This window comes from Strongylocentrotus purpuratus, unplaced genomic scaffold, assembly GCF_000002235.5.
Source record: "Strongylocentrotus purpuratus isolate Spur 01 unplaced genomic scaffold, Spur_5.0 spur5_scaffold_5, whole genome shotgun sequence".
NCBI classification, from domain to species: Eukaryota; Metazoa; Echinodermata; class Echinoidea; order Camarodonta; family Strongylocentrotidae; genus Strongylocentrotus; species Strongylocentrotus purpuratus.
The window spans coordinates 32,976,382-33,048,470 of NW_022145611.1; the positions used below are offsets into that span (position 1 = coordinate 32,976,382).

Genomic DNA, 72,089 nt, shown 5'->3' on the forward strand with positions numbered 1-72,089 from the left:
CTAGTCTCTGTCACCCAACTCCAAATCAACATCTTTGGAAATGTGCTTGTAAGATGATTGAAAATAAGTTGTGCTTTGATAAAAGCTAAAACATCTGAAAATGTAACAAATCAAATCACTATTTAATAATTAAAAAAATCATTGTATTTTAATATTGTAATTTTAAGCAGGGGGAGATCCCTGATAAACCTCTGTGGTTTTTGATCATCTCCTCTGCAGGTTCATCTTTTGTTTTAATGTTTTTATTTAATTGTAATTTATATTGTCTTTTATGAATCTGTGGAAATAAATGAAATTGAAAGATTGAAATATGCACCTTGATTATTTTTTCAATGCCATCTTATTCTTAACCATTGAAGCATTAAACGGAATGCCAAAACTCTGTGCTACAATTGTCAAAAAATTACTAACCTGAGCACATTCATTTGACTATTGCATTTAAATGTTTATTAATATAGTTACCATATTCAATGCATGAGATGTTAACTAATGGAAGCATGAAAGTAAATATAATAGCATGCTTGCCTATGTTAATATTGCAGGGATCTCAGAAGAGTTACGTGTGCAGCTGAACAGACCCAATCTACCGGAGGATGTAGAAGAAGGGGGTAAGGTTACCCTCATCTGTAGGGCTAGCGGTAACCCCGTACCTATGGTCACCTGGTATCATGACCAAACACCAGTCGTCGCTGGTTCCAACGTTGATATCAGCGGTACTAGGCTGAAGATCAAGAGCGCCACACCCCTGGATAGTGGTATCTATTCCTGCATGGCGACCAATGTAGCAGGCTCCATGCCCAGCACAGAAAATGTCCAGTTTAACATTGTTGGTAAGTTCAGTGAGATTTCTGTAAATCTAACACAACATCCTTCTCATTAAATTAATTTGATAATGCTTAGAATTGGGAATGCTGGAATATAGAAAATGTAATATTGAAAATCCTTTAAATGAATATTAAATGAGGTTTGATGGTGATTTTTATATTTTCGCATCAAAGTACCATTGACAAAAATTCTTTTAAATAATTTTATATTTTTTATTTTATTTAGGAAGGATAGTTATTGTTGACTTTTTCTTCTTCTTCTAATTGTGGTGAATTAATAAAAGCTTGTATAATTTATTATGTAAATGTAGATAGAAACTACAAGGGGAGATGGGGGAAGACAAAGAAGGGGTAGATTTGTGCTCATTCACTATTAGCTATGATGTGAGTCAATATGAATGAATTATCTAGTAGCATGGCTTTCTCTTCATACTCATAGTGTTCAGAATGGTCGGTTTTATGATCGATGTATGAATCATCTCTCCCTGCCTCCCTCCCTCCCGTTGCCTGTGGTATTCAGTCTGTGACACAGCCTTTAGCCAGCTAACCTGATAAAGAACAAGAATGAAATGTTTCATAGAATGTCAGAAGGTCATGAGCAGATATGACGATCAGATATGACTGTCTGTGATGCGGCTGGGTGCTTTGAAGTCTGTTATTTGTTGTCTTAGGTAGAATCTAGACATGATTCAGCTTGGCGCTTTGAAGAAGTGGGAAGCTGTTATCATATTGCAGATTCTTGGTTCTTGTTATGATGCCATTAGGCAAAGACTTGCAGCATATCTTAGATTGGTTATTGCACAGTTTTTACACAGAGCATGATAATCTTATCTTATGTCTGTCATACATTCATATATTTCTTGACATTAAAGCTAATTTTGGAATTATAGAAAACAGAAATGCAGCAGTCATCTAGGGCCATATTCAATTCAGTATGTGGATTAAGTCAGTATTTTACTTAGCATTTAACTATGCAAATTAATAATGTCCTAACACATATTTAGATCACAACTGAGCATTTTAAGACAACATACTTACTGATAAGCTTTGTGACATCACATGACCAATCCAAAGTAATGCACAATTAATGGGTCACATTGAATGCGCTAATATAATTGTGTGCAGCTTATAATGACTGCATATTTAAATCTATTTGTAAAATAATCACGTCATTTATACATTTCTGATTTTACAAAAAGTATTGAGTATTGAAAAGATTGCAAAGTGGTAGCAGTTGTTACTTTTGTAAGTCTTTTATGATTAAAGACGAGCGTGAGAATTATTTTCCTTCTTGAAAAGTTTTAAGATGAAAACAAATTCTTTGTTTATCATCTTGGCTGAGGAGTGGTTTTCAAATTGCTTATCTGAAAAAAAATATAATGCAACAAATTTTTATTTCTAAAAGTGCAGAGAAATCAATGAAGCTTCCAGCTGTCATAACTGGTGTTACCAGCTAATTAGGTCAGAACCGTTATATGGCTTAATATCTGACAGACTTTAACCCAAAGGATACTATCTAGTGATGTGGCTCAGTGATGTATTGATCAGTATTCAACCAATCAATATCAAGCATTAGTTCTGCTCTACTATCTACATGACAACTCGCTCGCTCATTTTTATGCTTGTCGCTAAGAGGCTGGTAGTGCAAATATCTACTGCACAGGGGTGTCAAATCAAATTGGATGAGATCCACCAAAGGGTTGTCTTGTTATGAATCATACTTCTTCATGATGTCTGTATCAGCAGTTATCTTTGTTTACACACATGAATTATATTTTCATTAACAAATAGACAGCTCTCAATTATCACAATTCCCTCCACCTGTGAGTACATTAGTCAATCTAAATACAGATATCTTTATCATAAAGAAAGATTGGAAGTATTCCAAGAGAAGAAGTGGTAGATGAGATGTCACATCCTCATACATTGATATTAAGTAAATATTGCATGCTTCCCAGTTCCATGTCACAAAATATATGATAACAATTTGTAGTCTGGAGTGAATGTGTTTTATTTAAATGCATGAACTGTACAGTATTTTTCATGCGAAATGAAGGGCATTTTTTAATCTCATGCTTCCTCCTTCTCAAGTCATCTCTTTCAATAATTAATGAAAACAATTAAACAATGGGTATGTGTAGTCGAGCATAGATATGCAATATAATTACAACAAATGCAACATAATGTACATGCACTACATGAATACCATGCAAAAATTACACACTCATGCACATTTCACAAATTATAGTATCGCATGATAGAATATCGATCAGCTAATAGGATACTTTGTAACAACAAATACTCTAAGATATAATGTTAAATGATGCATGACAGGGAAAAAATTGGTATTATTGAATTGAAATTGGAGAAAAAATGGGATTAAAACATGCTTGGCATCCAGAGGAGATACATTAAACATTAATGGAATATTTTAGATGGAACGTCAGGCTTTTATAGCAGATGTTTAGTTATACAGTATCTATTTTGTTGCTTGCTTATCGAGTTGTTTGCTCTTAACAATGCTAAAATATAAAGAGAGAATAAAAGGAAGCATGAATGAAGAAGGAAAGCGGTATTCATGTATATCAGCTGATGTTTGTAGAAGGGATGGGGAGGGGTTACATGAAGAAAATCATAGAGCAAAATATATTTAGCAAAAGTAGTAACATTATATTAATAAAACAGGGATGATTAATAAGAAAGCCTTTCAATTAAAAGTGTTTTCATTAAACGTACCAATATAAAGGGCTGTAACCCTAAATCAGGTGTATGTACATTAGTAATAATGTGTGAGCGTAACCGTTATGATCGCTACGAAGGGACAAGAACGTGAATATAACGGTGTGTGCGTGTGTGTGTGTTGATGTGAATGACCTGCTTCTTCCTCAGGCTATTCTTCAAGTTCTTTATCTGCCTCCTCTGTGAACCAAGCAGCATCTTGGAGGCAGGTCCCTGGGTGATAAAATGGCCATTAAAAGGGGCAATTTGCATTGAAATGACCTGTATGCTTGGTATTTTGGCTGGGATATTGAGTGTCAGAGATGAAACCCTTTGTGTTGGAGAACTGCACAGCAGAGTTCATAACAAAGCATATTGGACACATGCATTTTTATGTTTCTTTTTTCCAATCAATCATTTATTCAAACGTCCATTTCTATTACAATATAACTCTTATAAAGTTATTCGTAAACTTTGGAATACTATTTAATCTCACATATATATGTATTTTTTTTTTTTAATGGACCATTTTATTCAAAAAGAAAAAGAAGGAGGAAACAATGATCAATCTACCCTTGCATCATAGGAATCATACAAGCCATATTATGAAGGAATTTGTCTGGTACATTAACAGGGTTTGGATGCAACATTAATTCACTTGATTTAAGTGAATTCTCTTCAAATTTTCTTATATGAAGATTTTGCGGTTAATATATATTTTTTCCTGAATTGAATAATTTCAGCATGAGTGGAATCATTAATATGCAAATATACTTGTGCAAAATTCTAGAACATCTGATAATGCATCCATCAATATCTTTATCTGTTGAAGCAGTTTATATATATCTAGACTATCTGTCTTCTTTTTTAGTCGATCTCGCCATGTATTATATCAAATATAAATATAAGCCTCCATGCATGCAATCCTATCCCATCAAATCTAGGGAATATGTGTATACGTGCATTGAATGCTTGAATATATTTTAGTGTTAGCTACATGTTATTGTTACTTGAGACGGCCTGGCTCTATGCAAGTAGACATGGTGATACAGTATCCAATATTAGGTGCGTGTCTCTGCATGCTAAAATGAGCTAACAAATGGACCCTTTCTTTAGAGAAAAAAAAACCTGAAGAAAAAAACAAGATATTTAGTTCTTCAATGCAAACATTTTAAAGTTCTGCCAAAATTGTTTATCATTTTTAAGATGTGCAACATTTATAAGAAAGAATAAAAAGGGCTCACAATGTGTGATATATATTGTGTTGGCAAATAATTGCTACTGGTAAGTCAATTGATTAACTTCATAGCTGCATAGTAATGATGATCATGCTGAAGAATAGCATTGCAGAGACTTTGGATAACAGTTACCATATAGGAGTAAGAATGGTTCTGATTGAATGTATGCAGGAGCAGCTGAGTGTTGTGAGTCAGACATCTCCTCCATAGATGTTTGTGGTGGAGAGCAGCCATATAAGGAACCCCCTACCCAGGTCTTTAATCTACCTCGGCTCAAAAGAAACCTGAGTCTTCCCCCATCAATCCAAATTTAAAGCTTATTACACTTTCCTCCATGTTCTCTGGTCTAGTCCCGGTCCCAGAGAATGTATAACAACCATGTTAAATCCCATTCCTCATCAATTTGCATTTACCTAGGGAATAGAAATTGGAGCGTTTAGGATTTAGAACTTGTTAGGGTCTCATGCTAGTACTCCCAATCCAATGGGGGCAGCCAGTGGGGTAGCCAGAGGGGTAGCAGGATGGCAGCGGTACCAATGTTTGTTAGGCTTGCAGTTCCCCTTCATTGATGGGAGAAAGATGCCCTCAGGCAGGGAAGGCTTACTCATGCTTGGGGTAAGATGCGTTTAGAGTCCAGGTTACCCAACCGGTTGCAAACATTTAATGTATGCCTCGGTTGATAAGTCATGCTCAGCGGAGTATGTGCCTGTATGTCAGCCATGTCATATTTTGGAAGGCAATTGTAACGATAATGGGCGGAAGTACGCTCTATACCGCATGCGCTCAATCTCCTGCGTGTTGTGCTGAGTGGTTGTTAAGCAAGTCTATCCATTCTGCATGATTAAACCAGACAAATATCCCCTCTCTATTGAATCTGACAGTCTGTACCCGCCTATGGACAAATTTAAGAGATGGACATTTTCAGCCACTTTTATTGCTTCAAAAAGGTCAACATAATTTATATGCACAGTGTCTGTGATTCAAAATAATTTTCCAATTCATTCTACCTATAATTGCAAGTTTTACATTTTTGTTCTAAAGGAATGTTGTTTGTTCCTGTGATGGAATTGTATGTGATCACTGATTAGTCATTAAGGTATTTAATAAATTCAGTGAATCAATCATTTCTAATGTGTGAACAATTAAAACATTATCTACAAGCTATTTACAATAAAAACACTATTTACAATAAAAACACTTGTTCTGTAGATTGCCTTGCTACTTGTTTTGTCAAGCACTTTATTTGATTAATTGGTCTCATCATTACCACAATATCAGCCATTAGTACTAGTCAGAGAGTAACAAAAGGTAGCGCTGAAGAGTTCACATGCAAATAATATGCTCTGTATGATACATGAATATTTCAATATTTTTGCACATTACTTTTAATGTAAATGGATTGAATCATTCAGGTTTATTCTAGCAGTATATGCATATGATTGCATTAAAGAGTCAACACTATTTTATTATTTTTTGCATTTTGCGTATAACAAAATCATTACAGATTCTTCCTCCAATGGAAATTAAATCAGTGTTATTTCTGTAATATGGAGTTTGTTATGTTTCATTTTTAATGTGAGGAACAAGTACCATATATACCGGTATGTAGAGATGTACACTGTTGAAAATATTGCCCTCTTTCTGTTATCCTGCTCCGATGTCCTATTTGACATTTAAAATGTTGAATATATTTGTGACTCACTCTTGGGTTACTCCCTCCACCTCCTTTCCCTTTCATTTTTTATCAAATTCTCTCAGATTTCTGTGGAATAGTGCATATACTTGTCTCTCTTCTTCCGACCTGTACATGAATCTTTCATGATACCATGTACTCACTCTCTTTCCAATATGCCTTTTAGTACTCGCGTCATAGAATAGATGAACCCCCACCATATATGAGTCATGGGCCTGTAAGGCCTTCGCCAGGCTCTCAAATGCACAACTCCAAGACGTCAATAGGATATTTGAGTGTGCTATTCATCTCAAAAGTAACTTACACCGTCCATGTTTCGGATCATTTTCTCCATTTCTTCATCATGGATTTTTATTGAGAGAGGGATCTGATTCTATTGAATTAGTTTGAATGAGCATGGTAACCTTGAATTCTTGAAATCATTTCATCCAGAGTTCATAAACCACTCAATTCAATTATGTCCTCTATCACATGGAGAAAACGTGTTTCCAAATTTGTTATTATGAAATGCAAACAACAGATAATTGGCTGTTCCGTCTGCGGTTAATTTCATTGTCCATGCTATTGAGTTATTTGGGAATGATAAAAAAAACACTTGGTATTGTGTGCTTCTGTATGTTTGGTTGGGGAGGTATAGATGTTGAAGTACATTGCTTCTTTGTCTAATAGTCCCTTATGATATTTTTCAACTGTAAATGTTAAAGTTGTTTCAATTTTTTTGCTATACTACATCAACTGTTTCTTTTCTTTATCTAAAAGTGCATATGCATTTTTTAAGTGTCCTATTTTTCAAAGATTAGGAGACTTATTCATGTTTTAAAAAATAATTGTGGATTATAAAGTCAACTACCGTATTTGCCGGCGTAAAGGCCGCACCGCCGTATAGGCCGCACCCCCGATTTTGACATTTAAAAAAAAAAAAAAAAAAAAAATTTTTTTTTTTTTTTTTTTTTTTGGTTGTTGTTGTTGTTTTGTTGTCGAAAACCCACGCGGGGAAGGACCTTCATTTAACATCGAGGTGCAGTTAAAGGCGCTGATTTGTGCTTGTAAACTTGTCACAAAATAATAGTAACAATGTCGTTTTTAGAAGAATTTGTAAGATCATTAATGTGAATTAAAAACAAAAGAGTACTAGGTCCTAGGATAGTACCTTGTGGAACACCATTTTTTATATAAAAAAAATTGAGGAATTATTATTATAAACTACATATTGAGATCTATTAGAAAGATTACTTTCAAACCAAGATGACAGACAAATTTTAGTGTTGTTGTAGTTTCCGAGTGGTGAGTCAACACTGATTACTGAGCTGGGAGACATTGCCAGGCATAGCGCCATAAATCAAAACTAAAAAAAAAAAAACAAAAAAAAAACAAACTTTTTTTTACTCTTTCGCCGCATAGGCCGCACCCCGACTTTTTGATATTTTTTCTTCCAAAAATACTGCGGCCTATACGCCGGCAAATACGGTAAACAAATTGCCAGCATCCTATGGGTTAATGCCTAGAGGAGTTGATGTAGAAGATATACCACAAACCCTCCACAGAGAACTCAAATCCGATGGGTTCAATGGGTTCTTGGGTTCAATGCATGCTCAGGACTTTCTAAAGTCGAAATGTAATTGGGTTCCTTTCATGTCTTGTTTAAACGTTGTGGTTGAAGCTTAGATATTTATTCAGTCATCTGTCTGAGTTGGATTCAAACCTACGTTCTTTGGTTCAACCATAGACGTAATACAAATTACGTCTATGGTTCAACAAGCAGATGCTTTACTGACTCACTTGCCTCCTCCTCATCTAGAAGTTACCTAGATCAGAGAAGACTTGCCAGATTGAGAACCTCATTCTCAATTATCACCATTGGGTTGTATTTAATTTTAATCATGTGTGTTTTTTTTCCCCCTTCTTGATACAGATTCCAATACTCCTGTTGTTGAAGTAGCACCTACCGATGCCATACGTGTTCTAGGAGATTCCATCATGTTCCATTGTCAGTTCAGTGGAGACCCAACCCCACCGGTAGAATGGTATACTACTAGCAAGGCTGGTGGTGAAATCCCTCCACAACTCATGAATGACACTGAAACTGGGTGAGTTACTTGTCATCATCAAATTCTTATTAGACATCCAGCATATCGTCGGCCGGCTGGCAGAAGGGCGTTAGCTTTTTCAAATTATTCACATTTAAAGATTTTTTTTATATTTAAACTGCTTTCCGTCCCAAAAATTGGTTTAAAACTTAAAAGACTATTAGAAATATTATAGTAGAACACGGCCACAATTTTTCTTCGGAAATCAGTCAGTTTTTATGAAAGTTTGAGGCGATTTAGTGCTAATGCCCTTCTGCTTAACGCTTCATTTTTTTTGCCTGAAATTCGAGCTAACGCCCTTCTGCCAGCCAGGCAACAATATGATGTCTTGGTGTATAATATGGAAGAATTTTAATTCTTATCTTATGTAACGGTCACATGTAGAGGTGTAAGGCAATCATACCATAAAACCTTTTGTTAGTTGTTCCCCTTCCCAAATAACTTTCTTGAACATATCCATTTTCTCTCTTTAAAGCCTCTCTAAAGTGATGAGAGCCCCAAATTTGCCCCCAAAATACATAATTTAGATTTTCTGTTGTACGCAGAAAACCTAAATTGTGTATTTTTTCCATCAATATTTGACATCAAATATATTTGTTTCAAAAAGTTTTGAATGGCAGCCTCTTTCAAATTATGATATGATTTAGGTGAAATTTTGCCATTAAATTTTTAGGGCTCCAAACACTTTAGAGGGGCTTTACTGCACAAATTGTCTGTATCAATGATAAAAAAAACAGTAGCATGCAACATTAGTTCTACTTTAAGAAGTAACATGATATCGTAAAGAAGTTATTTTATCTTTATGATTATTGTTTTTCTCTCTCTCACTTTTCTTTTTTTGTCTTGTCTGTCTGTTAGGACGTACATCATAGGTAATGGTAGTTTGAGTCTGGCCAATCTAACGGCCGGTGATGAGGGCGAGTTCCAGTGTGTATGTGACAGCCCTCATGGACGACCGTTTGCCAGCGCCAGGCTGACCATAGCAAGTGAGTATCTCTGTTCAGGATTTAGATATTCCAAACAGGTTATTCCCAAATGTTGCCAATTGTTCACATCTGCTTTAAAGAGCAAGAGGTGTGTTTACTCTTTGTCCATGAGAAAGGCAATTTATCTACGTTTTTCCTTCCACCATGGTTTTAAATAGGTATCTGATAGGATGCGATAATCAAAGTTGTTTGATTAGCATGTATGCGTCCGTTAACAGGGCGACGGGCTGGAATGCTCCCAAGGGAGGCAAGAGTGTACACTGTAAAGTGCAGGATGGTAATAGAATCCAGTGACCGGGGTAATAATACTGCATAAGCGCCTTGGTCAGTTAAGCTGTAATTGGTAAAGCACTTTATAAGAAACAGTTATTTTTGATATTATTATTAAAATATAAGTCAATTTGATAACGGTTTACTCCTAGTAGCCAATATCTTTCGATACCCAGAATTTGTTCAAAGACGTGCGCATCAAATGTGCATATTATGCAGGAATGCAATCCCTGGAATTTTCTTTTCTGACACAGTAAAGATCATTATCAGGGAGAGCAAACCACAAATCCATGGTGTTGATTCAGGTGTGAGAGAGAGAGGGGGGGGGGGGAGGGGCAGTTAGAAACTTTACCACAAGCTACATTAATGTTGAAAAAGCTTTCTGTGCTGTACGGAAGTATAAGTCACAGACAGTATCAAATTATCATCACCTGGGCAATCTCTGCTGTATGTAGGACATCATAGAGGTAGAATCATAGAACTCAAATACGAAAGTCTCATCAAGGTGGATCGGTCCATTACAGAGGTGAAGGTGAATCAATTTATATATTCAGGCCAAAGGTCGCAGGTCAGTTCACAGGAATGAAAGAACGAGATCAAATCAGAGGGTGTTTGTGTCAGTAAAAAGGGTAATGGTTTGCAAGTACGGCGACATCTGATCTTTAGCAAACACTCCAAATAGCTAAGATCTAGACCATTGATATAAAGGTTGGAAGGAAAGAAATGTGTTTCCTCGATTTCAACTGCCATCCTACCACTGTACATGAACTTGAGGTCAAGATAGTGTCAAACCAAACAAAAGGCTGTACCCTCCATTCTCCCATAACCCCTACCTCTCCCCATCTATTCCTATGAATAGGGGTCATAGACCTTGACCTTGTCTCTCAACCGTGTCATGATTAGTTTATACTCCTAGTGAGAATATAGCAATCTCATGTATCTAGAGTTGCAGTGTTCTGTCACAGAAAAATGGAGGGAATCGCTCCTTTTGTCTTCCTACAAATTCAGTTTGAAATTGGTTGGTCATACACAAAAATAGAGATACTTATCTCTCAATCTCCTTTCTTTTGTTCTTTCCATTATTAATCTGTCTTTTCTCTCTTTCCCTTTCTTTCTGTCTCTCTGTATCTCTATAGGGCTCTCTCTCTCTCTCGCTATCCTGATCACATTTTGATAAATTCTTTACCAATCACATAATGAACTGAGAAAGACACACCTAGACAGGTACATTAAGATAGGTAGTGGAGTTCTGGCCAATATATTAGATCGAACATGGTATCTCCACAGATGTCTTCTAGTATTCTCTCCCATATTCCCCGCTCTCATTGTTTATACAACCAACATGAGATAAGCTTCCTAGCTACCATCTGCTTTGCCTTGTTTCCTAGCTCTAGCCTAGGTTGAATGTATAGTAGAAGTAGTGTTCCCTTGTTTGATATCCAACCCACAACTATGTACTACCCTAGAGGACATTCTATCATCGGCAAGGTCAATAACTTGACCCACCCCAGCAAGGCATCTTGGGATATCCAAACTCTGAACAGCTGTCTGTTAGTGACAACATTCATGGCATCCCTCTAATGTCCTCCGCTTCTTTTCATCAGAAGTGTACATTCCTGGTTTAGCTTTACACACCAACGACACAACCCAGGCTGTGAGGATCTAGGCATGTGCTTTACAATCACTTTAAGTCTCTACCTGTGAATTATCACATGATCCAGATAATCTAAAAAAGCAAGTCATATTCTCCTCCCCTAAAACGGCATAAGTTTTTACTGAAGTTATTGGTTTTCATTATGAATGTCAAACAGCTATTACACCTCAAGTAGTCCTGATTGAAGTATATGTAAAATATTATTGAATGTTGAATTGTATATACCTGATTTCCTGTCAAAATAACTGTTCTGTTGAATGAAAAATAAAACTGAAACTGAAACTGAAATGTAGCTTCAGCAGGAAATCATAGCATTTTGTAATGCATGTGGATTAAAAGATTGGATTTAGGAAAATAAAACTAAATTATGATAAGGAGAGTTACAGCATGAAGAAAATAGGATTGAGGTGAAACGAAAAGAAAGGTTAGGAATTACCTTTCACACAATGCATGTATAACAACAAGTAGAAAATAATTGAAAACCTCCTCTTTTGGCATCTAAACATGCCCCCAAAATATTGATTATGAATTCTTGATTGAATCGGGCCAGGTATCGAGTTGAAAAGATTTTCCCTGATGTAATCTTGATTCCATCTTGCCTATTCCTTTATGTCAAGAGGCTGTGCACTGGGTAGTGGTGCTCAATATGTTTGGATTCCTTGAGGTAGCATGCAAGTTTTAGGAGGGAAGGAGGGATGTAGGATCATGAAACTGCAAATATATCTGTAATATGCTTGAGCTTAAATGCAAATTCATTTTGACTGTTTCTCAATATGATCATGTGATACCATGTATAGCAATTCCTTCTTTTGATTAATCCATACATCATAGCAAAAAGCTTTAAGTGGGGATGTTTAATTTGACAAGTTTACAGATGTTTACATGCTTTTTCAGTATCAGTAATGTTATATTCTTCCAGGCAATGGTGTTTGTTTTTGTGTCGATTATGAGGTAAGAAGATCTTTGGCTGATCCCTTATCCCAAGGAGCACTCTCATGTTCTATCCGTACAATCTTCTATTTTAAACAAATAGTGGGAAGAAGGTATTTTTAAAACTGATTCATGTTTTAAAAAATTTATTCCTCTGATTTAATTTTGTCAAATGATGTTATTTCTATTTTGTATTCTTTCAGCCGTGAACCCTCTACCTGAGTTTGAAGCCCAGTTGATTCCAGAAGGCGACACAAAGGCCATAAACTGCTCCTATCCAGCAGGCGACGTGGGAGGCATTCCTACACCCTCTATACATTGGCTGAAACCTAGTTTACGTGAGGTACCTTTAGATGGGACTAAGACTAAGAGGGTTCGTGTGGAAGAGCAAAAGAATCTTCTCGTCTTTGATCCTATCAAGAAATCTGACGAAGGCAACTATACATGTGTGTCTAGTAACATGGCTGGCAAAACAACCCAGATACTCAAAGTAGTGGTTGCTAGTAAGTATACCAGTCTCTTGTAGAACAGATCTTATCTGAGATAATCTGGGCCTTCTGGCATAATGAGTCTTGGGCGTTGCATTTTTCTTTCAATCATCATAAATATCCTAGGAATGAACTGAAGTAGGGATCTTTGTAAAGCAGTGTATTAAATGTAGATTGAACATTGTGAGTCTTTAAAATGAGAGATCTCTCTCTGAACTTTTACTGTAATCCGAAATTTTGTATTTCCTGTTTGAATATCCTGGATTTTTAGATTATTTATATTTATGATAGGGGATTTATTTAGATTTGTTCGTTTGTAAGATATGAGTTACCATATGATGTTGTTTAGTTAAAAAGGTTAATTAAACAAGTCTGATTTGTGGGAATTTAAACAGTAGCGACCTTGAAGCAAGGCACCATGTTCTTTAGGACTGATAGAAAAGAACTGTGGCGGAGAAGGGCGAACATGGAAAAGCTTCAGATGATCAGAGCCCCCCCCCCCCTCCGCGCCCATCCAATGTTTTTCTTGTGAAAACTACAATTGAGCATGTTGCTTGAAGATTGGCCTTTAGTAATGCCATCAACAGCTCAAATCTCTTTTATCGAGGTCCCAAGGAAAACGCCATCAAGTAATAGAAATAAAACAGAGACAGAATTTCTTTTTTTGTAAGCTCAGTAATAAACAAAAACCTGTATTTGTTATATTTTTCTCCAGCTGCACCCAAGATTACAACCAGACCTGTAGATGTTCACATCAGAGAGAGAGAAGAAGCAACACTACGATGCAATGCTACCGGTACTCCTACACCAACAATCAGCTGGACATTTGGCACCAGAGATATCACAAATGTAAGGAATCATGTACTTAGTAAGATTCATGTGCAGCGGTGAGCGTTCTAGCTTTATGGGGAGATGCGCATTAAGGATCATACTTTCAATCATTCCAAAGTCACATTGCCATTTATGAACTAAAGGTTCTGTAAATCAAATAACAGGTATACAAGCTTAGCTAAATACAGCTGTAGAGTAATTTCCCACATTTTTCTTCAATTTCAATTCATTTCAGCATGTAAGCATGTTAGACAAATGGTATGAATGCATCCAATGATATATCAAACATTAATATTCAGGTAACTTAACATGAGGGTCAATCCATAGCATATGATATCAATGATGATGACACCGTCCAACATTATTTCATCTGTTATGGAGTCAGAAGGGCGTTACATCATTTCATTTTACGGAATTATAACGCCCTCCTGGTTTCAAAAAAGGAATTTACGAGCATGTTGCCTTTCATTAGATGAATTGTTTATGTTAGTTAACTGTTCTTGTATATCATGACATTTTTTTTCTTACGATATACAGAAACAAGGCATAGAGGTGTCAGCTGATGGATCGCTGGTAATCAACAGTGCAATGACTCGACATAATGGTACCTATACATGTACAGCTAGGACCATAGCGGGCATCAAAACTGCATCGGCTAACATCTTTGTCAAAGGTAATGCACTGTTCTTTCATCATCAGGGCCCTAGGTGTTTCATAAAACTAGTTATCAGTAATAACTGCAAAACATATGTAACTATTTTTTTTTCTTAACAAGTCAAATGTACTGAAATCAGGACTGTATTTTAGTCATTTTTCTATTTAACTGTCTTTTTGTAAAACAAGTTCCAGGTCTACACATCTAGTTTGAGGCTGCAGTTTTTAGATCTCTTAGGTTCCAGTCTATGTTGTGTTGGAATAACTGACCCCCTCAAAAATTAAATTACAGATGCTATCTAGATGGTATAGTCAGGTTTATTTAGATTAAGTGCTTTTCTTTATAAACTCTGTCATACTTTTCAATAAGACATGTTATCAGAATAACTAATCTTATCAAGACTTATTTAGAATGGAGAGTTTTCTCTTTGTACCATTGTTTGTAAAACGACATCAATCTCTTTTTATCTTGAGTGTAAGGGTACATTTAGGTTCTTGTCGTGGACATGTAGTTCACCCATTCACTGCTTTGGTGGGGTGTACCATTTGATACAATCACCATCACATATTAAAAACAAGGAGATACTTTTTGCTTGGCCAGTATTCAACATTTATATACTTACTTGGTATTGGTCGAGTGGATAGGTCGCCGGACTGTTGATCACAAGGTCTGCAGTTCGAGTCCCGCCATGGCACTAATGTCCTTTGGCAATACATTGATCTACATTTGCCACACTCAACCCAGGTGATGTAAATGGGTACCTGGCAGGAATTAATTCCTTGAAATTAAAATACTGGAGCGCTGTAATGGCAGCTAGGCTAAAGCCGGGGTAATAATAAATGCGCCTCAGAATAGAATTTCTAGATAGACAGCGCTATAGAAATGCCTATTATTATTATTATTATTAATTACTTATATTTCTGCTAATTAAATGACCCACATGTTATGATTGATGTTTGTACCTAACAGCTATCCTGAAGTTCAATCCACGTCCTATTGCTGTGACGTCTTTAGACCGTGGGGAGATGAACCGTCTAGTGTGCCACGCTACAGCCAGCATCCAACCATTTATTGCATGGCACAAGCAGGGTATAATAGGAACATGGCCAGATCATATCTCAGAACCTAACTCAGGAGTCCTGCAATTCAACCCTGCTGAAGCAAGCGATGCTGGAACGTACATCTGCATTGCATCCACGGGTCTGGAGAGGATTAATACCACCGTCAGAATCGATGTAGTCGGTACGTAGAAACTTTATATTGTATTGACTAGTTAAGGAATGATTGATACTGCTGTCAATTTTCAGTTTTGTTAGGTCTAAGCTTAGATTCATATTGCATCTACTGGTAAAGAGCTGGTAAGTCAAAGCTTTGATCTTCATATCAGAGATAGATGTTTTTATTTGTGTCAAATGACCTGCATGTATCAGAACTAAGCTTTTCATCTCGAGCATATCAAACTCTATATGAACTGATTTGAATGTCAAAACAAATAAATGGAAAGTGATTGTAAAAATATTTCATGAGGTGAATAATGATTTTAGAAAGATGCCATATGGTACTTGTATGAGATAACTTGATAACATGATAAATGAGAAAACAAGAGAAGTTTCTGTAGTTTGTGATCTGTTTTAGCTGTAGATCACTTAACGTTATCTACACCATGGAAACTAGCAAAATACAATTGTTTGATTCTCTTTTATCTGCAGTGAAACCCAAGTTTGTGATCATACCAAACAACACCATAGGATTTGAGGGTTATTCTCTCAAGATTGACTGCACAGCTCATGGAGATCCTGAACCAACGATCACATGGATTAGTAAACCAATCATGAACTACCCTGAGCATTTCACTCATCTACCCAATGGTACCCTCATCATCCAAGAGGTTCATGCTAATGATGCTGGCAGATATCAGTGCATCGCTGGCAGTGATGCTGGGCTTAATACCACAGAGATAACACTCACTGTGCAGAGTAAGTCTTATGTCACCTTGTGTCTTGTCAGTAGTAGTAGGGATGTAGGCCAGTTGTTAACACAACACTAACTAAGTGTACTAGAATGGCAGATAGCAGAGATGTGCGGGGAAATGCTGCAATCAACATCTGGAGGGTGTTAACTGTTTCACAAAGATCCTAAGTAGAACTTAACCCTAAGTTGGACTTAAAAATTATGGACAGCCATTGGAGTCTTTAAATGAAATATATTCAAAAGCAGAAATTCAAGTATTTTAGACTTTTTATTAATTCCACATCCAGAACATGAAATCTCCTTGATGATAGAAAATATGAGTGATTTCAATAAACAATGAATGCCTTTCAAAATAACTTTTACAAAATATTTTCAAAGATGCTAATGGCTTTCCATATTTTTTAAGTCCAACTTAGAGATAAGTTCAACTTAGGATCTTTGTGAAACACCCCCCAGAGCAGGGAGAAGATACCTTTATAGAACTGAGCATAGCCACACTGTGGTTAGGGCAAGATGCATATATTTGTATTCATCATCAGTCATGGTATATCTTCATGTGATAATTGAAAGCAATTCCGACCATTTTTAAAATTGAATTATTGAGAATGAAATGTGTGAATGTGAAGAACACAGTGAATAAGAGAAGGAAATATTATTGATTGTTAAAGCTTATTGTCTTTAAACAACCCCTTAATGTTGTTACATCTTGTAGGCCATGCATCCATGAACTTCATACTTCATAAACATGTTTTCTTATGATTGCAGAGGGTACTCCTCCTGACCAAGTGCCTGTACCAGCTCAGGTCATGACCCGAACCATCGCCATCGCTGTAGGGTGTGCCGCGGCCTACATCTTCCTGGTCGTCGGTCTCATGCTATGGTGTCGTCAGAGACGTCGACGATACAGACGCAAGATGAAGAACATGGAGAAGCCCAACGGAATGGTGGCAGGAGGAGCGAACAATCGGATGCTGAATGATTATCACGAGGGAGAGAATGGCAAGGTTGCTGATGGGGAGATAGCATTGAATCCAACACCTAATAAGAACCACCAGAGAGGGAGCTATGACAAGCTGCAGTTCCCAAAACATGATATGCAGACCATCACTACTATTGGTAAATAGTCATTGCTAGTTTGAATTGAAAAAATTGGTTTCTTGTGATTTTTTTTATTGTATTTGATATCATGTTCATAAATCCAGAGTGCAGGGAAATGAACTTGTCAATGGGGTGAGATTCATGAATAATTGATGATTGTATATTCACCTTGGGTTTCTAAGAAAAAGCGAGTATGAATTTTGTAAAAAGGCATCCAGCATAGCTAGTCTTGGAGTCCCTTTCTCAGGCAGGGATGGGGCATTGAACATGGTAAAGAAGACAGTCTGACGTTTAGAAGCATTTTTGTGACAGTTTCTCTATTTGAATTATGTCAATATTTTATTGTTGTAATCATTAAAAAATGTTGTTTTGGATGATAATATCATTTTTATATCATTCATTGGTATTGCTGGTCTATAGATAGATATAGTTGTTGTATCATGAGAGCTGTGGACATGTGATGTAATCAAACTTTCACCTCATACTTTCAGGTCATGGAGCATATGGTGAGGTGACCCTATCGAGGGCAGCAGGCATTAAAGATGGTGAGGAGGCTACCACAGTGATGGTCAAAGCTCTGGAGACCAAAGAGGAGTCGTTACAGCTAGACTTCAGACGAGAGATCGAGATGTTAGGCAAGCTCAACCATGAGAACATCGTCAAGCTCCTGGGTGTGTGTAGGGATACTGAACCACAACTAATGATCACTGAGTATTTAGATTGGGTAAGTTGATTGTAGTAGCTAGACCGGAAACATGAGTTAGAAGGGATTTGGATGAAGATTCAGAAGTTATAAAAAAAAAATTTGAACTAACAAATTACATTTTTACATATTGAGCAAAAGCTTAATTTTTTTTTTTTTTTTTTTTTTTTTTCAAGCAGCTCTGATAACACGAAGAAAGCGTGAGGGAAAGCCAATTCTGATATTGTACATAAAGAATAATTCCATACTGGAGCAGATAATCTATACTCTCCTAGCCCATGGACTCATTTTGTATTTGTATGTGTTGATGTAAATTAACTTGATGGTCATTTGCTTTGTTTGATGACAGGGTGATCTGAAGCAGTTCTTGCAGGCAACACGTGGTGAGAACGGCACCAAGAACGTCCCACCTCCTCTCACCCTGAGTCAGAAGATAGACATAGTCAACCAAGTAGCTCTAGGCATGGAGACCTTGTCAGCTAATCGGTTCATCCACGGTGACCTGGCTGCTCGTAACTGTCTTCTATCACCTTCTATGGAGGTGAAGATCTGTACCATGTCTGTAAGTCAAGATCTCTACCGCCCAGAGTACCATGAGTATCACCAGAAGCTCATCCCGGTTCGCTGGATGCCGGCTGAAGCCATCTTTGAGGATGAGCTCTCAGCCAAGAGTGATGTTTGGGCTTATGGGATCTTTGTGTGGGAGGTATTCAGCCAGGGCACGTTGCCCTATACACAGCTAGATAATGATGCGGTGATGCGAGCCATGATAGATGGTGAGTTGATGCTGGAGACACCACCTGATACACCGGAGGAGATTGAGCTGATGATGCATCGATGCTGGGCTGATAGTCCTAAGGATCGTCATACCTTCTCCGAGATCACTCACCATCTTGGACGTATTTCAACTGACAGCCGTGTATAGGTACCTACCTACCTACCTGCAGTACAAGTCACAGTTATGCAATATCTCGGTGACGTCAAGGCTCTCTGAAGACAAGAAGAGCATTGGATCTGCATGCACATCTACTCCGACAGTTGGAGAAACTTGAGAATGTTCAATGTGCTGGCATCTCAACGGTCATGCAGAATGCAGATTAATGCTTGGTAGTGAGAAATCAAGTCTGTAGACTTCTAAAAAGCTAATAACTTTCTTTGCTTGATAGAGCAAAAGAAGAATAAAGTTTTGAGAGGACTGCAAACCAAATTATTGGACTAGAAATAATAATGTATGCAAAAATGTAAATGAATTGTCTATGTTTGCAATCCATCCTCCTTTACAAACATCGTATGATAATATGAGAAAATAAGGAATGATATGAAGATGAAAGTTTGTGATGTTTTAACTTGTATTTATTGTGTTAATGTATCGTAAAATTTGTCCAGTATTTTGTACCGAATTATGGAACTAAGAGCAACTCAAGTTTTAATTATTATCCCTTTCAAATTTTAATGTAGACATAGAAATGGGACTTCTGTATTTAGATTTCATCTATATATGTCAAATGGGCAGCACTGTACATGTGAAACTTGAATGGATGGGCAATCCCCAAAGGGCAGAATAGATAAGTCTGGTTATAATGTGGTATAGCATATGTAGAATTGATAGAGATAATACTTACAACCTGATGTATACAAGAGCAATTAGTGTTATAGTCTCTATCTCTCTATCCAATAAATGTTTCATTCAAATGAGTAGGGTTTTTAGGGAGAGGGAATTACCAGACAATTTAATAGAAATGCTCAAAGTTTGATTCTGTGAATGGAAAATACTATATCATCATAAAGTCTCTTCTTATAAGTGTGTAAATTGCAATCTAGAGTAAAGAAGAAAACTTGATGACACAAAGTAGATCGAGTGATGCCTCATTTAGTATTCAGTATTAGATATACCTGTAGATGTGTGACTTTTAATGAATATGCAACAGCTCATTGCACTGCAGGAGCTAGGACAGGCTAAAAGATAGTCAAAGCACAAAATATGAAAGAATATCTGTAAATAGTTGCACCTGTTTGCCAGTAGTATAGACAAATTACCTTGTAGGAATATATGTATCTTTTTCATGATCTGGTTTCTTATGACATGTTTCATTGCACTCAAATTACTATTAATGGAAAAAATTAAGTTGATATGAACAATTGATAGTCGATGCTTCCATGATGTTTTTCAGAGAGTTTTTTATCCACATATATAGATAAGTTCCTCCTGGAAAAAAATGTGATTGCATGTACGTGATTTAAAGTCACATTGGAAATAAAATGTATTTTAGTCATCGTTGAGTTGGATCCAGATAGTTCGTAAGACAGAAATGTCAGTAACGTGAAAGGTTGTGAATCCTAAGTAGAGTTTCATCTTATCATCTGTACTGTCTATTTCAAGTTAGCTTTCAGAATGTCCAACCAGACCAAATACACTTGGACCAGACTTGATTTAGTAGGTGTTTAATAGGAATATGAAAACTCACCGCCCGTCTGCATAATTTTTCTTCACATTTGAAATTAGTCACCTATGTTGGATTAAACAAATGAAATGTATCTCTAGTTATCCCCTCAGGCTCCTCAAGGATAAAAATGAAGTAATTGTACTCCTCTCGCTATGCTGCAATACATGGGCCAAATATGTTTACACCATAACAGTGTTTCTGTGGTGAAATGAGATAGGTGCTAATGGAACAAATTAAAAACCAAGATGTGGATTGTTTTATTCTTTGACGTATCTGTAATTGCCCATTGACTGTTATAATCTATCAGAACCAAATAATTATTTGAAATGTTCTCTTCTTCCTTCCATTCTTCTTGATATCAATTATGTAATTTTTTTTAAAAATCCATTACTATGCCTGTACTTATACTTCATGATTATTATTGCTATTTTCCCCACCTCTTTTCCAAGTGAAATAATTTCAATGTAAGATTTTTTATACCAAATGAAAGAAGCAGTACTTCAATTTTATCTTGATAAGTTCTTATAATCCCTTATCTTGTTAACTGTAGTACTATTAATGATTTTTTAAAAATTGATATCCAGTACTTTGTGGTTATGTGATTTTAAATGGGTTTATCAAAATGTTACTATTTGGAATGAGGTAAAAAGTAATCTTTTCCCAAAATATTTCTCATATTTGTAACTTGAAGAAACATAAGTTGGAGAATGTATACTGGTTGAATCATATTAATGTATAGTCAGCAATGCTGTAGAGGGACCAAACATGTTCAAAACATTCAGCAAACTTTAAGAAGCAGGAATATTAACCTCATAATGAGTGCTTTTGAGGACACAGTTTTTCATGAGTCATTGACATACAGTCATACACTAACAATAAAAAGAAAGCATGAAGCATCTGCTTTATCCTCAAACAAATATATTTTAAAAGCTTTCAAAAGGAATGGAAATAGATCTTGGATATGAAAGAAATAATAGTCCAAACAATTTTATAAAAAGTGTTTCTTCATTTTTATATGTTCAAGATTGTACACTGTTTGTTCAAGTCTTGCCACTCCATACTTTCAGTGAGTTTGGATTTTGATGCATTCAGATATGTAAGGAATTTAGATATTCTCAGATTATTAATAAGCTGTGGAATATAAAGTAAAATCAAAAACCCACCCGACTTAATTTGCAAAGCCTAATCATTCTTACTTTATCAACTCAACCTTGAAAGCAAATTTAATTGGCAAACTTTTGATTATGGATTGGAACTTTTAAAACAAATGTCAGTCAGTTTCTTTGTCATTTTTCTCATAAAAATGCAAATAGTTTCGATTCATACTGCTTTATAGTTATGTTATAAATTGTACTAATTGTTATTTGATGGATGACTTAATACCCTCTTAAATTTGAATGAGATAAGGATGATGATGTTGTCTTTCTATTAACTTTTTAATTTATTGTCTTTTATGATTAAGTAATGTGCATTTTAATAATGAGAGGATGCCTAGTTGGTGATATTAATCTTGTCACTCTCATGAATTTTATCATGCTTTCTTATCTTTGTAATAATGTATTCTTATTTATGCTTGCAAAGCCTAAACTGTATATATGTGTACATTTGTCTTTTATAAAGAGCACTTACTGTGTAATACATTGTTTCTTTTTGGACAGTCACCGTTAGCAAGGTATTCATGGCAAAATTGCAATCTGCACTTTTGAAATGAAGATAAATCTGTATGGTTCATTCAAATGTTTCTAAGAGAGTCTCCCATATTATGAATTCAGATTTTGTTTTTAAAGAATCATGTATTCAAATTGATTTGCATTGAACTCTCAAAACCCTGCTGAAATATATCATGAATTTTGATAATTTACCATCATTAGTACTTTAAAAAATGATGGTTTTATTTCCAGAGAAGTCACAAGACCATCCTTATTTTTCAACTGAAATCTGTAATTCAGCAGTTTTTGTATTAAAAAGGGCAATGCTTTTATAGTCAAGGTCACAAATTGATTCATACAAAATAATCATACTTGTATCAAAATAGATTTACATGTGTGTTGAATCCTTGTAATTAATTACTTTTATATGCTGGATTGGGCTACACTGGATTAAAACTGCATTTTTACCAGATATCGGAAAATGCTAAACAAAAGTAAGCATTATTTCAATACAAAAAGCAAAACTTGAAGATAAAAGATACAATTTCTTGAGTGAAAGAGGATAGAATAATGAACCAAAGACTATTTGTACTGATTTAGGGAAGTTACCACTGTATTTCATTTCTTTCCACATTTTCGTTCTATTTATTTGTAAAAGAAACAAGCTCACCGTTGTGGCAAGGTGAGATTCTTATGTACATGCTGTAGTTATACTTTGCTTTTTACTGTGTCAAGTCTGTGAAATTTTTGGAACAAAAGAAGAAAAAAATTGAAGGTATTCTTGTTTTCTTTGAAATTGGGTAGATATCGAGTACTAGTTGACATACTGTTTTGACTGATGATATACTTGCAAGATTATGTGCATGCAAAATTACTAGTAGACCTCTGTATCCCCATGTCAAAGTGGCCATGTTTTCATTTGTATAATGCATACAAACAAGAATAAAAAGTCAGTCAAGTTCTTAAGAAAATGAAGACTTTGCTTGTTTTTTGTTGTAGTATTACGTGTATTACAAGTAAAAGAGTTCCTTTTTTTTATAAACCTCATCTATTTCATCTCTCTCCCCTTCTCTTTCTCTTTCTCTTTCTCTCCCTCTCCCTCACCCTCAACTCTCATACTTTGCCAATAGAAAAATTACATGGTTTGGTGAATCGTCAATATTATTTAATGAACGTAATTTGATCATACAATACATTCATGAATTGGGAGTCTGGGACTACTTAGATAACTTAAGAATCTTTCATTCTCTTGGCTTACTTAAAGATAAACTTGAGTTCTGCTAAAAAAAAGAAAATTAATTCTCACAATATTCAAGATTACAAATAAATGTCATTTGCCAAACCATTTGTGTACCGGTAGTACCATATACATATACATCTTTCTGTGTACAGTGCTTGTTACTTTACCAAGACTGGGCCAAATTTATTATGATTTTGATGACTCCAGAACCTTGCAGTACACACCAATACTTACATGCTACATGATCAACTTTTTCTGATCCATTCCAAATCTTTTCTTTCACAATGCAATCGCATTACCAGAACTCAACTTTATCTTTAATTAAAAAGAAAACTTGACAAAACAAAGTCTAAGAATAGTGTTTTTTCTATTTATATAAAAATTTAATCATTGAAAACCCTAAGTACAGAAAGTGAAACATGCATTTCTAAAATAGATTCAATCATAATGGAACAGATCAAACATGTGTAACTTGACAAACTGATGAATAATCTGCTCTCCTTGGCTTTGTAAGAAGGAATTTCCACAATTTGCATGGCAACACTGCACTCACGACGACTTGGATTTCTCCTCTTCTTTCCATGATTAGAAATGTTGACCTTTTCACTGTTTTTGATCATAAAACATGATCATAGAGTACTGTGATCTAGCAGGCTTTCCTTATATTCCATAACTTTGAGGAGTACACAAGTTGCTTGATAACTTATTATAAACACTCGCTGTGTGCACAAAATGAAAGCAAGCAGTACAACAAGAATCAACAGTTCTTCAGGAGAATATTAATGATGGAACATCCAGTTAATCTCCTGCTTCCTTGGTTTGCTATATCAGCGTCTTTCAACCGGGTTGCAGGGGCACCTTGGGGTATATATTTTATATATCTAGTACATTGACCACAAAATAATATTTTTAACATATTGAAGATAACATTTTGGGGTTCGCGGTTGGTTGAAAAACGCTGGGCCATAGAGTCTCTTTACTTCCATTGAGTTCATGTTCTCATTAAGGCACGAGTAACTTCACGTGTCTGTATCCTGGTTGCCCAGCATGTCAAGGTCCTGTTGAAATGTCTTACACTTGGATTTTAAGATATTGATAGCCTCCGAGACTAGGACTTCTGGACGAAGAGCTCCAGTCGACTCCACAGAGACTGAAAAATAACATTGGAAAGAACATGATTGAGAATGGTTGCCTCTTCTAACCAACCTTAAAAAACTGCTTCATTCAAATCAAGATTGCAAAGATGAACAACAAATACAAAATCTTTCTTACCCTATAAAAATATACATGTAAAACAAAATGAAAGGCCATGACACAATCTAAATACTAGAATACAGATGTGAGGGTACAACAAAAAGTAAGGTTGAACGGTTCAATTTTGCTACATCGTGGTAAGAGGACCTCAAGATGTTGACCACTTAAGGTACATATAACATAGAATTTATATCTTGAGGTATATGCATGAACTTGTAGGAGACATATTAGAATCACACATATGAAATGATAACAAAATGACACAAAAATTACATTTTATCAATACTTAAATAACCACTTCTTCATTTCTAACTTGTTCATATTTGATTTTTTTTCTTTGACCCTTTCATGCAGAGCTGCTAACCTTGTGCGACCAAAAAAAGGAATCATGATGGCAAAAAAAAAGGAATTTCAAGCAAAAAAAAGGAATTCATGAAAACGAAACTTACAACCACGCGCGACACACTTCCAGTGCAGAAATGTTCATTCATCATGCTGTTTTTTCCATACAAGCAGGTAATTTTGGTATTATCGGCATTTCATTTTTTTGAGAATATTTTTCTCTTCAAGTATGTTTTAAAATTAGTTTTCTATTGAATTTGTCATCAAATCACCATTTTAGGGCAGTTGTTTGACGTGCGGTATGTTAAAAAAAAAAAAAAAAAAAATTATTAAAAAACGTATTTTATGAAGAAAAAACGTAAGACCATAATAAGGAGGAAAAAACAGAGTAATTCCGGCAAAAACGGAATGGTTGGCAGCTCTGTTTCATGGTATATGAAAACAAAATTGACAAATTTCCATATGACAAAATACAAATGTTCATGGGGTGAAATTGTGTCACATCATTGAGATAGACATGTCACATTGGATATCCACAGTGAATGGAATTCATTCTTTTCTCTAGCATTCATCATACGACACAACAGACATAGACAAGACTGTGTGGGGTTTTCATAGAATGCACTTTAAATAATTGAGAAATGGGTACATCTCTTCTTCTTTACCCTTTATTAAGGCTGTGCACAACAGTGTAATGAAGTACCTGAGTACACTCCCTGGCTCACAAGCGAATACTCGAATATTCGGACGCCATGTTTTTTTATAATTTTTTTTTTTTTTTTTTTATTTTTTTTTTTTATAATTTTTTGATTTTTTGATTTTTTTGTTGATTTTGTTGATATTTTTGCCACTACCATACCACTCGGTAGTTTCCCAGATCCCTCGCCGAAACTGCATGCAACTTTACTTTGAGTTGCAGTTGAAGGCGCCGATTTAATAAGAATAATAACAGTAAACAATGCTGTTTTAAAAACCAAAGATGGCAGAATAATTCATTTTCCTCCAAGTCCAAACAGAAATCTGGACATTTGGTCCCAGTTTCTGAAAGGTGAGTTTGACAGTGCTTGAGTTGGGAAACATTTTTACCGACGGTACCATGCCAGCGGCTGCCGCTCTCCCTGGCACGGGTAAGCGTGGGCCTGGACAATTTTTTTTTTTTTTTTGTGGCTGAATATTTGGGTACGAGAAATCGTACCCGAGTAGTTGTCAATCGTGCGGGTACTCGAGCATTCGACTACCCGTCGCAGCCTTACCCTTTATTATCATAATACATTACTCTGCTCCTAATATCATTATTTGTTTACCTTAGTAGTAATAGCTGTTTACAAATGTTGATCTCTAATTTTACTGTTTGATCTTATTAGAGGATTTTTCCTGAGCCAAAAGCTAAGGGGTATAAAATTCATGGGATACTTACAGATAAAATGATCTCGTATTCTGTTCAACTTCACACAATCTTTGAGGTCCTAAATTCAGGGGATAAAATAAAAAGCATTCATGACAAAAATTAAAAAAGTAAGAATAATTTTCTTGAACAATGGAAAAATTTTAAGTTTAAATATGCATGTTCAACTTCAAACTCTTAACAAATTTTAAACATAATTTCTGAATGACATGCAGTAAATTTGAAGACTAAATAACACATTTAATAAAGTTACACAGTGAAAATCCTTGAACTCTTTTACCACTACATAGTTAAGCATAACTAAAATATATGGCGCTATATGAATTTGAGAGGGGGAAGGGGGTTACAGCTAGTCATGTCTGCAAAAGACAAACAAGCAGGTCATAAACATGAAACACAACAACTTAAAGGGATCGTTTAACAATGTTAAAACTGAGATACACGGCCGTACGTGTTATCAGTGATATGGTGTAATATTGAAGCCCTAAAAAAATTGCGCTTCAAAATGATCAAGAAGTGCCTCAAAAAAGTAAAAATCTTTGAGTGACCGGTTTTACCATACTCGTTTTCCCCAATCGACCTTAGTGTTATGAAAACCGTCAGGCGAACGGTTTTCAAAATTTGTAATTCCAATCATAAATATCTGATAATCAGACAAGCGATTGGCTTGTAAAAGTCATGGGGTTACTGACTGACCAAAAGGTATATAATTATCATTGCATCATGAGCTAAATCCGGAATTTTGTTTCAGAATCTGAGACAAAGTTACCGGATCCCTTTAAGACAAGAAAGGGTTCAATCAAATCTGCAACAAAGGAACAATATTCAGATATCACACATCAGTAATGAAGTATATTTCTCCAAATTTGCAATGTTCATGGGGTGAAATTGTGTCACATCATTGAGATAGACATGTCACATTGGATATCCACAGTGAATGGAATTCATTCTTTTCTCTAGCATTCATCATACGACACAACAGACATAAGAAAGACTGTGTGGGGTTTTCATAGAATGCACTTAATGCTGGGCTTCGTAACTATTTGCTTAGTTATCTTACACTACCCTTCCTGTGTGTATTTTCAAAATGTACTCCACTGAGGAATTTCTTCTACTGAGAAGTTTATTCCAGATCATTTTATACAGACTACTGTATAAAAAATGTGCTAATCACAAATTTGTTAAAGCCTAAAACCTCTTATTGGATGACTCGCTCTTCTCAAGGTGACATTTTCACCATCAAGAGTGATGAGGGTGATGTCAAACATATAGGAATCATTGTCAACATGGGTTAGTTCTGTGGTAAATCACTCAATGAAAGGGTATACACTTTGATGTACGTGAGGGAAGACTATACTTACATCATGTGAGAAGACTTCTCTGCCGCATGTATCTCTCCTAGGACAAGCTACCACTGCTACGGGTACACCTGGTATGAAGACAGAATAACAAACTAAATGTATTACCCCTTTAAATGGGAATTTGTTATATAGTATTTGTACTCATTGAGTTTCTTGCTTACAATCAACCTCAAGTACTATTTCACATAACACTATGGGCTGCAGTGTATTTTTTGCCCATGGCTCTCAAAGCTTCAATATTTTTGCAATTGCATTCAATTTTGTAGTTCATTCAAAAACATTGAATATTAAATAAAGTTTCATTACAATTTCAATATTTCAAATGCACAATAGCATTCCTTTACATCCCTTTATAGAAACAACATCTAAAAATATGAAGTACATCAGCGTTAATAAGTAAAATACATCAGCATCACGTTTATCATTACTGTCTAAATCATCTTACTTCTTTACTTACCATTTCTTTTTTCAACATCAATCACTCCAGACGAGAAACACTGTTGAAGTTTCTTAGCTCTTTCTCCTACGATATCCTCAGTCAAAATGATCTCTGGCATAAGACGGTATGAGGCAGTAGCTACAACGACAGGTGCAAGGGAAGAACAATGGAGTTAGCTCCTGTTTGAGGTGTACTTTTTAAATACTCCTATGCATGATTGGGGGGGGAAGTGTTTCTGTAGGTCATAGTAACAAATTATAAGAACTTCTTTTTTGTTCAAATCAATTTTTTTTTTAAAAGTCATCATAAATTATCCTTGCATTTGTGAATCAGGAGATTAGAGATTATTTTATACACAGCCTTTTCTTTTATTGTAGGTCTACACATGAAACAGCTCTTGAGAAGAAAAAAATAATTACACACAAGTATTAATTACAGGGCTACAGGGATGCACTCTATGTTGTTAAAGTAGACTTTGTAACATTTCATGCTCCAATGACATTCACTGGAGTAAATGTTGCAGAGAAATTATTGGTCACCTTTCAAGCAAATTCAAAGTATCAGATACAAAACTGGTAATAATAGTAGTATCATTCATCCATTCAAGAGGAACTTTAGACAAAAAATGAGTGATACGATCTGCAATAAAGAATGAGTGGTCTATATTCCAAACGAGTAGATAAGATGAGTTGAGAGCTTACCAACTGGAGAGAACTTGGCATGGTCTTTACCAATGCCTTTCACACAATGCATTTTAAGGTCAATCTCCTGGCCTGGTCTTAGCTTGGCTATCAGGATGTCCTTGTTGACCGGGGCAAAGGCTTTAGGTCCATACTGAAAAAAACAAAGAAGGATATGAAGGTATATTTTAACTGCTAAAATCTTTCTCTTTTTCAAAATCATCCCATAAGAGGAACCCCATTTTTATCTCCTTCACCTGGTGCAATGGAATTTAGTACTTATAGAAAACAACATTTAATACTGATTTATGGTTGTAGAACAAGTTCAATTGCCTTTCAATACGTCTTAGGACTATTATCCTAAGGTCTGATACTATAAACAATAAGTCCATTTCTTATAAAAAAATCTTTCAAATCTATGGCTTGTGCTTGGATAGAATGTTAAGAAACTGGATTGGCATATAAACCTGTAAGGCTAGCAACATATTATGTGCACACCATGATAGTAAGATATATCATTAAAACAACTTGAATACATGTATTAATGTTGACACGAAACTGGCAATGTTCATGGGGTGAAATTGTGTCACATCATTGAGATAGACATGTCACATTGGATATCCACAGTGAATGGAATTTATTCTTTTCTCTAGCACTCATCATACGACACAGCAGACATAAGAAAGACTGTGTGGGGTTTTCATAGAATGCAAAATGTTGATCAATCAATCAAATATCATACCCCCTCCCCCCTCCCATTAGGCTCCCATTGGTTTGAGTTTATAAGTAATAAATTAAATCATAGCTTACCGTCTCCTCTTGATTTTCTAAAGGAATCCACTTGAAATGTTCAGTTGTTACTGTAAAACACGAACAGAAAGTTTTAAAGATTTAACTACTATCACTAAAACTGTTGTTTGGTATTAACTGTTTTCTTGATTTTGTCTTTGCCAAATAAATAATAATAATTTCATCAGTATGCTGCCTCATGCTGTCTACAATGCTGCAATTAAATTGAAATCATTAAAGGAACAATATTCAGATATCGCACATCAGTAATGAAGTATATTTTGCACAATGTGCAATGTTCATGGGGTGAAATTGTGTCACATCATTTAGATAAACATGTCACATTGGATATCCACAGTGAATGGAATACATTCTTTTCTCTAGCATTCTTCATACGACACAACAGACATAGAGTAAGACTGTGTGGGGTTTTCATAGAATGCACTTAAAGAGAAGGTTGAGTTCTGGCAAGAGGTGAAAAATAATTTGTGAGCATTATCATTGTATTATGCTAGTGTGGAAGAACATCAGATAAAAAATGTTCCATGAAAAGCATTGCTCTTCAAATGTCTTCAAATATTCTTAATATGGCATGTAACATCATAAAAATCGGGACAGATTGTTATGCCACATGTTCATGTAGTTCCATATACATCTTTCTGTGTACAGTGTTTGTAAATTTACCAAGACTGGGCCAAAATCTTTATCATTTTGATGATTCAAGAACCTTGCAGTACACACCAATACTTATAGGCTAGATGATCAACCTTTTCTGAATAATTCCACAACGTTTCTTTCCCAATGCGATCACATGACCAGAACTCAACTTTATCTTTAATAGCGACAGTCACTCTGAATGTAATTCAGCTCCCTATTCTTAATAATTGGTGAAAGCCAACTACAGTCATACCAGTCAATTAATGCCACCTGAGAAAAACAGGAAAACTGGCCACTGTAGACAGGCGGTCTTTCTATACAGGTTCTATAACACTCTTCTTCGAGGGAGAAAATAAAGGTGACCACTTTAGACAAGTGGCCTTTGTAGAGAGGTGGCCACTATTAAACACAGGTTTGACCGTATTACCCCAATATTTCCAAATCGATACAATATCATATAACATGAAAGCTTGGCATCTAGGTATACAATATCATCATTTGCAGATTGTTGTCATCATCAAGATTGTCAATCATTATTGTTAACATCCTTATTACTGTAAATCTGCACAATAAATCTGATCCTAATCCTGATCTGAGGATGAGATTAGCTCACCTTTGGCATTCTTATAGAGTTCATCAGGGTCGGTGGCATCTTTAGAAGCATTTGGGTTCTTGGTACATTTCACTTTCAGTTGGAATTCAATCGTGTCTTCTCCAGTTCCCGTTTCATCACCTGTATTGACTAAAAAGAATATTCCATATGCAGTATTAGGACCACCCTGATTGACAGAGGTAAGTCAAATTTGGGCTAGCAGAACATTGGTTAGTACCCTGGTCCCAACTATCAGATTTTTCAAAACCTTTGAACCAGTGTAAAATTACTTCTTCATAGATGCTCTATTTGGACTACCTGCAGTAAAGTGTGAATGTGTATTCACTAAATTGTATTTATATGAAATCAAAACACCTTCAAAAATCTTGAGTACTTTGACCTGTAATAACAAAATATATTTGAATTCCTTTTTTTTTTAAGTGTGAGCATGTTAACAAGTTGTGACTAGTTTTCTTTGTTTAAATCAATGCACTTTTAACTTTACGCTGCATCTGGCAATAAACTTACCTTCCTCTCTGTACTCAAAGATTCTCGGATCAGCTTTGATAGGAATAAGTCCTAATCTGTGAGCTAGAATTTCATCTTGTATGATGGATGTATTATTAAAGATGGAGACCTTCTCAATTGCCATTGTTGGTACCTAAAATAAAGACAATATGAACATTTGGGGTAGTAAAGTTAAAACTGTTACAGAGATGTGAATGACATAAAATTCCCTCATAGAGAGGTTTTGATGTTTAAGTTAGTAAGCACTTCTTTTTCTCACTGGAAAGTGATCATTTGTGGAGACAAATCAAATATGTATATATATATATATATATATATATATATAATATTTTGAGCACTCAAGATCGATGCAGACTACATTATACATAACAGTACACGATCATCATTTATATTATTTCTTTCTTTATTTTTCTTACTTTTTATCTAATCCTTTCCTTGTTCTTTTCTTTACTTTTTTTTTTCATATATTGTATTCATAAATCACTCCAAGTTACATCTTTCTTTCTGGAATATATCATTCCAAAGCAATCTTATCTATCATAATTAAGTGATCAAAGTATCAAATTACAATTAATAAGGTGATTTGTCATACCTCTGCAAGCAAAATCCTCCTGAATGCATTAGCTACTGCTGGATCCACTCCTACCATGTCAAATTCAAGCTCCGAATGAGTCAGACTAATCACATCGATTCGAAAGTTCTGCAAGCGAATACAAATATCAAAAACAAATAAAATTACCAGTTTAATATGAAAGCAAGTGCTATATAATGGACATACTGGCTGGGTCATCGCACAACAGAGAGGGAGGGAGAGAAACTATTATTAGATTTAAGTTTTTTTCCTTCTCACTAGGTACTTCTCACTGTTACCCCAAGTTAGTCAGAAATGTAATTGATTTCAGGCACTGTCAGTGTAGTATATCCTGCTAAAGAAGTAAAATCATGTTGCATTTTAATATTGAAATTAATAGTCAAACCTGTTGTAGTGAGTAGCGACCACATGTCTAGAGAGACCACAATTTGTTTGTTTCCCTTGAACTGTGTTTCTGATTGGAATGTGCATCATACAAACTTGCACAGACCACTTTTGCTGTCTCCCTCTAGTGGTCTTCATACAGGTTTCACTATATTAATCCTAAAGTAGAGCAAGATCATTAATATTCATTCATAACAATGTGCCATTAAAGTGTGCATCTCCTTGGTTTAAGTTAGATCAAACTTACCTTAGTAAATTTGTCCATGCTCCAAGAATCATCACTTCCAACATAGTTTCCAGGAAAACTTGAACTGTGAACCTTTGTTTGAGAAATAAGAAACAAATGTAGAGGTGGTATGAATATGTGGTACAGTGAACACCGCCTTAAACTGGTACTTGTAGACTACGTATAAGTGGCGGTACCTGTTATTCTTTGGACTGTACCCACTCCATCTGTCTGAATAGATTGTTGGACGATGTGGCGCTTAATGATCGATCAGAGTGTCTTCTCCGTCCTGTCATTGACGAGATATAGGACGAGCTTGTTCATAGCTCGTTCCACAAGCCTGACGATCCACACTTTTTCACCCTTCGACTCGTCCCCACGATGTTATTTGCAGCGTCGCCTAAAGGAGGACTCGTCGACTTCGACTTGCCCTTTAGTTGGACTGGGTTTTCTACTTTGTTTTGCCTTTTGCTTATTGGGTGTCAACAAACTTCTTGAAGAGATGTGTAATTTACCCAATCTACAGAAGTCTTCTTGTAGTTGTAGTCCATTTCTGCCTGGACAGAGCAAACTGCCCAGGAGGAAATGATTTACAAATTGTGAGATCTTGATGTACGACGAAGTGGCTGCGATCAAAGTAGGACTCTGAGTAGGAGTATCACGTGATGCTATACTCCTTCTCATGGTGCTCCTTCCGACGACATCGTCATGATGCTTCTTCTTCCTCGATGTCCACTAATTACACTCCGTCCCTCACTCTTCGCAGATCATCATATCTGCAAGAAGCCGTTGATCTTCAATCCATTCGAGGATGAACTACGGATCCGACAGGGAGAGGGAGTGAAAGTCAATTGGAGTGGAAATCAATTCTTCCAACCAATTTTGAATTTTCCCCAACCGTTTTTCTGTGAAAATAAGAGTTTTTATAGCCCCACTGCACTGCTTACAAAGTTACAGTTAATATAACTCCGGGAAGCTCCAACACCGGCGCCGCAGGCATCGGAGCTTCGGGTGGTTTTGTTGGTTTCTCGTGGGGGCTAGTAAAACAGCCGATTGGGTGATATTATCGTTAAATCTGCAAAGGGAGTACTTACAATTTTTACATCATAGGGTGCACGACTCCTCAGGGCTCAACTCCAATCACTTGAATGTATAATTTGAAGAAGTCTTCAATGGGAAAAAAAGGTTAATTTGGGGTACTACACCAATGATTCTTCCATGTCGCAGCATTGATTCAAAATAGCGATGAGAAGGTACGCATGCGCGGCAGTGGCGAAGAAAATATGAATATTCATGCTATCGAGCGCCGATCGCTCGAAATCGCTGAATATGCACAAGTGAGAAGGGCTCTGTTTGTTCGAGTCGTTGAGAAGGGCTCCGTTTGTTCGAGTCGTGCATATTCAGCGATTTCAAGCGATCGGCATGAATATTCATATTTTCTTCGTCACTGCTGCGCATGCGTACCTTCTCATCGCTATTTTGAATCAACGCTGCGACATGGAAGAATCGTTGTTGTAGTACCCCAAATTAACCTTTTTTTTCCATCGAAGACTTCTTCAAATTATACATTCAAGTGATTGGAGTTGAACCCTGAGGAGTCGTGCACCCTATGATGTAAAAATTGTAAGTACTCCCTTTGCAGATTTAACGATAATATCACCCAATCGGCTGTTTTACTAGCCCCAAAGAGAAACCAACGAAACCACCCGAAGCTCCGACACCTGTGGCGCCGGTGTTGGAGCTTCCCGGAGTTACAGTTAATAATATAGACCCTAGTTACTGCGCCCTCTATCAGTAGGGGCGCTGGTCCAAGAATGAGGATCGTCCTCATAAACAAGGATATCCTCATAAACGAGGACAAAATGCGTCCTCAAAAATAAGGGTTGTCTGCATTTTTTAGGACGTTTTTTTTCATTGGCGCTCTGGGGGTTTCATGTTACAGAACGGCCTGCTGGCGATGCCAAAAATGGATTCCCCGGGGGAAAATAACCCTAGTTCACCGTCTACTTTTATGGGTTGTCCGTCTTCCCAAGGATTTATTGCTTATAGATCTAGATCTAATGACGTGAAAGTCTCTGTACAATGTCAATGTAAAATGCATCAAGAAAATCATTGCAGAATCCGTTTTTTGCATCGCCAATGCACCGATCAAAAATATGAAACGTCTGCAAAAATGCAGACGGTCCTTATTTTTGAGGACGCATCGGTCTGTGTTTACGAAGACGATCCTCGTTTATGAAGACGATCCTTATTCTCGGACCAGCGCCCCTAGACCTACTGTCTATATAAAATAGCAAGCCATGCCTAAGCAGTGACTGTTGGCAAGAAACAAGGCGTTGGTCTTCTCTTTCATCATCCATCGATTCCATGGACCTGTTTTGGGGTTCTCTTTTTCTTAGTTTTTTATCTTACATTAATCACGTTTATTGAGGGCTTATTTGATGAGATAACCACCCGTCTAAATTCTAAATCCCTAGATTCTATGCCTCAGACAATGCAATCATTCATTATTTCAACGTACACATTAACTAAGTCAAGTATGACTTGTACTTATAGTCTATAGTCTACCATAGTCTAATTCAATATCTCATAAATTCATATCCTTACATTGTCAACTCCATGTTCAAGCAGTCGCACACGTGTTTTCATATCTTCAACATGCGCCATGGCTCCACCGCTGATTCAACTGGCCACTGTACTACCCGGTATGCATTAGCACTGCACTTGCACTGTATATCAGCACGACACTCCGCCACATGCATACATGATAACTACTAACTGAACATCCTCGAGGCTGTGCCGCAGCGTCTGCAATGCGTTAACTATGCCAGTAGCAGCCCGTTATGGCTGCACTCTTACATAGTACAGTGCAAATTGAGGGCGAATGCGCGAAAACTAGTGCATATCGATCGCACTTAAGTTAATTGGAAGAGTCCATTTTATCATAGAGGTTAATCAGTTCCATCTCAATATGATGCGGTTTTTAGAACATCTACCTGAAAAATAATCACAAAAGAAAACATAGTCTATGAGTCATTACAATTTATATTCAAAAGTCTCCATATGGGTATTGTATTGATATTATGCGTACCTTAAAGGATCTATACTGATTTATACTTAGTAGTATTTATTTTTGACCCCCAGCTGAATAATTGTATGTTGCTCATTCATTTCCGGACTAAATTTCGAAGACGCCCTCTGATCGACAGTGCTAAACAAAAATGGTAATTGTCGTCTTTTGTGATGATAAGTCGTATTGAAAACATATTTTTTTTAATTTGATATGATACTATTTTGTGATCCGATGTATTTGTACATTGAATATTAATTCAAAGATAAAATAATCGTAGATTCTATTTTCATATTTAGTAAGTGGTCCCATACGTTTATTATTGTGCTGTCATACAGGTACACTCATGTTCACTTGAATATTTTCATCCAGACAGAAAAATCCGCCTGCTTGGAGGAGTTTTTGAACATATTCTATCTTTTGAGAGTTTTGATGTTCTCCTCCATGACACACAGAATCTTCTCGATGTCACTGCCGCCGTGGTACCCTCTGTTTGCCTTCACTAGACCTCTATTTAGATCTAGAGTCTAGTATTTATTGTGCATTAATACAACAACAAAACATTTTTTCCCCTTCATTTTACAAAAAAATGACAAGGTAGTTTTATACAAAAGATTCTGTAGAGAAGAGAAAGAGAAGAAATGAGTCCCATAATCTTGGACATGTAAATGTATGGACAGAGAGTTGCGGGATGTTGAATGTACTGACTGTATAATATATCATATCGAAATAAAAATTGAGAATGAGAAGAAATTTATGCCTAGGGCCTACTTCTAAGGTATGAGAAGTGATCCTGAAGAAATGAAGACAACCTTTTTATTTACTTTCACGTTTTTTTGTTTTAATCTTTCTAAATCTAAGGTCTGTTTAAAACTAAAGTCTTAATTATGCATCGCACTGCAACTTTTATCTGAATTTGATGTACTGCGCAATCCTGTCAATCGAGAGACGGCCACAGTGCTAAAATTAAAACATGTTTTTGTTTGTAAAGTGCCTGGGGGAAAAAGTAAACTGGTTTTGTACATCAAGACAATGCCAAAAATATCACACATACCACACAAAATAAGCATCACTCATTCTATTTACTCTTCAATAAAGGTTTGAACTTGCGGGAAGTTGATGACTTTTATGATTTGAATATTTTCTGATGGAAGAAAGGCAATATTATATACATTTGAAACGATCTTTACTCTAAAGCACTACTGCAAAGTGCACAATGGTGCCTAGTATTCATCATGACCTCCAAATTAAGTTGCAGGAAATATCATAAAATTCTGTGATAATTTGTGTTCTAAACTTCTAACATGACTAAAAAATCACTTGTATTGTTTGTTACTATTGTCATCTAATACATTCCTTTTTTTATTTCCTATTTCAGATTCGATTTATCTTAATTCAGAATCGTGCTGGCAAGACTAGGCTTGCTAAGTGGTACATGGCATTTGATGATGAAGAGAAACAGAAGTTGATTGAAGAAGTACATGCTTTGGTTACAGTTCGAGATGCTAAACACACAAACTTTGTAGAAGTGAGTCAAATTCTGGTTATACATGTACCTTAATATTTTATAGTAACTTACATAGATCCTGAGGAAACTATTAATTCTATTGTGAATTTGTGAAAGGGTAGTTAGAAATACATTAATGTGTACATGGACATCTTAAGTAACATGCATTACTCAAACAACATTCAAACAAGTATGTGTTAACTGTGTATAGTACATTCATAAAATGAAAATTAGCACTGTAATTTATTTTTCTAATACCAATGTAGTTATTTTAATTTTAGCATTCATTAAGAAAATTGATATAGAGATGTCCAGTGTAAGTGATAACATAATTGTACTAACGCTTTACCAAGGCATAGCTATCAGTTGTTTTTTTTTTAAATAAAATTGTGTTTTAATCTGAAATGTACATGTAGGTGGGTTTTTTTTTGCCCATCAAGAGTACTTTTCTTTGATGAAGTATAATCTGCATGATGCAGTCCTAGTATGTGAACAATCAGATATATACATTGGCAATGCTATTTTTCAGGTCATTGGACAGTCTTGAGTGCATAACATGTTGGTAACTACACTACCATCAATAATGGCATAACAGACAACTTTTAGTTAGATATTTATTTGAATATAAACAATATGTTATGATACGTAATGTTATGATTATGATACCCTTCTACTATTATGCAATGAATACGTTCATTCCATTGATTACAGGCAACTTGCTACTGTAGTGTAGGTCCTTATTATCTGATACTAAGGCAATTTGGCTAACAAAAATTACAGTCATTACAATAGAATTAACTATTCTCTTCTTCCACAGTACCGCAACTTCAAGATTGTGTACAGAAGATATGCTGGTCTTTACTTCTGTATCTGTGTAGATGTAGGAGATAACAATTTGGCATACTTAGAAGCAATACATAACTTTGTGGAGGTAAGTATTTTTTTACTTGCAAATAATTGTACTTGTGGTTGGACAGGCAGTTATGGGCTGCCTTTATTTGTTGTACAAAGCTAGACAAGCGTATAAATACATTTTGGGAAGCAGTACCTTTTTAAAAATATTCAAACAAAGTGCCTTACCCATGCAAATATTATTATAGTTTAAGACTTTAAGTAACCTATAAAAAGATCTTTCTGTTATGTAGGGATGTTCCTCTTTGCATTTTGAACATAACATTATTAGCTGGCTGATTGTTTTTTACCAGATATAAGAGAAACCATGAAAGAATAATAAGCCCCTATTTTTTTTATATTAGTTTATCACATTTTGTGTAATTCATGTTGTTTTATACTATTTTACTTGGTTTTGTGTCTTTAATTCTTCTTTCTACATTTTTCATACTGGATTTGCTTAAAGTCTAAATCTTTAATAGAACTAGCTCCAACATCTCATATGTTTGTCAGTTCAGATATTCTCATGCAATCTTTGCCACTTCTTCTGTCTCCCAATTTTCAGGTCTTGAATGAGTATTTCCACAATGTTTGTGAGCTGGATTTAGTCTTCAATTTCTACAAGGTATACTCAGTTGTGGATGAGATGTTCTTAGCTGGAGAGATCAGAGAAACGAGTCAGACTAAGGTCCTTAAACAATTAATGGCACTTGGGCAGTTAGAGTAGTAAACACAATTTTTCCAGAATATTAGATTTTAGTTTTCCATTGTGAAATGCTTCAAAATGTCTCCTTTACCACTCCCACTAACCAGGTAAGCTATTCCTGATCAACCATGTAATGTTGAATAGTGCATAATGAAATTTGAGAATAACAGTGAGCTCTCTTAATTCTTTCACAATTGAAATTTTACCAAGGACTTTCAATTTTCCAAAGTGGTTTCCATAATAAATTGTGACGTCTGTCCAAGTCAATGTTATTTTTTTTCCCTGGACTTGTCACATTGCTATTGTTATCAATCGCTTTGTTGGTAGTTGAGAATGCTTAAAACACAACTTTAGACTTAACTTTGATTTTTTTTAAATTTAGCTCACATGGTTGGTGGTGTAGGGAGACATTTTGAAAGTAGTTTGTATTATCCTTAATATGTATAAATTTATATCTGATATGAAACTTGTATAGTAAGTGTATTACTAAATATTGGTATAAATCCATGTGTACATATATTCTATGTGATCCATTGTGTTTATGTCCTGTTCAGCAATGGACCAACTATACCAGCCATATTTGTTGTTGATGGCAGCAAAGTAACCTCTCTTATGTGAAATCAGTTACATGTTAACAACTCCAAATACATTAATGAGGTTACAATGTGTTTTGTAACATTGCAATTTTCAGACACCGCTTTCTCCCTATATTTTTTAAGATGGGGTTCCATTGTCGGTTTCTATCAGCAAAACTCTGTTTTCTAACATTGATAAAAATGAGTACCGGTATATTGTAAGGTAGAACCTTTTATTTCCAAGAATACTAGTAAACCTGAAAATTAAGTCATCTGCATATGTTCGATGATGTCAATTCAATTCTTCTGTAAACCTGAAAATGATGTCAAAATTGTCAACTGCTCATGATCGATGATGCTAATTCAATGCTTCTGTATACATGAACATTAGTTTGTGACAGGAAACAGGTTAATAAAGTACATTGATCATATCAGGAATTAAATAAATGAAAATGCATGGTTTTTCCATCAGTAAAGCAGTAAGAATCTGATTTTCAGTCAAGATGGCTATAATTTGGTTAAGGTACATGATGTGTAATGAACTTCTCAGTATATGAATTCCTTGAGAAATGTATATAGATCTATATTCTTGAAAGAAGTTAAAGTTAAATTTGGCCCCATTTTATCTACTCAGTCATTGTGTTTCAAGTATCACCCTATCTATTCTATACATATATGTATTACTGCAAAGTCAGCAATCCTGAAATGTAATGAATTTAGTTGTGAACTAATCATAAGGAATTATTTTCATGACACAAATGTTGTCAATTTAGAAGCTATTTAGAATATGAATCATAATTTTTCATGGATGCATGGATGAAGAAGTTGACAATGGTTGTCTATAATATATCTGCAAAGCGCTTAGAGACATCGTTGATGTAGTAAGCCCTATATAAACGCGGAATATATATTATAAACCAGTTAACTATTTAGACTCAAATTGCAAGGGCTTTAACGTTTTGAGCTTTGATATCATCTGTTGGGAGCTAGAAGGGCACTAACTCTGTGTTTAAAAGCATACAAGTTAAAACGCCTTTCTGCCTCTCAACATACTATATAATGTAGAATAATCAGCAGGAGTGTTACTGAATCATGTGCAAAGAAGTAATTATGTCATTACAAACAGCTATTATTATTATTACATGTAATTTGACCAACATTCAATCATATTTTGTGCGGAGCGACAACATGTAAGTCCAAACATTTCATGCATTGTATACTGTAAAAGGTGTATATAAAACAATGCAATACAATGTTATTGTTCTAACTCTCATTTTGGCAAGTTTAGAGCATGTTTATGTTATATTGTATTTCAAAGGTACATGTAATGCAAGCGAGAAAGACCCTGTTGTTTTGCAGTATCCAGTTTATATTATTAACATACCGTACATGTAATAGTATACAAATGTGTATTTGATTATTCATGTATACTGTAAATTAAATATTGTGATATCTTTTAAGCAGTGAAGGCATAGTAATTGTGATTGTTCATTCTTATTGGCTACTCAATAAACTGCCTTGTGCTTTGTGAACATATATTCTCTATTGCTTCTGTCTACATTGAATGGTGCTTAGGGTTCGGTAGCTGTAGTGATGCATATTGTATAATGATATTGTGTATTTTCTTACTTCTTTTTAACTTGTTTGGTATCTCTTCATATCACTCTTTAAGTGTCCCCTTTCTTGTTTGGAGTCTCTGGCATAAAGATATAGTTAGATGAAACCCCCAAATCCAACGCAGGTCCTCTGATTGGTACTTGATGGTCAAGTTGCGTTTGACCTTTGAAGATATGTTATTGACTTCTTGTTTTGGCCGTTTATCATCACCAAATTGTCATTTTTATTACCGGTAGATACTTTTCCTACAAAATTTAACCGACTTCTCCATCTATGTATTCAGTCAGTGTTTCTGACTGTATCACTGCAACTTTTCTTCCCCTTTTAATTTATCTCTCTCCATATTTGTATATGATCTCTTTTTATCTTGTTACTCACTTTGCTTTGTTCTCTCTCTCTCTCTTTTCCTTGGCTGTGTATTTGGCTTTCCATCACACATACCCTGTACTTTTAATTTTCTACACATTTCACAACTTATTATCTCTGTCTTTCTTTCTTCCTCCCTATCCTTCTACTTCCCTCCCCCTTCTCTCTCTCTCTCTCTCTCTCTCTCTCTCTTCCTATCATTTCCCCAATTACATCTCTCTTTCCATCACTGGGTTACAACACAATTCTCTCTCTTCCCCCCTTTCTTCCTTCTCTTTGACTTCCTAAACATATCCATCCCTGCACTATTCTTTTCTTCTATAATTTGTTTTAAAATGTTCTTTCCCTTGTGTACACATCTATATCTAAATGAAGAAAGAACAACAAATAGAGACATTCATGTAATTTTTAGATTCTTTAACAGTGTCCATTGTGACATACACAGCAACAAAATATAAATGTGCTACCAAAGGAACATTAACAAAATTTGTACTGAAGATTGTTTCAAAATTATTACATGTGTTGATAAATAATCATAAGTTCCTTACACCTTTTGATCATATATGTTTTATATAACCACATTCTTGTAAAGTACATGTACAAAATACACCAGTAGCCAAATAAACAAGGATTCATTTTTGTGCCTAAAAAAATTTGATATACAGTTTGTATTAGCTGCTTGTTATTTCAATCATGTTTCTTAAAATATTCTGATAGCATATTCAATTGCGTTTCTTATATTTAGATTTTGTAACACATGAAATATTTTTAGCTTTGTGAATCAAAATACAGAATCTACATAAAGTGAAATACATAACATTAGTTTTTTTCCATACATAAACTTGCATATTTTCTTGTATGAAAATAAATGGTACATGTACATATAACTTTCTTTGAATTGATGCACAGTAATTACAAAAGCCATCATAAAAATAGTGTGTTTCGGGTACAGTGTACTCTAATTAATCCACATTATTTTCATAGATTTGCTTTTTTTTCATCCATACTGTAGTAACCATACTGCAGTAATAAGTCATATACATGTATGTTAGACAATTATAGTATTCTTGTAAAAACTAAATGGAATAACACAGGAAAGATTGTATACACCTTTATCTTTCTTTAATAAGCTAATCCTTATGAACAATATTAATACACACTGTAACAAGAAATAAGCATGGCAAGCCAAACAATAAAAGGTTTACAATCGGCATTCTCTATTTGGATGGATCAGTAGAATAAAACAATTCTACATCTTTCACCATCTCTATCGACTGTTTGTCAGTGCAAATACATATTCACCTCAGCCGTAGAATCAATTAGTATGATCTGTCATTTATACTCTGTCAAAACAGGTCATCTCCTTCAAACACTGCATTAAGTGATGAGATGTTACAGCTCATTTTCATTACAAAGAGAAGTTTAATTGAAAAAGTGTAACAAATTTAAGGAAAAGTATCTAAACTAAGTGCATGAAAACCTCACATTAAACTAACAAGATATAGAATCACACAGAAAATAATCTCTCAAATCCCAGTCCTATCTTTGGGAATTTCATATGGGACGGCCTAAAGTGTTCAATTTGGGTCTATTGCAACAATTATGATCACCTACTCTTCTGGTCTTTATTTCTAGAATCAAGTAAACAGGTCAGACAGGGCTCAAATTAAAAGGTTGCGTGGATGATATTGACCAAATAAAATCAGATTTAAAGGGGAAGTCCACCCTGAAATTAAGTTAGTTTTAATAGGAGTAGAAAAATGAGAGAAACAAGTCAGTGAAAGTTTGAGCAAATTCCGATTAAAAATAAGGAAGTTAGGATTTTTGAAGTTGTGATCAATCAAACACAAATTGGCAACTCTATGACGTATCATGCGAGCTCAACTTCCATTTGCTCAGTACTAAAAAAATCTAAAATTTTCATTTTCCCTCAAGAAAAATTTCAACCATACATGCACCCTAAATATAATAATTGCAAATATGTTTCTATACTCCCCCTGCAAGGAACAAATATATATTCCGTCATCAATAACGAAGAAAACATGATTTTATGGAATATTATGCACAAAGCAAATGAAGGAGAGCTCGGATGATAAGTCACAGAGTTGCCAATTTGTATTTGATTGATCACAACTTCAATAATTCATAACTTTCTTATTTTCATTCAGAATTTGCTCAAACTTTCACTCACCTGATTTTCTTATTATTCTGCCTCTATCGAAACAAACTTATTTTGGGGGTGGACTTTCCCTTGAAAGTGCTTACCTCGAAGTCCAAGTGGCACATGAAATTTCTCACCTCATACATGTAGTATGGGTATAATATGTTTCATTAGAAGTTTGCACAATCTACATTGAATGGCCACCAAAAGTTGACATATGGAAAGCTAAGAAGTAAGAACCCTGATAATGTTCCAACTCACCTTCCATATTCATACTGTGCCTCATCAATGTCCTCACAAAGCGCAATTTATACCATGATTTGACATACTGTAATTAATTCCATCACAAATCCTTACACACTCCATAAAATGTCATGGTGGTTCAACACCTAGGTGAAACTGATGCATATGATTGTCATCAAACTTTTGTATACCAATATTTACAAGACATACAGCATCAAAACATTTTGATTGAACAAAATCTTCAAAATATATATGCTAATACAGTGATGACAGAATGGAATTTGATTATTGATATATACAAATTTGTCTTCTATACAATGTACAATTTAGGTCACAAATTATAGTACTGTTAATCTATCAGAGAGCGTAAGGCAGTTGAAGCACCAATGACCATATATTCAATCATAACATAATTATAACATTGGTTTAATTTCACACATCACTAGCAATTAGACATCACAAGAAGCTATTTCAATCAAATGTACAGGTACTGATGAGATTGTTGCAAATAATATCAAGAACTTACGTTCTCCTATGTTTAAATTTCAAGAGTTTGTGTAAGCCCCACCCCTACCCCCTCAAAAAAGGAAACTTTGTCTTATTACAACTCTTATAGTTTCTGAGATTAATGGAAAAATATGAATGCATGAGGCTAAATATGCTATATCTAGATTACATACAATCATGCAGATTGACAATAATTCATTCTTCTATTGTGTCTTAGAGCTCCCATTCATCTTGGACATGTACAGGAACAGCACTCCTCTGCCTCCTCCCACGGGGTGATGCATTCTCTAACGGATTCCTTGGAGATCTAGGGTATCTCTTAGGGGTCCTGTTATCCCTGTCTGGAGTAAGTCTACCCTTGGATCTGGCAGGAGAAGGAGACTTGACTAGTCTCTTGACCGGTTTGACAGGTGATCTGTGTCTGATGGCGACTGGTTTCCTACTACCAGGGGTACAAAGTCTCGCACGCTGGACAGGTGTGAGGGGTGTTGCTAGTCTTGGATCCAAAGGAGCTGGTTTCCTGGTCCTGGGCAGATGTGGTGAGTTATTATCTCTGAGCGGTTTGACAAGAGGTACGCTGGACGCTTCATCTTCCACCTCGAAAGCTTTCTCTCTCTTGAGTTTGGAAAATGAATCACTCTCTTGGAAAGCAGTCTTTTGGCCCTGGGAGACGGGACGCCTTCTTCTGATGGATGGTGGAGTTGAGGGGTTCTCTTTGTTGTTGGGTGTGGAAACATTCTGCATAGATCTGACATTCCTCATATGACGTATCATAGGTGGCTTGTTGACAGAGGTTACTGGGGTACTGATGTCAAGCATGGACTGTGAACTTTGAATAGGGCGGCTTTGATTGGATGTTGGAGCAGTATGTTCTTCTTTTGGGGTTGAGATGTTCTCCATAGAAGAACTGAGAACCTTCAGAGTTGCTTTACTCCCAACAGCTGTCAAGAATGAGTCATTCATGTCTTTGCTTCTTGTTGACATTGCATGCCCGGCAGCCTGAAGATTAGAGATACCACTGTCCATACTAGTTGATTTAGTCAACGGTGTCATAGGTTTGGTGACTGATTGCGTTTCCTTCTGACTTGATGCTCTTGTCTTTCTCACACCACCCAGAGCACTAACATTGAAGGCTTGGTCACTTGTAGAAAATGAGTTAAAGAGTTGAATGTTAGATTTGACGATGCTCGAGTTCTTGTTCTTTCTCCCTTTCTGATCACCCTTTATGGGCAGGGTCTTGGAATGACTCCCTCTGGATTTCTTCATATCTGATTTGAGGGCAGCATTTATCAAGTTCTGCTTATCACTTTCACTCACAGTATTATCAACACTATGTGGCACCTTGAATATGTCATCTTTGCTAACCTTGCCATCTGCAGAGCTTAAAACCTTAGCCTTATCACTTGCATCATATCTTTCATTACTGTTGTCAGTTTTTAATTCATCAGCTTCTCCTTTGTTTCCTTCAAATTTGTTCTCAATAGCCACTCTGTTCATAGTTCCCTGTTGGTCACCAGTATCACTTGGATCCTGCATCTCCTTTAGTACTATGTGTGATTCTTTGGTATGCTTGATATCTATTTCTTTCTTCATCTCTTCTTCCTCTTCACTACCTTCATCCTCTACATCGGCATCACAGCTGTCTTGCTTGCTTGGAACCTTAGGTGGATGTCTTTCTGGCTTCCCATCTGTAGCGGCAGCATGGAGGTCTTCCATTGAACAACCCTTTCCACTATCAATTGATTCTGATTTAGACATAGTACCCTTTCCAGTGGCTGGTCTATACATAACATAAGGGTGTCCCTCATTGCTTAAGGTTTCCTTTGAGATTCGGATGTCCGTTATTTCTGGTTGATTTTTCCCAGGATGTGTTGTCTGACTACCATCAAAATGGGTTTCTTCTACAGGTGCATTTCCTGCAACAACCGTTGTATCTCGAGGGTTTTCTGTTTCCATTGGAGTCATACCATCAGAACAGTCTTTTGAGGGATCTTCAATGGCCACCATGGTATCATCTTTGCATTCAAACACACATGGAGAACAGATGTCTGTTTCCATGTAAGTGGTTGTATGTGGTTTTTCGGATGCCTCTGACCCAAACTGACTGAACTCTGATTTGAGGCTACCGACACTGATTCCAGAGAGCACACTAGATAGACTCATCTCACTCATAGATGGTGTAATTTCCTTAGCAGGGACATGATCTTCAGAGGAACTTTGCTTTACACTCCGGTCTACGATCTTCTGGAGATGTTTGTCTTCTATTGAGCTTCTGGTAGCATAAACTATCTCAGCTGCTTTGATCTTCTGCCTAGTGCTGTCAGGAATATGGATGGATGGACTTGTTCGCTCCTTCCCCAACTTACTACCAATCAACTGGGAGGCATGCACCTGTTGTTTCTTTACATACTCTGTAGCAAGGTTTGATTCACTTACCATAGTTATGTCAACCACCACAACCTTTGGTGATGCTACTGCCTTAGCTTGGGTATCTACAATTACTACTCTAGGGGAATCCCCGGCTGAGAATCTTATAGGTTTTATGGAACCACAAGTATCATTTTCACTATCTGACGTGTGGAGCCTTGTAGATCGGCGAAGGGCCGGGGAAGCCCCAGTCAGGAGTCTGGCTGGAGAGCTAGGAGTCTTGATGTGTCTACGAGCCCGGCCGGGACTGTCAAAGCTTGGACTTGGTCGGACTTGAGGTTCAAAGAGCTTCATGGTGTCCAGGCCTCCATCTGGTGGTGAAGCGTTAGCTAGTCTCCAACCAACATCTTTGGTTTCCTTTTTGTTGTTTTCTTGTGTCTGAAAGTAATTCACCACACACATGTCTCAGTAATACTACAGGGAAGTGTTTTGTACACAAAATGTACACAAAGTTAGTCACAAAATGTAGTTTTGAAAAGTAAACAAACTAGAAGTCCCTTCATACAAATCTAATGAAACCAACATGAAACCATTTATATACATTTACTGTTATATTTTCATGAAGGTATTTCATTGTTTAAAGGAGTTGTGGTATTCATTTAATCAAAGTCATGCTTAGACACATAAGGCAGAGGAAAAGTAAAGTCTTACCTTGCTTGCTTTAGGAGACTTTGTACTGAATGGCTCTCCATCTAGATTGAGTGCCACAGATCTCCTGTGTAGATAGAAAGAAAGAGAGAGAGAGAGAGAAAGAAACAGAGAGAGAAACAAAAACAGGTTTTACATCAATGTTTGTAAAAACTTTCATTCCTCGGTTAGCACACATGACACATCTTTATGCAAAAGAAAAACATTCTGACATTACAGCTTCAGAATCTGATCATATGGTCAACTCAAACACCAAATAAAAACCAAGTACTAGTACATCAACTTCTCTTATATATATGTTATTAAAGAACACATCAGAACAAGACTTTTGGTTGTTGTTGGACACATATTTTATTCAACAGATTGTCACAAAGTTAACATATTCATCAAATTAGCACCAAGAAAGCTTGGAATATCAGAGAGAACTTCTATTCATAATTCTTTGTTTACCTTTTTAGTTTCCTTGCACTGAGTTCCTTAAATTTTTTGAGTTTGCTTTTGGGTGTTTCCTGGCCCCTGTTATGTCCTTTGGAGAACATCTCCCTCCCAGCCAGCCTGCCAGGGGTGTGTCCAGCAAAGGAATCATCAGCATACACAATGGATGGCGTACCATACCTGAAGAGTGTCTCACCATCCGCTGTGACAGCATCTGTGATCATGAGTTAAGATGCATAAAAAAATGAAGAAAAAAATAGTCATATATCTGTTTCCTAAAACTGTGTACCGGTAGTTTACTATAAAGAAGAAGAAATATACCATCAATATCTTCTATTAGAAATTTAGTTCCTTTAAAAACAGGTTGGTTCTGTTAAAACTGGTCATTGTTATATACACCTACCGCCTCAGGATACATCATCTTGAGAGTAATTCTAATATACTCTTCATCCCTACGATTTGAGTTCAGGGTTGTTGATTTTTTTTATTTAAATCTGATTTTTATGATTTAAATCAGATTTTTTTGATTTTTTTCCAACGAAAAATAATGGTCACACTTAACAAGTTTTAGACTATATTTAAACTGTTTTACACCAATAATAGTGGTCAAGTAGTCTTTTGAACATTGTGTATTGTACTATTTGACACAATAATCCACTTATATACAGGTAATTTTTTTTTTTTTTTTTTTTATTTATTTGCATTATAGAGAGGGACATTTTATGGAAGCCCAAGTAATGTTATGTATTATGTATACATTTAAACTCTTGAAATTTTTATATCAGTCTGTACGTTAACATCTAATTTGAATGTAATATTTAACCAGAATTGCAATAGGCACTTCCTGATATGCTTGTAACAAAATACACATTTTATGTTTTCATTACAGTGTAACCTCAGTTCCAAATAAAACTTCAATAAATTTCGTTGCAAGATGCAGGATAAGCACCACTAGCTGTCCACCACATCATTGATGTGCTGTTTTTTCAAACTATTACATGAACAAGCAAGCACAGCAGTTGTATTGCTGCATACAGTAACACTTGCCCAGCAACTTTCCCATTTTTAAATTCTTACTTATTAAGTATACATGTGTACTTTGAAATTGTGTAATTGAATGTATGGGTATTGATAAGAAAATACACAAGCATGCAAATATACATGTAATTCTTATCAAATGTACACATATGCCTTCAACTTAAGTAATTGAAAGAATGGGTATTAATAGTAACAAGAAGGAGGTACATACAAGTAGTTCAGCTGTTTTGTAAAAGTATCCAAGTTGTGGACTTTGAGCACCTTTGTAGATTTTATATATTATTTTATTGAAGATTTAACAGTTTGGTGTACATACAGAGAGTTATTTATCATTACTTCGTTAGAAACTTGTTGTTTTCATCAGTTTAGCTTGTTTTACAATTTGAAAATAAAACAGTGGTGTTAAATCAGACTCCATGAGGGTGTATCATTCTTTTAAAGTATCTCTAAAGCATGTGGAACAGAAATGAAAATGATTACATTGAAAGTATCTGTTAAGAAGAAGAGAAAATAGAGAAAACTAATTTTTTTCATAAAAGTTGATTTAAATCAGTGATTTTTTTGAAAAAAATCAAGTGATTTAAATCGCGATTTAAATCATGATTTAAATCGACATGATTTAAATCAAACAACCCTGTTTGAGTTTCACTATGAAAAAGTTATTTTCTGTTAGCTAGTGCTTTGCATCATTCATATACAGATATTCCATTCCTAACCCTTGACAGAACATTAAATCAGTTTTAACTATCTGCTTCACAGAGCCGCGAGTCTGTAATGAGAGGGATTGAGACTGAACAGTTCAGAGGGTGAGCGTTTGTTAGCCCACACTGAGCCAAGCTAGTGTATGAGGGTTTACCTGCTTCGCCCAGAGCTGGATGCTGAGAATGTTGAGTAGGTGTTCCTTGATGATGGATCTTATGGAGATGTAGACCTGGTTTGCTAAACTGAGGATCTGTTGTCATTTTGTGCAGCAAAGCTTTCCTGTGTAGTGAACAAAATATGGATTTTAAGATTTTAGATTTACATAATTAGACCTGTAATTTCCTTTGATTGGTTTTGCTTCAATTCTGAAGTTCATGAGTCCGCATTATAAAATACTCACATTTTAAAAATTATTCCTAAACAAACATGGTACAGACAATTAGAGTATTTAACACTGCTATTTTGTCAAAAATGAACGGAAAATTACTTATCTTCAGAGAAAAAATGGACGACGAGAGATTGTAGATATAAAATTGAGAGGTGAAAATTAATGCTTTTCCTACCTCTTGTTGGAAGTAAATGCACTGCCGATATCTTCACTGGCTTTCCGCTTCATGATCTTTGGTGACTCCGCTGAAATGACAAGAAATTTTATAATAAGTTAGCAATGGGAACAATTAACTGTGCAAAAGTGTTTGTCCTTGAAGCCTAATTTGCATAAAGTAAACAACTTGTTTACGCTAAACCGCTACGAAACAGTCTCAGCTAAACTGTAACTCTTACTCATAAATTTTGCAGTTAGATGTCAGACCCTGAGCAAAACGAAAATTTTATAATAAGTTAGCAATGGAAACAATTAACTGTGCAAAAGTGTTTGTCCTTGAAGCCTAATTTGCATAAAGTAAACAACTTGTTTACGCTAAACCGCTACGAAACAGTCTCAGCTAAACTGTAACTCTTACTCATAAATTTTGCAGTTAGATGTCAGACCCTGAGCAAAACGAAGCGCTTTTCTTTGAATTGTTTAATCTGAAAATATTGCAGTATTTTCCATCATTACACCAGATCAATACTTTTGTACTTGATAAATCAAAGTACATCAAAATTTTCCTCTGAATATCTTTTCATAATTTTATGTCCCACGGTCATGTCAGGAAAAAAAAGAAAAAAGGCAATGTCATCAAGGAACCCATGGCGAAACATTCTTGGAAGCGTACGTGTGGTCCCATGTATAGGGGTATGTGCAGCATGTTTACCACTCGAGTGTAGTCCAACATACTGTTATACCTGCAGGACTTAACACAGTTTCAGTTTGAAGATTTCATTAATTTTTCTCTGACTGCATTGCAGGGGGGGGGGGGGGAATTACCAACTTTCTATGGAGTAGAATTCCAACAGGTATCTAATAAGTTTCTTTTTGGATGATTGTTGTACATCTGCATGTTAGCACATTCAAAATAAAAACTGGCAATATTATAGTTGAAGTACTTAGTATTACTCACTATTATGCGTATCAGTAGCAGTAGATAAGATGCTCTCCGTTGAAGAGCCTGTTTTCAGAATGCCTAAGCTGTGTCCAAGACCATTCACTAGCACTATGGAAAGGAATGAAAATATTAGATTGAGTTACCTGACATAAAGCCACAAATTGATATCACTAAAATCATAATTTCCAAATGCATTTCATTTCCATTTCTAATTCTTATTTCATTTACATTAACTCTGACAAGTGACCAGTAATTTGGAATTGCCATATTCAGTGAATAGGGGGGATGTTGGAACTACTTATTTCACAAATCAAATTCACAGATGATTCACTTAGTTTGGCAATATCCTACTTCACACCACAGAATGTGATCTAGGCAATCGGCTCTGACAAAGTTGAGTTGACAGGGGAATATTTTGAAGTACCTACAATGTATGGTTATGTAATGATTATATAAAGTCAATCAATACTGCTAAATCAAATTCATGTTCTTCACTTAAGCATAAGGCAACCCTTCAATCAAATGCTTAACATTTTGTTTAAAGTCATATTATGGCATTTAGTTAAAGAAATGATTTTTGTTCATCTGAGAAACAAGTAGCTATCACGCAAAGTTGCAAATAGCCCAACAGAATGAATTGCAGCTGAGCATAATGTACTATTGCCTTTGTCTCTACACTCTACATGAATTGCAAATAATACAGTGTAAACAAAATAAGATGTACCTTGGAATGATGTTCCACTCTTCCTCCTACGTCGTCTAGATAGTCTTCCACACTCTTCTAGATTATCATCGCTCTTTTCCAGCTCGTCCTCTGATGTGAGACGATCCAGGTACTCTCTGGATTGGTTATGACCTGCAATCTTCTCTATCATCCATTCAGGGACCTCACCAATTAGCCTAGCATTCTCAATCATCAAACTAACCATACTTGTCTGTAACCCTATCATCTTCTCTGGGTTCTTCTTATCAAGGGCTGTGAATGTCCCGAAGAAGTTAGGTGTGAACACCTTGGCAAGGTTGGATACGTCCATGCGGTTTTTCTCCGACCTTGAGGCGACACGGTTTAGGAAGAGGACGATGAAGCGCAAGGTCTGAAGGTTGAGTGATGGCAAGAGATGGCAGATGTTGAGGACGACCCATCGCTGCTCTGCGATGTCTTCTATCTGTGAGCACTTGTAGAAGGCACTCTGGAGTTTAGGGGTAATGAGTGGCTCAGGGAGGGTGTGGAAGAACTGTTTGAAGAGACTGCACACATCTGCTGCATTGGCATCATCAGGAATGCAAGAACCATTCTCTAGTTTTTTCTGAAGGACGGGTGATAAATAAGAGAGAGATAAATATTAAAGTTAAAACATATTACCAAGAAAATTACTTCTAAAGCATTCTCAATATTAGCGTTCTGAAGTTTAGGACAAGAAATACCCATTTTTCATAAACAAATACCGGTAATCAGTTTAACTGGAGCAGATGGTGACAAGAACACTTTAATTTGTAGCCTGAACTAAGTGACATACATGTACTGGTATATACCCATTTACCACACAGAAATAATAATACTGTTATACATTTTTTTTTTTTTTTTTTAAAGCACAAAGTTCAACTACATGTATAGATGCTTACCTGTAGCTCTCGTTGTCTGGATTTGGAACCTGAGATACGGAATATGCCTTCCATGTCCAGATGACTGTCAAGAAACTTTGTACACTCCAATAAGAACCTGTAAACAAGAATCACGCAATCCAAAGCATCAATGACTACCGGTACATTTTATATTACAATACAGGTAATACATATGTAAATACAATAAACATTACACATCAAGATCTATTATCATTATTCATTGATTTACAAAATTAGCCAACGTGTATGTCTTCCTTACCTGGGCACATGACATCTAGAGTCCTCGTCTCTTACCAGCTCATAAGACTGTAATGCCTTACCAAACAAGGGAGATGCATGCATATCCTAAAAAAGAGAGAAAATAATGAGAAATGTGTTAAATTTCATTTGAAGAATTGGTTTTGACTACCGTAACAGTAACGGGCATATGAACAGGGATGTATGACTTGAATAAGAGGAAAATATTTGCATAGATCCTCCTAAACTAGTGTACTGTAGAGACAACGCTTTTACAAAACATTCAAATGCTGAATTATCTTAAGTTTCTGAAAAATAAAAGAATTAAATATGAGTCCTATACGAATAGATCCACCGAGTATGACCATGACTCATGCAAAAAATTTCAATACAGAATAATAACGGAACATGATTTGGTCTACATGTACTATTAGTTTTACCATGCATGCTGCACTTACATGAAAGTACAGAACTGATTTAATACTGGTATGTCTATTTTCTATTTTTTGTTATTTTACTTCTTTCTTCACCATGAAATTAAAAGGGTAAATTTTAAAATAGTGATATGATGAGTATGACATTATTCAAATTTCAAGTTTAACTCTCTAGACTGACTAGTTTAGCAAAGCCAAAGGGCGCTAGTCCACAAGTGTGTCCAAATTAGTCCAACTTTTAGAACATCCTAGAATGTACTTAAAATGAAATGATTAAAAGAGAATAAGAGATACTACAAATTAAAATGATCAACAATCCCTTCTCGGTGCAGAATAATTAGTCCAAGGTCAACTTTGCAGCTCTTACGCTCATTTGGTTGATTTTTAGGTATTTTTTCAGGACAATGCAATATAGCGGTGTGTACGTATGTACAGCGACCGAGAAGCGGAGGTATCGAGATTATAGAATGAGTTTTAAAAGAGAAAAAATACCCTGGAAAGACGATGGTTATCCACTCATTACTATGGATCTACTATACTTGTGTCTAGCATATCGCAAAACCTCCATCTTCTTGGTTGCTGTGTACGTACATTATACATACGATACGGTTAGAAATGTTTAGGATTAAATTGTTCAGAAAAAACGCTTAAAATTCAACCTGATCTTCAGAGTTGACCCTGAACTTGTTATTCTGCATCAAATGATCAAGAAGGTATTGTTGGGCTGCTTGGGCAGTTTTAGAGCAATTTTAGGATGTTCTGGAAGGTTGAATTAGCACCAGCGCGGTGCCAACGCCAGCTAAAGTAGGTCTAGATCTACTTGATTTAAAGTCCAAAGTCAAAGAAAGAGGATATTAATTGTCAAATGACAAGGATTGTGTCGTTACTGTTAGTGTGGCACTTGTTCAGAAGCCTATCCAAAATTTGACTCGTAACAGCGGCGTGGAGATACCCTACCAAAACATACCCAAAATGTAAATATTCATTAAATGTCCAAATAAAGATCATGAGTTAAAAGTCGTTATAAATGTTTATTACCTGTTTCGTGTCAATTCTTGTCATTTTTGGAATATTTTTCAAAAAAACGTTGATATTATTATTAGTAAACACTTTTTCACAGGTTTCATGGCAAACCGCTGCACAATACAAGTACATACTGATGGGTTGCGGGCGGGCGCGCGCCTGTGTGAAGTTATCTACTGTAATAATGTTACGGTAGCTACTTCAGGCGCGCGCTCGCCCACAACCCACCATCAGTATGCACTTGTATTGTGCAGCGGTTTGCCGTGAAACCTGTGAAAAAGTCTACTAATATCAGTGTTTTTCCAAAAAATACTCCAAAGTTAAAAAACAAGAAAATTGACACGAAGCAAGTAGGTCTAGATCTAGTAGACTAGACTACATGTAGATCTAGTAATATTAAACATAACGACTTTTAACTCATGACCTTTATTTGGACATGATTTAATGAATATTTACTAGAGGGTCTAGTCTATGACTATGTTTTGGTAGGGACTAGGCCTACTAGGGCTAGGGTATCTCCACGCAGGAGTTACGGGTCAAATTTTGGATAAGCGCCGTTTGGCGTTCGCCGTTAGTGTAGCCTACTTCTGAAATTCCGTAGGCCTGACGTCTATCTAGTCTAGACTACTAGAGGTCTACTATCAATATCAGATTTTCGAGATAATCGTACCAATGATATCACCATCCATGCCCAGACATAACAAGTCACACAACTACAGCACTGCAATTAAGACACAACAACAACACACTCTACATCTAGGCCTAGAAGGTCTAGGCCTAGGCCTAGATCAAGTACATGGAAATCACGCGGCAGCGCGCCGCGGTTTCACTGAACTTCTGAAGCACGCACGCAGCAACAGAATTTCGTATTCGTACTCACGTGGATTTCTACACTTGGGACCACGCTCTCACAAGAATCACACAATCATTTTAAATACATCACTATTTACAACTTACTTGTGCTTGGTGATTTCTGTGTGTGTCCTTCTTCTTCGATATTCGGATACCTGAACATTTCAGATCGCGTTTTACGACACATTGCAAGGCGTCCACATTGTCTAATTCCCAAGAAAACGTCATTTTCAGACATTGGTGTTTGCGATGTCAACTTGTGTACAGATATTTGAAAAGCCCACGGATATTAACTGCACGCCTTTTGATTGGCTATTCAGCTAAACTGGGTGTTACCCTCCTCCTGCCCTCAATCACTGATCTCTACAGTGCCCTCAATGCATGATCACTGATCTATATATGAGGCGCCGACAAAGTAGACTGAAAAAGTATATTGTTCTAACTGATAGACCTACAATAAACTTATGAACAACGTGAACGTATCCGGGGAACATAATAAGTAAGAAGGATAGCAATTTTTTTAATGTTCCTTGGTGCTATGTCGGAAACCCACTGCCTATCGATTCAGCCTGAAAAAGAAATAAAGATCTGTACCCCATCACCATGTTTTATTAGTGCTGTTACACTGTGAATCGTATTTTGCATAGTACACTGTCTTTTTAAAGCATTGAAACTCTCGCATAAAAAAAAATATGATTATATCCGGGGATTATATACCCGGTGCAACCTATGGATAACATAATTGAATAGCAAAGTTTCCCAATTCAGTGGTGCCATTGTAATGAAATGACATTGAAGCTTTTGTTTGATGTCTGCCTGACTTGCATACCTGGTTCCCTGACTTACCATCCAGGCATGGCAGTCAGGAAGTAGATTGTATTGAAATGATTTGTCGCTTTTATCTAATTTATTAGATGTCTGCCTGCATGACTTGCATACCTGGTTCCCTGACTAACCAACCAGGCATGCAGGCAGCTAGGTAGCAGGTTTCTCAACCTTTAATTGTAAGTGATGCAAATGTTTTGTACTCATGCTCTAACTTGTCTGGATTGACAGGCAGGAAGTAAGGATAAAAGTAGGCCTCGATCGTGTAGTCACGGTGACACAAAGCAGATAGACTATACGAAGGATTTACCTGCAGGGAGTGGCAAGATTACCAATAGATGTTTTTTTAGACCGCCTGTGGAGATTGTACTGCACGCACATGATGTTGGAAAGTTTGGTCCAAACAGCTACACATGTATTTCTAGTAATACAATTTATAATGAGGCAATAATACAATGATGTACTATAAATATTAAAGTGCTCAAAAATGCAAACTTTTAGCATTCTAAAATAAAAATTTCTCACTCGGTGGCTCTGCTCCCTTCAATATTAATAAAAGCAGTTATGTCTGTAAAAATCCTGTCTACACAAAGGCATGAGAAGCAAGGGGGCAAATTCTAACATTTATAAAATGGTTGTGGAAATTATTACCCTGCCCCAGACAATGAATATTTTGCAATAAAGCTTCATCAGCATAATTATAAGTGCTCTAAATTGATTGCATCATATATCCCCCCCCCCCAAAAAAAAAAAAAAAAAAAAAAAAATCCCACTTATTGCTCGCTACACTCCCCTACATAATTTAGTAAAAGTATGTTTACAATGTAGAAATTCTGTCTCCAAAATACACCGGAAGCGAGGGGGCAGACTTTACCTCTGCGGTGTATGTGTGTGTGTGTGGGGGGGGGGGTGGGATATTGTTCCTGCCTCCTACCCATCAAAAGCCTAATCTCTTTACACATAAGGGTTGGGGACACTTTTACTTCTGCCCAACAAAAACTTACAACATTATTAAATGAATGAAGAGTGTGCACTGTAATATTCAGAATCGTAACAGAATCCAATGACCGGGGTAGTAATATCGTAACCGCGTTGTAACTTGAAAAGTGCTGTATGAGAAACAAGTATTAATATTCTTGTTATCAATTTTATTTGTCAATATAACCATACAAAAGATTATCTAAAATACTTAGTGTCAACATCAACAAAAATCTAAATTTTCTATCTCGGGTCGAGTACGCTCCCTCGAATATTATGGACCCTTTCTTCCAGATGCGCCAAATGAGGTAGCAGAGGATTCTCTCTACCAAGGGGGTGGCTAAATTGCTTTTCCCCTTTACAAGACACAACTTTGTAGTATATCGATTCGTTTTTAAATACAAACTCCCTACTACAAAACCCTCGAAAACGCGGGTGGGGGAGAGGGGAGCCATGTGTTCTGTACAAAAAGAGGGAGCTCTTTCCCCGTTCCCCTCGCGAGAAAAATATATTCAAAAGGCATCATTGTTTGCAGTACAGCCTGTTGCTTAATTTAGAATACAGAGTTTCAGCAGTCCGAACTGTTTTTTTTTCTCACTCAATCGCTTATACGGCCCCTCATAAGCATTGTATATTGTTTACTGATTTTGTTTCTTTTGAAAGTGCCAAATAAATAACAATAATAACAATAATAATAATAATATATTATAGACGGATATACGGACGGGATATATTATAAACGGATACACAAACTGCATACCTGGACCTCACCTCAGGTGAATGAACAAAATTTATTTGCATTCATTAAGTGCCCTCTCCCAGGTTTTTAAATTATCGAACCGATGCTCATCTTCGTCATTCTGAAGGATAATTATCTGTGACATTTACTGACGCTTTTAACGACTACATGACGTGTCTCTTCATCATTATAACTTGAGATAATATTGTTTGAAGTCTGATCAATGTCATTCCTGTCATTAATGTTATAATGATTCCGATTTGAGTAGAAAGACGCCTGCACCCCTCAGGGCTCAAAGGGACCCTTAAAGTGGAAATTCAAAGAAAATCACAAATATGTCAGCTAATGTAACACTAGAAACTGGTAAGCTAACAGATGGCCATCCGGTCAACTACATATTGGGTGATTTATAAAAATACAAATACAACCACCTCCATTATCATCTGGGATATGCGAGAGATTCGCCAGAAAAAAAAAACGATATTTTAATGACGTCACATAATGGACCAATACTGCCCAAGCAGACGACATCCCATAAGGAATGAACATAATTGCAAAGCTATTATTTCTCAAATTATAATGAGTTATTGTATATAAATGTGATGGCATTTCAAACCATTCAAAAGGGGATATGAAACCGATTCTTACAACTTAAATCTTTTGTTTGTAAATAAACAGGATAGGGGTTAATTAACAATCAAAGAAACCAGACTTTCAAATTGAAAAAAAACCCGGGAATGATATTAAGGACGGCATTTGTTCTCTCTTGAAACGCCGAACATACCGCCGTGTGTGCAGCTGAATATACAATGGCGTCTTATTTCGTTTACAAGCGACAGATTCCTTTATTTTTTTATCGCTGCATTTGTCATCAAAATAAAAACATGCGCGGGGTTTAGAGTGAAGCAATAGATTATACATTTAGCCTGACGGTAGTGAAGTAAGAGAAAAAACTCAAGAGAAGATGAAAAAACAGGCACTGAAAATCTGTGAGATGTCATTGGAAATCGTCTGCTTGTGCAAATCATGTCCATCCTGTAATCTCACACATTTCAGCAGCGTTCGGAGAGCTCTTCAGGTGCTATGCCGGGGCTGTATTTAAGCGTTTTGTAATTTATAATAATCATTACTTCGAATGTTTCCAAGCGTTGAATTTTGATAACCTTCAATGTCGAATCAAAGTTTCAACTTTGCAATAATGAAATTAGAGTTAGTTTTTTTTTAAATCAATGAATATCTACTTTAACAACAAGTACCCAATTGCGTTTGTACCCAATCCCTAAATGTTTTAACTTCATGCGTATCCTACTGGTTTTAAAACGGTATTATTTTAATTTTCATTTCCCAGCATTATTTTGAACTATCTTGAAGTTGTTGTACTCTCCGTAAATGACATTATACAGCTCCAGCCTGCTCTTTTTCTGTAGGGATATTGATAGTGATTGTCCTCCCAGACAAGGATCGAGAGAGCCTCCCCTGTACCTATAAGGAAAATGCATAAAAATAGTGCGGTCATTGTTGCAATGTCAGAAATGCTTCTTTTCTTTTTTTTACCCCCTTGGTAATCCTCGCATGTAGTGACAAAAATATTCCCTGCTGAATTAAATAGAGTGCTGAAACAGCTCCGCTTTAATAACTTGATTGAATTTGCTATTTTTTTAAAGTGGTCCTTGGTGCTATGTTGGAAACTCACTGCCTATCGATTCTTTAATTAACAGCCTGAAAAAGAAATAAAGAAATGTCAGTACCCCGTTATGGTGTTTTATTAGTGCTATTACACTCTGTATCGTATTTTGCATCGTACACTGATAGTACATTGTCTTTTTTAAAGCATTGAAACTCTCGCATTAAATAATATGATTCAGTGGCGTACCTATGGGGGGGGCAGGGGGGGCAGAGTGCCCCCCCTGACGGGCTCCAGGAAAAAAAAAGAAAAAGGGGAAAGAAAAGAAAAGAAAGGAAAAGGAAAGAAAAAGAAAAAAGGAAAAGGGAAGAAAAAAGGAAAGAAAGAGAAAAAAGGAAAAAAAGGAAAGAAAAAAGGAAGAAGAGAAAAGGAAGAAAAAGGGAAGAGAAAAGGAAAGGAATAAAAATGGGGAATTAAAAAAAAAAAAGACCATGGCCGTACGCACCAGGGGGGGGGGGGGGCAGTTGACCCCAGATATATTGAAAACTTACAGTTTTTTTCCTGAAAATGTAGTGTAGGTCTATACCAAATCCTTCAATTCTACTTTTGAAAATGCAAAAGTACCCTCATGACCAGTTCGGTCGCTCGAACTCCCTTCACTCCTTTTGCTTTTGAAATTCTTCGAAAACTTTTAACGCATCTTTCCCCCTCCCCCACCAGAAAAATATTCCGCATACGGCCCTGAAAAATGAAAACAAATGAAAATAGGAAAATATAAGTGATATAACAAATTTGAAACTCTTCGCTGGCGCGAACTGCTTGCTAGCCTATTTTGTATTAAATGTTTTCACTTGCTCGTCCCCCTGAAAAAAGAAAAGGATTAGTATTGCCTGGAATACAATTTTGCCTGCCCCGACGCGCCCCGACCTGCAACCATGGCAACAATAACACACAATTATGTACCAAATGTTACTAAAAGAGACTAATTCATTTTTCTCGCTCGCTACACACGCTCGCGAATAAAAGGAATTGAATCGCGTTAAACGCGATTGCGTCCATCCTGACCTGCACCAATAAAAACAAGTTTATTTATTAATTTCTATTAAAAGAGAATTTATTTTTTTTGCTTGCTCGCTATGCTCGCTCGCCAAAATGGAATTGACACCGCTAACGTGCCCGCCCCAACCTGCAATAACCAGTTAATAATTATGTACCAAACGTTATTCAAAGAAGTTTTGGTGTGCTCGCGTGCTCGCCAAAATGGAATTAACATCACCTTATAGACATGATTGTGTAAGCCCTGCCCTGCAACAAAAAAATCTGAAATTTATGAACCAATTATCATTACAAAAATTTTGCTCGCTCGCTACGCTCGCTCGCCAAAATAGAAATAACACCGCTTTTAATAATCACGTCCCTGACATGGAACAATGAACCCAAGTTTATATACCATATTTTCCCTATAAAAGAGAAGTGATTTTTTTTGCTCGCTCGCTACGCTCGCTCGCCAAAATAGAAATAACACCGCTTTTAATTATCACGTCCCTGACATGGAACAATGAACCCAAGATTTATGTACCATATTTTCCCTATAAAGTGAAGTGATTTTTTTTTTGCTCGCTCGCTACGCTCGCTCGCCAAAATAGAAATAACACCGCTTTTAATAATCACGTCCCTGACATGGAACAATGAACCCAATTTTTATGTACCATATTTTCCCTATAAAAGAAAAGTTTTTTTTTTTTCACTCGCTACGCTCGCTAGCTCGTGGAATGATGTGCCCACCACTAATAACCTGCTACAATATCATTAAAAAGAGAAATGTAGGGGGTTGCCTGCCCGCCAAAATGGGATTGACATTACCTTAAACACGATTGTGCCCGCCCCCTACCTGCAACAATGAAACAAATTTTATTTAGCAATTCATTGAGAGAAAGATGTATTTTCGCTCGCTAGCTAAAATGGGTATAACTTCACCCTAAACATAATTGTTCCCGCGCCCGGCATGGGACAATTGAACCAAGTTTAAGTGGCAATTATTAAAAAAGAAGTGATTTTTTTTCTTGCTCGCTACACTCGTTTGCAAAAAAATGAAATTAACGTCGCTAACAAGTGAATGTTCCCAGCCCCAACTTGCAACAATACCAGTTTATATACCAAACGTTACTTAAAGATTTTTTTTTGCTCGCTCGCTCGCCAGAAGTGAAAATTAGCATCGCCTTTTTTGTTTGTTTCGGTCGCTTGCCCCCCCTGACGGAGTACCCCAGGTACGCCACTGGATTATATCCGGGGATTATTTACCCGGTGCAACCTATTGATAACATAATTGAATAGCAAAGCTTCCCTATTAAGTGGTGCCATTGTAATGAAATGACTTTGAAGGTTTTGTTTGATGTCTGCCTGACTTGCATACCTGGTTCCCTGACTTAGCATCCAGGCATACAGTCATGAATTTGTATTGAAATGCTTTGTAGCTTTTGTTTGGTGTCTACCTGACTTGCATACCTGGTATCCTGACTAAGCAACCAGGCCTGCAGTCAGGTAGCAGATTTCTCTACTTTGATTTTATGTGATGCAAATGTTTTGTACTCATGCTCTAATTAATATGTCTGAATTGACATGCAGGAAGCAGGGACGTGGGAGGGAAGTAATAAGGATAAAAGTAGGCCTCGTGTAGTCACGGTGACACGAATCAGATAGACTATACGGCTTGTAGAGACGTGATTTACCTGCAGGGAGTGGCAAGATTTTTACCAATAGATATTCTATTAGACCGTCTATGGAGATTGTACTACACGTACACGCACATGTTGTTGGGAGTTGTTCTAGTAACAACATTTTATAATGAGGCAATAATACAACGATGTACTACAAACATTCAAATGCTCGAAAATGCAAAATTTTAGCAATCTAAAATAAAAATTTCTCACTCGGTGGCTCTGCTCCCTTCAATATTAATAAAAGCAGTTATGTCTGTAAAAATCCTGTCTACACAAAGGCATGGAAAGCAAGGGGGCCAATTCTTACATTTATAAAATGGTGGTGGAAATTATTACCCTGAACCAGACAATGAATATTTTGCAATAAAGCTTCATCAGCATAATTATAAGTGCTCTAAATTTATTGCACCAGCCCCCCCCCCCCAAAAAAAAAAAAAAAAATAAATAAAATAAAAAAAAATAAAAAAAAAAAAAAAATTTAAACCATTCCAAAGCCGAAAATTTCTCACTTATTGCTCGCTACACTCTCCTATATAATTTAATACACCGGAAGCGAGGGGGCAGACTTTACCTCTGTGGTGTATGTGTGTGTGTGTGGGGGGGGGTGGGGTTTTGTTCCTGCCTCCGATCCATCAAAAGCCTAATCTCTTTACACATAAGAGTTTGGGACATTTTTTACTTCTGCCCAACAAAAACTTACGACATTATTAAATGCTCCCCAAGGGAGTGGAGAGTGTGCACTGTTATATTCAGAATCGTAACAGAATCCAATGACCGGGGTAGTAATATCGTAACCGCGTTATAACTGGAAAAGTGCTGTATGAGAATACGAAGGATTATCTAAATTACTTAGTGTCAACATCAACAAAAATCTAAATTTTCTATCTCGGGTCGAGTACGCTCCCTCGAATATTATGGACCCTTTCTTCCAGATGCGCCAAATGAGATGGCAGAGGATTCTCTCTACCAAGGGGGTGGCTAAATTGCTTTTTCCCCTTTACAAGACACAACTTTGTAGTATATCGATTCGTTTTTGATAGTTCTGTTAAAAAAGCAACTTGCAATGATCTGAGTTTTTAAATACAAACTCTCTACTACAAAACCCTCGAAAGCGCGGGTGGGGGAGAGGGGAGCCATGTGTTCTGTACAAAAAGAGGGAGCTCTTTCCCCGTTCCCCTCGCGAGAAAAATATATTCAAAAGGCATCATTGTTTGCAGTACAGCCTGGTGCTTAATTTAGAATACAGAGTTTCAGCAGTCCGAACTGTTTATTTCTCACTCAATCGCTTACACGGCCCCTCATAAGCATTGTATACTGTTTACTGATTTTGTTTCTTTTGAAAGTGCCAAATAAATAACAATAATAATAATAATAATAATAATAATAATATATTATAAACGGATATACAGACTGCATACCTGGACCCACCTCAGGTGAATGAACAAAACTTATTTGCATTCATTAAGTGCCCTCTCCCAGGTTTTTAAATTATCGAACCGATGCTCATCTTCGTCATTTTGAAAGATAATTATCTGTGACATTTACTGACGCTTTTAACGACCACATGACTCTTCATCATTATAACTTGAGATAATATTGTTTGAGGTCTGATCAATGTCATTCCTGTCATTAATGTTATAATGATTCCGATTTGAGTAGAAAGACGCCTGCACCCCTCATTATAACTCGTCATTATTAGTTACTCCTCGCATTAAAGTGAGCATTTACAAAATGAGATCTAGTCTAGTTCAAAGTTGGCCTCGAATACATCATTAGTCCCTCTTTGTGTAGTTGTTAATGAAATTTAATACACTTTCCATGTTTTCGGATCAAGATGAGATATTTTTCTTTACATCTTTATCGCATGATTTTAATCATTCTGGTTTGAGTAGAAAGACGCCTGCACCCATTATTATAACTTGTTATTGTTAGATACTCCTCGCATTTAAAGTTAGCATTTACCATATGAGATCTAGTCCAGTTAAAAATTGGTCTTGAATAGAGTCATCATTAGTCCCTCTTTTTGACATTTTGTTAATGAAATGTGATACACTTTCCATGTTTTCGGATCGAGATGAATTTTTTTGTCACATCTTTATTGAATGAACGTATTTAATGTTGTGAAGGGAAACCAAAGGAAAGTGTCGTCGAATCCCATTAAAGCATGAAAACATCCACAAAACAAACAAACTACAACCCCATTATTTTGATTTACAAACGCTGTATCGTTTTAATCCAAGTTTAACATAGTGATTTTTTAAAGTTATGACTGTGAATTCAATATTTTATATCCAATCCAATTCAAAAGATATTTGATATAGCGCCTTTTCCTTGCAGTTACAAAGCGCTGCACACACACTCCACAATGTTTGGGCCACTTAAAACAAAAGTTAGACACATCTCAGAGATCAGTAAAGTATAGGCTGGTAATAAGTAATTTCTAGCAGAATAGATGTGACTTGAGTAGTTTCTTGAACTGGTAAACAGATGAGGCCGTCTGCACAGCAGTAGGTAGTTGGTTCCACAGTTTTGCAGCAACGGATGGATTTCAAAAAAGATTACAGGGAAAAGATTCTACCTGGAAATTATCCGGGTTGAATTTTTACCCCGTTCTCCAGCCTTATTCCAGGATGACCACCCCTTTACTCGTGTTTGCATATATAATATATAGTATAGGTTTGACGTACTTGGTCTAACCACATTCTGAAACTCGATTTTTCGATATGAGATTTCATAGTAATGCATACTACCCCAATTGACATAATTTTCTTTTAAATTCATGCCATCATGCCAAAACATGTATGGTTGAATTTATATACTTCCAAAATATTTAGATTATTACCTCTTTTCCCCAAACAAATCGTCGTGAATCTCCAAATATACATGGACATTGTAATGGGTGAGATAAGATTTAAAATTTTAAAAAAGGCATACAATGTCATTATGCTTAGAGAAATCAATTTTTGTTTTAATTTTCGAAAGCGTAGCATCTATGCCGATAGACTCGATGTTAGCATATTACCAATGATTTTACTATTAAAACACACTAATTAATAAGTTCAGCAGGCTTAATGGATTTGCCCACACTTGGATAGCCTCAAGAGATACACGCGAAGGCCATGACGAGATGAAACCCTACCGCCCCGGTCTAGCTTCCCCCCCCCCTTTCTCTCTCTCTCTCTCTCTCTCTCTCTCTCGCTTTCTCTCACTTCTCATCTATTTCGAATCAAATTATTCTCCTTGATTCACTACTCCTATCCAAAACTGAGTAACCATGCTATTTTTCTATTATTCATATCTTCGGTAGAAAGTAAAATGTGCACAATTGTTTTTCCGGACAAAATAATGTATTGGTTACAAGATGGGACTTCCCAATTATCTATTTGTATATATATATGTATGTTAGGCTGTCATAATTATGGATCATCAGATATAGCCATGAATGAATGAAACGCTCACTTCACCTGATGAGAATAAATCGAAAGCGCTTGTGAAGTTTAAACCATGCTTCTTATGTATCCCATGAAGCGTTGTTAATAAATATATTTTCTACTACTTTCACTCTGCATCTCATTGGACCTTGTTCCTTCTAGCATTTTCATTTATATAATGTTTCCTGTAGTTTTTCACGTGTATAGGGGATTATGAATGCCGACGGTCAGAGTTGGTTTAATTATAGGAAGAAAGAAAAAAAAAAGACTATGCAGAATACTTTACTTTGTTTACAAGTTCATTGTAAGCACATTGTAGTCTAGGCAAGGCCCCATAGGAAAGGCCCGAACCTTGCTTTGTTATGATTATACACAATGTTTTTTGATGGAATGTTGTCAATTCGAGGGTGCTGATTCCTAATCCGATGAGTGCCAGACGCGAAACCTTGAGCATTTTTCGTAAGATGCGAAAATTCAAAATGGCCGCCAATTTATGAAAATATGTATTGTACAGTCATTTATCAGGTTTTTGTTTGTTTTTTTTGTCAATTCGAGGGCGCTAATTCCGAATCCGATGAGTGCCAAACGTGAAACCTTGAACATTTCTCACAAAATGCGAAAAATTCAAAATGGCCGTCAAGATGGCCGCCAAATCATGAAAAAAACTTATTCTATGGCCATTTGATAGCTTATTTAATGATCTCTTGTCAATTCATTGGTGCTGATTCCAAAAACGATCAGTACCAGACGTATGACCTGAAGGATTTTTTCCGAAAAAAACGAAAATCCAATATGGGCGCCAAATAAAACTGATTACACCTTAAAACCATTAATGTGCACCATTCAAGACCTCGGAGGGGTATTTTAAATTGTGAAATTACCACCCACACACAAGCTCACCCACACACACACACACCCTACCCTGACACACACCAACATCCACCCCACCACTCACACATACACAAACATCTACCACAAACATCAAATAAAGTACACTGTCACATTTTTATAATGCTTGACACAAACACAAATTTAAGACTTCTCATTCTAGTTGGAGCCAGCCGACTTATCACATGACTAGTGACATTTGCTTCATTATTCACCATAGAATCAAGGAACTGGGAGCTAGTTCATGGTTAACTGGTTACCACATGTAATTGATATGTATACAACAGGTAAGATGAAAGCCTTGTTTGAGTGTGCAAGTACACAAAATTTGTCATCAAGAGTTGAGGTCCCTATTTTCTTTTCTGAGGAAGCCATTGAAATATTGTGCTTTGGAACCCTTTCCCTTACATCATCAACAACAACAATTATATAACTCAAAAATTGGACTTAAATATTATTTTTCAATATCTGGCTTTCCCGGCAAAATAGTTGAGTTAATAAGCCAGTTCACTGTTGCAGTCTGCGCATGAGCAGATAAAGGTCATTGCAGAACAAATTGTGAAATACACGGAGACGAAATACTGGAAACGTGCTCATGAAAGTTATGTAATCATTATTCAATTATGCACTCCATGATACACAGGTGGAAGTATTCTTTGAAAAGTGGAAACAAAGGCTATTTATGTAGCACCTCCATCGCTGTAGGAGTGATTATTTCAAAATGTACAAAGTGGGACCTCTTCATGTTTTGAAGATCTGTGGATTTTCGGGGTCATTGCAGTAATGTGCTAACCGTGAACTGGTCTATTGTAAATATGTGGATTGAGATTATCATACTTTATTTGATTAATGGGGTGTATTGGATTTTCTTCACTTGTCTCTTTCTGGCTCTAATTTTTTCTTCTCTTTCTCTCGCTCTCCCATTCGGACTGAAAAATAAGTGAATGTAATTATGTTTGATGGATGTTTGTATAACTTGTATTTTTTTCTCTTTTTTATTTAAACTTGTGTTATCTTTTATATACATATATGTTTTTTATTGAATGGAATGAATAAATCTTGAAAAAAAATCTTGAAATGAATTGCTGTCCTTCGTGTACTGTGTGTATTGTCTGCCCCTAACCAGGTATGAGTATAGTCACAGATAAATTGACTTAGACCTATTAAACATTGATTATCCAGCCTAAAACAAATACAAAAATAATTAAAATAAATGTCAACAGGCATTATTACTATGACGATAATCATGATAATTTGTAATAGCACTATATTACTTTTCTTTCTTTTCTTTTTTTTATTAAATCAATTAATAACAAAACAATGGTTTGAATGAGTCACATTAATGCCCGGAAAAGGAGAAGATAAAGTCAATTACAATAACCAGAAAGTCTTCTTTTCCATACTAAAAGAAAATTATACCCCTATAAGAATATTATCGTGCAAGACGGCCAGGGGAATGAGAATGCATGATATCTGACGCACGTTAGTATTACACCATTACATGACCGTATTATTTGTAGAAAGGGGAGTATTTGTAGAATGGAAAGAGAGAGAGAGAGAGAGAGAGAGAGAGAGGGAGAGAGAGGAGTACATATATCATAATAAGAATATGAGGAGAGAAAAGGGGAGCAGCGATTTACAGGAAGAGAAGGAAAAAGAGAGTGGGCGGTTGGGAGATATCGCAAGTACCTTTCATTACTGGCAATGATCATGTCAGTTCACGGTCAATTAAATGAGCAAATCACTGTTATAGGTACTAAATCGATGATTGTTCCTGGCCATTAGTCAATTGACTGAAACAATACACCTTGAGAAATCGCTGGAATATTTCCATTAGGGGGTTTGTGACGATGTTTTTTTTAGAACGATCACTTTATTTGCACCGTTTACGATAAAACCGAGAATTATTACATAATTCACTTGTTTAATATAGGGAGAATATTAAAAGACGAAATATTTCATTTTGAGAATGAGAGAGAGAGAGAGAGAGGGAGAGAGAAAGAGAAAGAGGAAGAGAGAAGGGGGCATTCAAGCTCATCTCCCCCAGATATCTTATAAACCTGGAGAATTCAACCACAAATACTATTCTGGTACAGATCTTGCATAATTCTTTAAAATTTGAAAGTCACCTTAAAAGCGTGTGTATTCGCTAATACGTAATATGCCTGATTAGGCCTTAAATGACAATAATGATAAACAGGTGCTTAATAAGCGCTTTCCACCGAAGTCTTTAAGCCCTATATAACAAACATAATCAATGACAAACAATTATACATTAAACAAAAAATTACAAATAAACCTACAAATTACAATACACATGCTTGATTTTGAGTTTTGGGAAGGATCAGGAAATTATCAAATTTATATTTCAACCTATTTGTAATTACACAAAGATTGATCAATATTGTTATTTTTTTAATTATGATTTACTGCTGTGTTTTCTCTCAACAAAAAACCCATATGAGGGGGGTAATGTTGGTGGGCCACCATGAAAACATACTACGTGGCTAAAAACTGGATTTGTGCAGTTTTAGGTTGAATTGTTTTGAAAGTGTAATTTTACATGTTTTTATCTTACAATACTTCAATCTAATTTCTCAATTACCGTAGATTAATTGAACTTTCTGACCCTTCCCAGGACTCAACCCTTCCTTCGAGTAACCCCAAAAGAGCAATTTTGTTCCCTTGATAATGGATATTTCGTCCCTAACGGGGCAACTGGAAATAACGCAATATCGTTTTTTAGAGGGGCACTTTGCTAGAATTGAAAAATTGCTTTTCGACCATGACGGGGCACTTTATATAACTGCATTGGGCAATTTCGACTCTAGAAGGACACTCGATCTTGCCCTTTAAAAAGGTTTTCTCTTTACCCTGACGGGGAAACTTTTGTTTTTGTTTTGTTTTGTAGCATAGTTTTATTGTATTCATTCAGTACAAAATATATAACAAACAAAAATACAGCTTCATTGATTTACATAATATCAAAATATAAAAAAAACTGTACATCTCTCAAAAATTACATAAGATAGTTTAATACACAATACATAATGTTTTCAAATTAATTATACTGAACGAATATTATAAATCAAAGAGTTACCTACAGACAGACAGACACACCACACACGCTCACATACTCAGACACAAACTTACATATCCCCTCCCCCCCCCCTTCACTCCAAAGCTCAACAAATCCCCCCCCCCCTCTCTTCCCGAGCATTCACATCTACATATTTGTTGGAAATCCTGTCTCTTCCTTTTCCTTAAGACCAAATTATATATTTAAAAAAAAATGTCTGAGTCTGAGAAAGAAGTATTTTCATTGAACTAACGCGATATTGGCTCGATAATGGCTCTAAGAATTTTTGACCATGACGGGGCACTTTCCTCTCTATAGAAGAGCACTTCATGCCACTTTAAAATGATAATGTTATCTCAGACGAGCCACCGAATAGGCCAAATATGGTCATAAAAGGGCGCCTTTGTCCTTCTCTTTAACTAAGTAGAAAAGTATCTGCTCTAGAAGTGCACTATCGTTCCTTTGAGGGTAAAAGGACATAATTCCCTGATGGAAGACTTGAGGTAACCATATTCATTCATAATATTGTCAATGTTCACACTCATGTAAAATGAATCGTAAACAAATTGCCACAGTGGAAAAAACACACACTAAATAGCCACGTGCTGGTTGACAGGCATGGAAATGTATTTAAATAATGGTACTTTGCCCCTCGAATAGGACAATTTTGCCCCCTTGAAGAAATTATAATTCCGCTCCTGACTGGCCACTTTTAGTAACGGAATGTGGCAATTTTGGCTCTAGAATGGCACTTTTTACCCCCCTGAAAATTGAAGATTTCGCCCCAGAAGTAGGATTCTATTTGCTCTAGAAAAGCACTGTCGACCCTTGAGTGTAAAAGTGTATGTTGCCAAGATAAAGCTTTCAATTTTCCCCGGTAGCTGTCAATAAACTATTTCAATTTCCTCTGCGCTGGTTGAAATTAAATATGAAACTTTCCACAATTGACGCAGTGTAAAACAAAGTAATGACATTTCGTTATGCTTCTTTCAGCTATACCACGACCACTGGAAGTGAAGAAAAAGAAAATCGTTTTTCCTTGTGCCCCAACGAAAACGAAAGCCCCCCAATGTCGCTTTGCTCCCATCAAATTACAAACACCCAGCCCCCTTTAAAAATTATACGTACGCCACTGATTATGAAACATATATTAATGTGAACAGAGTAAGTTAATCACCAACAGCAATGTGAATAAATGTGTCTTAAGACAAGTTTTGAATTGGTTGACAGTGTGACAGTTTTTGACATGTAAAGGTAGTTTGTTCCAAAGTTCAGCTGAAGCTTTGCAAAAAGAGTGATGACCATAATACAGAGTTGACACCGAAGCCAGCGGCGGCGGAGCGACTTCCAAAGTAGGGGGGAGGCAACAAAATAGGGCACTTTCTGAAAAAGGGCACCTAAAAAGGAAAATCTCAAAGCGAAAATATACAACTTTTTAGAAATTGGTTTAAAAAAACCTACATTGTGATTACATTATCTGGGATGCTTTCAATATTTGTTTCTCTTTATACCCCACACCCTATCCCATATCTCTTGGGATTTTTTGAGAGATGTAACATTTCCACCACATGGATGACGATTTTCCGCTAAATTTCTCAGTATGTCCATACCTTTATTATTCTTGACTTGTTAATAAACCATGCACGCGTGCTTTTATCATGATTATCATTGTTACCTCCAGTTATTCCCCATTTAACTCTACTTCAATTTCTAAAAACCAATAACATGCAGAGAGCTGATTGTAATAATATCAAATTTCATCGACTGAGTGAATAGCAGCTCTCCTCATTATTTACTCCAGGCCGTTGGACGACCGACATGCATCGTTAATCATCACACCTCAGGGGTCGAATATGCAGTAATCATGAAAAATATATTCAATGAATTGAATTCCGCTTCAATCGACATAATCCATATGCTATTACGAAGTGAATAAGAGCAAAAGTGTATCATCCTGGCTTTATGCTGGTATATACATGTATATGTATTGAAGAATTTGTTTTAAAGAACGCTAGTTTTGAATGAATTTGTCGTTAATTGACAAAGGCTTAAAGCCGAAAATTGTATATTTTGTATCTCCTATCGTTGTTTCGTTTTTTCTTCACTTATGAAATATATATATATATGTTGCACCCTAACAAAATAATACTCAGTTTATTCAACGCCAAGGAAAAGTGGAGATAACATTTTAATTTGAACTCATAAGTTCGCGTTCGATGGTAACGTTTTAATCAACAAGTTACTCAAGTCGATGGGCGACTACTGCGTTGGCCGTCATCAACGTTCTCCCGATCAGCTTTGGAGAGAACTATTCATTTCTTTTTTGGGGGTAAGCAAGAGCATTGTCCTCTCATGTTCACACCCGCCCCTCATGAATATTCTTCAGCTCCTCCTTCTGGAGTACCAAGAGGTGGATGACTGAACGTCGCTGAACATCATCGATTGATAGTCAATCTTTGGAAAGTCCCATGTACTCCAATTTGAAAATCTGCTTTGATACCTAGGTGGGGTGATGCTGAACTTCATTC

General features: G+C 36.1%; 4 protein-coding genes and 1 long non-coding RNA gene across 5 annotated transcripts; 3 read left to right on the forward strand and 2 right to left on the reverse strand.

The window, feature by feature from the left end:
- Positions 1-502: 502 nt before the first annotated feature.
- Positions 503-23,210, forward strand: LOC115919085 (inactive tyrosine-protein kinase 7-like). Its single transcript, XM_030999497.1, has 11 exons — positions 503-830; positions 8,386-8,560; positions 9,419-9,546; positions 12,604-12,903; positions 13,604-13,737; positions 14,257-14,392; positions 15,344-15,616; positions 16,084-16,350; positions 17,111-17,461; positions 17,935-18,167; positions 18,496-23,210. The coding sequence occupies exons 1-11, from the start codon at positions 518-520 to the stop codon at positions 19,069-19,071; spliced, it is 2,886 nt and encodes a 961-aa protein (XP_030855357.1). The 5' UTR covers positions 503-517; the 3' UTR covers positions 19,072-23,210.
- A 630-nt stretch (positions 23,211-23,840) lies between these two features.
- LOC590827 (DNA-directed RNA polymerases I and III subunit RPAC1) lies at positions 23,841-35,514 on the reverse strand. The gene is made up of 11 exons (XM_790415.5): positions 35,336-35,514; positions 32,750-32,821; positions 32,119-32,226; positions 31,527-31,659; positions 31,020-31,148; positions 29,771-29,820; positions 28,982-29,114; positions 28,299-28,418; positions 27,842-27,909; positions 26,493-26,541; positions 23,841-24,629 (listed from the first exon to the last, which is right to left on the reverse strand). The coding sequence occupies exons 1-11, from the start codon at positions 35,393-35,395 to the stop codon at positions 24,499-24,501; spliced, it is 1,053 nt and encodes a 350-aa protein (XP_795508.4). The 5' UTR covers positions 35,396-35,514; the 3' UTR covers positions 23,841-24,498.
- Positions 35,515-35,824: 310 nt separating this feature from the next.
- LOC580933 (AP-2 complex subunit sigma) lies at positions 35,825-39,700 on the forward strand. The gene is made up of 4 exons (XM_011680445.2): positions 35,825-35,952; positions 37,177-37,326; positions 38,123-38,236; positions 38,762-39,700. The coding sequence occupies exons 1-4, from the start codon at positions 35,950-35,952 to the stop codon at positions 38,921-38,923; spliced, it is 429 nt and encodes a 142-aa protein (XP_011678747.1). The 5' UTR covers positions 35,825-35,949; the 3' UTR covers positions 38,924-39,700.
- A 443-nt stretch (positions 39,701-40,143) lies between these two features.
- On the forward strand, positions 40,144-42,958 carry LOC115929493. Its single transcript, XR_004066511.1, has 2 exons — positions 40,144-42,805; positions 42,850-42,958. It is a non-coding gene; the product is annotated as an uncharacterized LOC115929493 (long non-coding RNA).
- A 760-nt stretch (positions 42,959-43,718) lies between these two features.
- LOC115919058 lies at positions 43,719-55,575 on the reverse strand. The gene is made up of 10 exons (XM_030998503.1): positions 55,383-55,575; positions 52,991-53,076; positions 52,732-52,828; positions 51,833-52,415; positions 51,124-51,216; positions 50,185-50,254; positions 49,776-49,900; positions 47,897-48,095; positions 47,450-47,513; positions 43,719-47,176 (listed from the first exon to the last, which is right to left on the reverse strand). Exons 1-10 carry the CDS (start codon positions 55,503-55,505, stop codon positions 44,585-44,587), a joined length of 4,032 nt encoding a protein of 1,343 aa, XP_030854363.1. The 5' UTR covers positions 55,506-55,575; the 3' UTR covers positions 43,719-44,584.
- Between the last annotated feature and the right edge of the window lie 16,514 nt (positions 55,576-72,089).

Bases quoted from the DNA above. Each gene is read 5' to 3' on its own strand.
- LOC115919085 (XM_030999497.1), top strand. From the start codon at position 518: ATGCTTGCCTATGTTAATATTGCAGGGATCTCAGAAGAGTTACGTGTG. The intron at 8,561-9,418 runs GTGAGTTACTTG...TCTGTCTGTTAG, and splicing joins ATGAATGACACTGAAACTGG to GACGTACATCATAGGTAATG. The intron at 9,547-12,603 runs GTGAGTATCTCT...GTATTCTTTCAG, and splicing joins CGCCAGGCTGACCATAGCAA to CCGTGAACCCTCTACCTGAG.
- LOC590827 (XM_790415.5), bottom strand. From the start codon at position 35,395: ATGGCGCATGTTGAAGATATGAAAACACGTGTGCGACTGCTTGAACAT. The intron at 31,149-31,526 runs GTAAGTTTATTG...TATTCTTTTTAG, and splicing joins CTTTGAGTACAGAGAGGAAG to TCAATACAGGTGATGAAACG. The intron at 29,821-31,019 runs GTGAGCTAATCT...CGTGTTTTACAG, and splicing joins ACTCTATAAGAATGCCAAAG to TAACAACTGAACATTTCAAG.
- LOC580933 (XM_011680445.2), top strand. The intron at 37,327-38,122 runs GTGAGTCAAATT...CTTCTTCCACAG, and splicing joins AACACACAAACTTTGTAGAA to TACCGCAACTTCAAGATTGT. The intron at 38,237-38,761 runs GTAAGTATTTTT...CCCAATTTTCAG, and splicing joins CAATACATAACTTTGTGGAG to GTCTTGAATGAGTATTTCCA.
- LOC115919058 (XM_030998503.1), bottom strand. From the start codon at position 55,505: ATGACGTTTTCTTGGGAATTAGACAATGTGGACGCCTTGCAATGTGTC. The intron at 53,077-55,382 runs GTAAGTTGTAAA...TCTCTTTTTTAG, and splicing joins ACAGAAATCACCAAGCACAA to GATATGCATGCATCTCCCTT. The intron at 48,096-49,775 runs GTAAACCCTCAT...TCATGATCACAG, and splicing joins TCCAGCTCTGGGCGAAGCAG to ATGCTGTCACAGCGGATGGT.